The sequence below is a fragment of the Salvia splendens genome, chromosome 12 (assembly GCF_004379255.2).
Source record: "Salvia splendens isolate huo1 chromosome 12, SspV2, whole genome shotgun sequence".
Taxonomy (NCBI): domain Eukaryota; kingdom Viridiplantae; phylum Streptophyta; class Magnoliopsida; order Lamiales; family Lamiaceae; genus Salvia; species Salvia splendens.
The window spans coordinates 19839596-19911684 of record NC_056043.1 but is presented as its reverse complement, the minus strand read 5'-3'; the positions used below and the strand labels follow the sequence as shown (position 1 = coordinate 19911684).

The 72089-nt window shown below is 39.2% G+C and overlaps 3 protein-coding genes and 2 long non-coding RNA genes across 5 annotated transcripts; 1 reads left to right on the top strand and 4 right to left on the bottom strand.

Moving 5' to 3' along the window:
- Positions 1-1311: 1311 nt before the first annotated feature.
- Positions 1312-4696, bottom strand: LOC121757681 (GDSL esterase/lipase 7-like). The gene is made up of 5 exons (XM_042153188.1): positions 4459-4696; positions 4023-4156; positions 2632-2877; positions 1924-2176; positions 1312-1533 (listed from the first exon to the last, which is right to left on the bottom strand). Exons 1-5 carry the CDS (start codon positions 4694-4696, stop codon positions 1313-1315), a joined length of 1092 nt encoding a protein of 363 aa, XP_042009122.1. The 3' UTR covers position 1312.
- A 3617-nt stretch (positions 4697-8313) lies between these two features.
- On the top strand, positions 8314-8988 carry LOC121758244. The gene is made up of 2 exons (XR_006041384.1): positions 8314-8604; positions 8695-8988. It is a non-coding gene; the product is annotated as an uncharacterized LOC121758244 (long non-coding RNA).
- Positions 8989-35993: 27005 nt separating this feature from the next.
- On the bottom strand, positions 35994-55989 carry LOC121757215 (auxin transport protein BIG-like). The gene is made up of 14 exons (XM_042152728.1): positions 55561-55989; positions 55356-55462; positions 54193-54358; positions 48062-54117; positions 45777-46394; positions 45496-45676; positions 44974-45208; positions 40349-44893; positions 39996-40218; positions 39282-39686; positions 39000-39143; positions 37716-38741; positions 36996-37496; positions 35994-36882 (listed from the first exon to the last, which is right to left on the bottom strand). The coding sequence occupies exons 1-14, from the start codon at positions 55832-55834 to the stop codon at positions 36166-36168; spliced, it is 15198 nt and encodes a 5065-aa protein (XP_042008662.1). The 5' UTR covers positions 55835-55989; the 3' UTR covers positions 35994-36165.
- A 4544-nt stretch (positions 55990-60533) lies between these two features.
- LOC121756794 (glutathione transferase GST 23-like) lies at positions 60534-61721 on the bottom strand. The gene is made up of 2 exons (XM_042152187.1): positions 61376-61721; positions 60534-61000 (listed from the first exon to the last, which is right to left on the bottom strand). The coding sequence occupies exons 1-2, from the start codon at positions 61697-61699 to the stop codon at positions 60644-60646; spliced, it is 681 nt and encodes a 226-aa protein (XP_042008121.1). The 5' UTR covers positions 61700-61721; the 3' UTR covers positions 60534-60643.
- A 3129-nt stretch (positions 61722-64850) lies between these two features.
- Positions 64851-65948, bottom strand: LOC121758296. Its single transcript, XR_006041405.1, has 2 exons — positions 65472-65948; positions 64851-65407 (listed from the first exon to the last, which is right to left on the bottom strand). It is a non-coding gene; the product is annotated as an uncharacterized LOC121758296 (long non-coding RNA).
- Positions 65949-72089: the final 6141 nt, after the last annotated feature.

Here is a 72089-nt window from a genome sequence, read left to right as displayed (position 1 = left end):
ACCAACCAGCTCAGCTTCAGATCCATACGTCGAACGCTTAATCCACTCCGGATCCAAGCAATCCGAACCAAACTACGACCAAAAACAACTCCATGAACTCCGATTCAGTAGATCCTCTCCGATCAACGACAATCCAACCATGATTCAACTCCAATTCACCAGATCAAGTGCGAAAAGCATCCAATCAAGTAAACAATCACAAACTCAGAATCAAACATAATCAAATCTTAACATTAGCATCATCATGACAGAAAATAGTAATTCCATAGATAGATCGGTAATATTTCAGCAAATACGAAAGTCGTGCTTCGAACAACGAAGACTCGGTTGAAATCCGAACAAAAAAATAAAATGAAAGCAGGTAAATTGTTTCTTCGCCCTACACAAGGACGGTGGCACACAACCGCCAACTGAAAATGAAACCCGAACCCCTCTCAAATTCCGAAACCCCAAGTGTGTGCAGAAAAGTCCTCATCTGTATGTTGCATGCTCTTTCTTTTATAGATGTGGAGGCGATATTCTAGAAGCCTTTTCTTGAAATCTCTGTTCTACCCTCCGGCTAGCGATCTCCTCCGTCTGGCAATTTTTTCTTCATTATGCTCACTTTCTCGCCAAATCCTTCGCCAGGCGATTATCTACCTTCATTCCTGGGTCTGGCGATTACTTCTACACACCTGGCTTAAAAGATGTGTTAGACCCCGTAAATTGTTGAATTTAACCCCCTAACCGATGCATGAAATTAGCCTTATCACTGCCTGACAGAGTTGCTCCATCTTTCGCCAACTTGATCAGTTCGCTTCACTTCTGGGCCATTTTCACTCAGCTTTCACTTGATCAAGTCGTCTCTGCTACTTGGTCGAATTTCCAATCCTGCACACAAAATCTCCACTTTTCTCCGTTTTCTCTCCCCAATTCAGTATATTAACCACCATAAAAACTATGCATGAAACGAGCCTTATCAGTTTACTGTTTCGTTTTTCCATTGAAATTTCGTTTCAGTTATTTTCTTCTGTATTCCTTCATTTTGGGTTGTATTATGCCCGGTTTTATCTCTTGTAATCCAGAAACCAACAGGGACAAACTAAAAAGGAAAGCGAGACATCTTTTATGGGACGGAGGGAGTAGTTTTTTTACTCAGTATAGGAGTTAGTTTGTGTAACATCAACATCAATAATCTATGTAGACACTTGTTAGTATTGTACATCGTACAATACACAAACTCCAGGGAAGGAGAAAGAAAATGGAGAAATGGTTAAAATATTGATTAATATATGTGAATTTGTATGTAAGTTACAAGATATGTGTGTCAAAATTATGAGAGCAATAAGTCATTAATGTTTTTGGGTATGCAAACAGAGGATGAATTGAAGCAGAGAGTAGCAATTTGTTTGTAGAGAGTTTCAGTGAGATGATAGGCATCAAAGAAGTATTGTTTATCAGGTTGTTTGCAAGCCAAGGCACCTAGTCCAGGGATGCAACTTGATGTCCCATTCATCCATGTCACACAGCATGGGTTGCTTGAATCACTCAAACCTAAGACCAAAAGAAAATGACCATGAATAAATTTGAGACATAAATGAATTTCAAAATGTGACCTAAGACCAAAAGAAAATGATCATGAATGAATTTGAGACAAAAATAAATTTCAAAATGTGACCTAAGACCAAAAGAAAATGATCATGAATAAATTTGAGAAATAAATGAATTTCAAAATGTGACCTAAGACCAAAAGAAAATGATCATGAATAAATTTGAGACATAAATGAATTTCAAAATGTGACCTAAGCCCAAAAGAAAATGATGATGAATAAATTTGAGACATAAATGAATTTCAAAATGTGACCTAAGACCAAAAGAAAATGATCATGCATAAATTTGGGGCATAAATGAATTTCAAAATGTGAGGGGTGATGAGATACCAACCATATTTGGAAGGAGTGATAGCAGCTTCATAACCAAGCCAATTAACACTACCAAGAATGAAGGAAGAATGTTGAAGAGTTGATGTGAGATTTAGAAGCATTGGAGCAAGCTGTTTGTTGAAGAGGATTGTCATCTGGTTAATATCCTCTACACATGGTCCATTGTGTTTTATCTGCCTTGTGATGGAGGGAATGCATCCGATTGGTCCTACCTCGAACACTATCATCTTCCTTGCTCCCAATTCGTACAATCTCTACATCTCCGAACTCCATATTAGTACAATATTTTACTTTCAATAATTAATTATATGTAAGGTTTGACCCATTAATTTTATCTTATTATATTACTTTATTGGATACGTATCAAATAGATCTAGACTAATATTATATGCTAGCTGCCCTTGAAAAAGTAAACGTCATCTTAATTTTTATGAATTTTTGTGATTTATTAATCTTAGTTACCAATGGTTTTTTTATTAAATCCCTTTCAATTTCTATTTGTATATATAGTGTAGACTGTAGAAGATGATGCAATTGTTGATTAAAATTTTTAAATCGGATTTTATTTTAAATATTAAGTAAAAAAATGAATTTATCAATTCAGAATTAAAAAAATCCGAACAAAGAAAAAAGGTCTAAATTTGTATAGAAAACCAGTTTTGAATTGGATTGATTGCATCAAAGTAAATCTAAATCTGTACGGCTGTACCTGGAGTTGTTGAGATAGATTGTTAACGAGAAGGGTGGCAAAAGATTGAGGGGAATAGAGTTTGCTGGTGTCGTGGATACTGATAAGATAATTGTTGATGTAATCATTGCTGCCTATTGATATCAGAAATAATGATTTTGCTAAATAATTTGATAACTCTGTTGAGGTTTTATAGTATCTGGGAAGATCTTCTTTCACCGTTCTCTCAAACAAATCAACTTGCTCCGGGAAATTCAGGCATTTTCCCTGAAATACATCTCAAAATCAAACCCAAAAACTCTTGCTATTGCATATGTTGAGTTAAAAGGACAAATACTCAAATAAATCATGAAAAATATACTCCATCCGTCACAGCTAAGATAACACATTTCTTAGTCCACACGAGATTTTAAGAATTATTAATTAATGTGGCTAATTGGAAAGAGAAATAGTGGGTGTAAGTATTAGAGAAAAAGAGTTGAATAATTAATTGAAAAGAGAAAAAAGTGGTTGATTGTATTCATTAGAGAAAAAAAGTTATCAAAAATAGAAATGTATTATTTTGGTTGAGATAAACTAAGAATGAAAGCGAGCCATCTTAGTTGGGACGGAGGGAATAGTTAAATTCTAACAAACTAGAATGATGAATTATTAATTATCAGAATTTTGCAACTACCCCATACTGTTGCTTTTTCAATGAAACCCACAATGATGTGACTAGACATGCCCACGGTTCGTAAACTGGCAGTCCCGGTTCGGAACCACCGGTTTCGGTTTCGAGAAATGTGGAACCGGAACCGAACCGTGAAGCTATTTCACGGTTCCGGTTCGAAAACCGGCGGTTCCGGTTCCGAACCGCCGGTCTTCCGGCGGTTTTTCACGGTTCTGAGCTGCCGGTTTCCGGCGATTTTTCACGGTTCCGGCTAGATTTCATGGTTTTCGGACGGTTTTTCACGGTTCCGATTTGGAACCGTCCAGAACCGGCGGTTCCAGCACGGTTTCAATTCGAAAAATTTGGAACCGGCCCGGGGTTCAAAATATGGCAGTTCCGGTTCAAGAAAAAAGTCACGGTTCCGGTTCGGAACCGGAACCGGCGGTTACGGTTCTGTGGTTAACCGCCGGAACCGAAAACCTTGGGCATCTCTAGATGTGACAGCCAGATTTATCTATATCTATATCACTACATGGAAAAAATTGCAGAGGCAAAAAAACACCGTGTATTTTATGTACAAATGGTGGTGGGATAATTTAGAAATGTAGTTGTCACATCATCGTCATTTGAAAAATAACGTAAATTACAGAATTCTAAACTTAGTGATCTATCATTCCAGGTTTGAAATTATAGACAACCCAAATTTAACTATTATTTGTGATTAATTTGGCAATTTGCCCTTAAGTAAATGATGCAATACCAGATCACTGCCTGTTTGAGGAAGAATACCACATGATCCTGATGCAAAATTTAAGCCAGTTTTGATCTGATCCGACTCCACCAACCTTTTAATGCTCATGTATGGTGGAGCATACGGCAATCCTATAAACTCAGCTGCCATAATAAAAACCATGTTTGACATGAGACTTGCGAAGTGAAAAATCCATATACTCCCTCCCTCCGTACCATGGAAATAGATTAATTGGAGATAGACACAGTTTTAATCCATAATTAATAAAGTAAGAGACAAAAAAGAAGTTAGAAATAATATAGTGGATAGTGAGACCTATAATGAATAAAGTAAAACCAAAGCAGAAAAAATTACAATAAATGGATATTGACTATTTGTATGGGATGGACGAAAAATGAAATTCAACATATTTTCACGAGGTATGTATAGTAGTATGATGAGTTACCAATGAAATCGGCGACGGTCCTTCCGTTGGTGAACCTTCCAGTAGGTCGGCCGCCGTCAAAATTCATGCCGTAGGGCGAGAAATTGGCCCGGGCGACGGTGGGCAAGAGATTGTTGTTGCCGCTGTCGAGCAAGGAATCGCCCAAGACGAACAATGCGGGCGCGAGGGGGTCCGCATTTGCTGACGTCAAAGTGATGAGAAGCGCAATGAAGAAGAAGAAGAAGAAGAAGATAGCCATTATTTGTAATGGGAATGAATGAGAATGGGCGTTTAAATAGGAGTGGGGTTTTACATGTGAATATGGATGGCGGTTCACCGTGTATTCGGGAACCGATTTCTTGCGTTGCTTCAACAGCTAGGCATAGCATAGCATAGCATGGCGCTGACATCAATTATATTATTTCTGTGCCCTTTATTAGTTTGTTAGGATTTAATCAACCACCATACTTTCCTTGTTTAAACACATACTCAATCACATGGGACTTTATTTCACTACAAAATTTATCAGGGTTCTTGGAACCTAATATCACAATCTATAGCTAAATTTTCTATTTTCACACGAACTTAAAACTTGTAAAAATCACGAATTTGGATAGGATTTGGAATTTTCCACAACACCTCAAATCAAAACCAATGCGGCAACATTGGAAATGACGTGTGATTTAAATATTACTAAGCCCAAAAATGGTACTAATTATACGTGTATTATAAAATTTTGGTCCAGATTATTATGTTTGCTATCTTCGTATCCCGAACTAATGAAATTGATATGTGATTTTGCCTTTTGTGGACATAGCTGTCTAAAACTAACAGTTAAACAAAATTAGGTCACTTTGTACAATATTACTCCCCCGTCCCATAAAAATACGTGCACTTCTCATTTTCGTCTGTTCTATAAAAATATTTACATTGTATTTTTGAAAAATTATATCAATTGAATAATGTTCGTCCCACTATCCACTAACACTACTTTAACTATCATTCTCTTCTCCTCTCTTACTTTACCATACTATTTTCCTCATCTCTCTTATTTTACCAATTTTATCTTAATTTTCATGTCATACCCGTTGCCCATATTTTTATGGGACGGATGTAGCATTATTTTTTAATTAAGAATTTTTTAATATTTTCTAAATAATTGTTCCGACAATTTAAATATGGAATTAAAAACCCTAATAAAATAAATTAATACTATTTCCGTCCCATAGAAATAGGTCATATTTCATTTTTCGTCCATCTTACAGAAATAGTCCTATCCATTTATGACAACACTTTTCTCCTTCTCTTACTTTGTCATTTACGCATTAAAACTCATGTCAACCTTAATGGCCTATTTCTATAGGATGGATGCAGTATATTCAACACCAAATGCAACTTATATTTCGAGAATCGAATACTATTCCTATTTCTTTTTTTCTCATCTCTCTCATTCAAACGAAGAGCTCTAGTTCTCTCATTTCATTTCAAAGACATGGAGAGGTTACATTACCACTGTGGCTCTGATGTTGGTGGACATGACTTCCGATTCATGTGCGACTATTGTCATTGTAACAAGGTAGCATTACTCCCAATCTTCACTAATTATGAGAAACCTACAAGAGAAAAGTAGACATTGTTTTCAATATACTCCATCCATTCACTATTAATTGGTTCGGTTTGACTTAGCTCGGGTTTTAATAAATATAATGGAAAATAGATAGGAAAAATTAGTCGAATGTGAGTCCTAGTAATAAAATGCGAGTGAGATAAATTTAGTGGAATGTGGGATCCATTACCCAAAATAGCAAAAACAAGTAGGACAATTATTTAAGGAAAAGGAAAGTAGTAAATTGAGATTATTAATGGCGGATGAAGAGAGTTGGAGTATTAAAAAAGTTCAATATCATCCAACTTTGACTGCACTTCACCATCTTCTCTCTCTGCTGCTCTTTTTCAAACATGTCGGATCTTCTCTCAAAATTGTACTCTCTGTCCGCGATTTGAAGTCCTATTTTTCCCTTTCTTTATGTCTGCGATTTGAAGTCTTGTTTGTTTTTTTCCATTTTAAGTTAGTGGACTCACCATTCAACTAAATCATTATATTCACATTTTATTATTATAAATCAAATTCTCTCTTCGTCCGCCATTAGGAGTCTCGATCTACCATTTTAGTCTGTCCTCCATTGTGAGTCTCGGTTCACTTTTATTTTAAATGGTAGGCAGACCCATATTCCACTAACTCATTTTACTTAAATTTTATTATAAAACTAATATATAAAAATGTGTCTCTGATAAGGCTCGTTTCATGCATCTATTTTGGGTCTAAATTCTGTGTTTTCCATGGTGCTAACGTGTAATTATAAGTCCAGGTACATGAATATTCTGTTGGACCCAGGAACTTGTTCTATTTACCAGGGCAGAGGAAATATGAGCAAAAAGTGAAGAAAAGGAGCAGAATCCTCAAGGGCATAAACGTCAAACCACAAAGACCGATTGCCCTAGGGATTGGAGCTGTCACGACCACAACTCCCTAGTCAAAGAAAGCGTAGCTATTTCGCGACTAAACTTACTAAATGGTCACAAACTCATCATGGATAGTACTTAATTCAACGGAAACATTTGTCTGAATGTGATAAAGGATACAACCATATCAAATCAGAGTAATTTCTGGGTGACTAGTCTTTTCTAAAGCAAATTCTAGATCTTGAAGTGGAAGAGTACCAAGACGATGTAATATGTATGAAGACATACTACATCAGCTACCTTACTTCTTAATTTAGTTTCTTTCCCAACACCTCCTCCTCTTCGACAACGATCAACTTGCACATTAAGGAAAACAATATGCAGGGCTGAGTACTTGGTATACTCAGTGGGCTCATGCCGAAAATATTTCTTTTCTAGTTGTCAGCCAAACTTGAGTGAACACGGAGTTTTTCTGAAAACAATTCTTGGTCACTAAAACTTTTATTTCTTTCTGAAAGTAGACTGCGCAGTCATATAAACTTCTCATGAAATACCATATCTGATCTGTGAGAACCGGGAATGTGGCCACATTCTACGACGGTCACTGGACCGGCCAACGCTAGCACTAGCACACGGTCCGTATGTGTACACTAGTCCGAGTAGGGTTGACAGCCCTACTGGGACCCGAATTCGATTTAACTGGTTTGGCATAGCCAGCAGATAGGCAATCATAAATAAAACTAGACATGGCAACTTATCTCAAAATATTCATGTTTTCACATAAAACACATTTCTGAAAGAAAAGCCCACCTCGTTTGCTTAAACTCTTTCAAACGGGCGCTTCCTAACTTGAGATTACTCGTCGTGCGACGACGTCCCTTTATAACAAATAATATATTTAAATTAGGCTTTAAGTAACTATTTATCTTGCATGTATGCATACCTAAGTGTGTGCTTATTATTTTACTTCCTTCTTTCTAAATTTAAAAATCTTGAATCTTTAATTAAATCAACGATTTAATTTATTCGGAATCTTTCCGAACTCCTCAAGTACAGTAAATTTCCAGATTATTTTCTTTAAGTATTTTGAAATACTTACTTGGCTATTAAAATTTTCATCTTAATTATTTACTGAGTATTTTTTCAACACGGCTTAATAATTTCTGTTCTTCTGTGGCTTAGGGGAAATTAAATTCCATAGATTGAATTTTGTTATGGGCAGTGGCCCAAATAACAAAACGTTGCCCGAAGGGATTTACTCAATGGCCCATTTTAGAATAAAAATTTTGGCCCAAAATATATACTCCTTAACCAATCGGCCAGCCTTTCTTCTTCTCTCCCTTTTTATATGGCCCAAATGATTTATTCTCTGGCCCCATTAGAAATTAAGAATTTTGGCCCAGAGTACTCCCTCCCTCGTCGGCCTCTTCACCCCTTCATTTCCACTCTTTCCCCATTCCCTTCCAAATCCCTACACTAGGGAAACCCTAGTTCTTCGTCGCCTCCTTCCTCCTCGACGACGAGCCCTCGTCGCTCCTTTGCGAGGCTCCTGCTCCGGCGGCGGTCCGGTGAGGCGCGACGCGTCGCCTCACTCTCGGTCTTCTTCCCACTTCTCACTCGGTTCTTGCTCGATTCACCCCCACATCGACATCTCGCTCGATGCCATCTTACCCATTTAAGCAAGTTTTGGTCTCCAACCTTGAAGTAGTTTTGCTTCTTATTCTTACTTGTTTTGCCTATCAAAAATCTTAGTATCTTATGCATCTTCTTGGTTATTTGGTTGGTTCTCGACAGGCATGAGGGGCTGATCATCTACGGCGATCAACACGTTGCCTCGGCCCAACGTCCGTCAGCAGTCGAGGCAACAACTGGTGCTGAAAGTGCCGAAGCTAGTTCTCTTTTCTTTCCCTTTTTGTAATAGAGTAGTTTCACGTGTAAATTTTCTTTCTTCAACATGTAATAGCTAGTTGGTGTATGTTTCATTTTTTTCCTTTATTTTCATCGTCGATATTTGTAATCCAAGACTTCGCTATTAAATCTAGATGTTGTGTTTTGTTTACTCAAGAAATAAATGAATACTCTCTCGTCTTTCCTCTTTCAATTTCTAGTATTTATTTCATAAATTCCGAGAAATTAGTTCGCGGCTATTACAGGAGCCGTGCCTATAAATACGAGGAAAAATATCAAAGAAAGGAGGTTTTTTTGGGGGGAGATATGAAAATCCTTAGTTAGTTTCGGCTCACTCTTCATCTTCACTCACTTAGCTCACACATTTGGTTTCGTATGGGGAATTCTGGGTAGTGGTGTAGTTTCGGTGTCTTTGGAAGTGTAACACCATCCTGATAAGGGCAAAGAAACAATTTTAATTTTCTGCACGTACTTACTTTCGCCGACTTCCTTGTCGGAAGTTCGGCTACTGTTTTGAGGCTACATTTGCAGTTTGATGCTTAATCTAGTTTCTATTTTCTGTTTCCGCTCTGATTCTGATGCTTTACTGTTTATTTACTGATCTGGATGCTTTTCGCAACTGTTGGATATTTGAAGTTGCAATCGGAGAGATCTGAGTGGATTTGTTGGTTGTTGGGTTGAATCGAAGTTGGAGGTTATGGATCTGAGTGTTGTTGGTGTGAATCTGATGGATCTAGTGTAGATTTCCTTTAGAAAAGTTAAATCTGAGTACGTACTTTTGGATCTGCATGGAATTTTCTGTTACTTTTAATTTACTTGACCTAGTAGATTAGATCTGTTAATTTTCTACTTAATCATCATGTTTAACGTTTGATCTGAAGTTTGCTCTGTTTCTATGCTCTGTTCTGTTCCAGTTCATGTTTGTTTACTGAAGAAGATGAAGATAATCGGTAGTTAGAATCAAATCCGCTTTAGTTTGTTATTTGCAGCTTTCTTGTCAGTAGCTATTTAAGGAAATCTGTTCTGTTACTTTTTCTTATGTTCTGTTGTCTCGCTGTTTTAGAAAACTTTACTTTACCTGACCCAGTAGTTTGATAACTGTTCCAAAGTTAATTTCCAGTTTCGAATCATGCATGTGACTATGTTTGAAGCACTTTCACTTCTCTGGATCCAGTAGATAGAATAGATTAGTTTTAATTTTCCAGGTCTAGTAGTAAAACTCAACCCTCTTGTTGCGTGGCAGCAGCCAAACCCTCAAAAATTCTCTTAATACATTCCAAACCCTTCCGTCCTCGTGGATTCGATCCCGACTTCCCTATACTAGCCAATAGTATAGAGGGTTGAGGTTTTGAAGCGGGATTGTTGTGACAATGACTGAATTCTGAGAGTTCATGATCTCCTAGACCATGTGCTCTAGCGAATCATCTAAACCTAAGAGTTTACTTTTACATAGCTGTAACAATCATCTTTACGCTCTTTAGTCTCATATTCCACTATCTTTTTTCACTCACTTTTCTGTATATTTCTTAAAATCCGTGTCGAACTCAAATATGACTTTTAACGGAGAACTGAGGGAGTATATAAATGTGGGGTCCAAATCCCACTAACTCATTTCTCATATTTCTCCACAAAGTTAAACATTTTCTTAAAATCCATGTAGAATCAAAATAAGACTATAAATGACAGACGGAGGAAGGAAGAGGACTAAAAATATTCTTGGGCTCCGCAAATGTTCTAGCTGTAAACATCCTCATAATGATTACGATATGCGAGTCAAGATTGGGTTTTTGAGTAGTGTATTGATTTGTCCGATAAAATTCCCTAGGAACGAAAGCAAACAAGAAGAGCTGGGAAGTGGTCGGTTCATGTGTATGTATACACGGATTAATTTTGGAAATAAGAGATGCTACAAATTGTACGAGAACCAAATTGTTTCGAGTGTGGTAGAATACTTGATTGGACATGTAATGGTGTGAATTATGTGTCACCAGATTTTACAAAACTCAAATTACGGTATTCATCATAGAGTCAATTTCAATGGTAAGAGGTGAAATTCGACTAAAACAAGTTAGTATTATATAACTATTGCCTTAGACTACATTCTCAATTGTTGGGAACGGAAGTACGGACTAGTGGTAAACACGCCGTTCCATATGAATGTAATTTGTGAGAGTCCATTTATGGAATATTTAATGAGCGAATGATGTTCCACGATCTTTTATCTAGAAGGTGAGATGGAGGTGAAGTGTAGTCAAAGTGGGGACGTGGATGATGACTAAAATTTTCAAATTTTATAATTAAAACGACGTCCCTTGAATATAATTGAATGACATTATATTTATAAATTTTACTACATTGGTTTTGATTTTGAAGATTGGGAGAGATTCTAAATTCTTTAAATTTAAACTCCCTCCATTCTCTATTAATTAGAATCAATTTTCTTTTTCATCCGTCCCTCATTAATTGACACCCTTACTTTTTACTACTTTTATTAATGTACTCACATTCTACTAACCCATTCCACTCACATTTTATTATAAAATAAATACATAAAAATATGATTCACATTCCATTAACTTTTTCAACCCACTTTCCACTATATTTCTTAAAACTCATGTCAAATCAACCAGTGCCAATTGCTAGGGGTCTTCTTGGCATTGTGACCCCTATGTTTTTCTTCGGTGCATCACACTTGACTTTGTAATTCATGTACGCATACAATTCCAACATTTATCAAATATATGCCCCTTTTAGATTGACTATTCATTTTGGACTCTGATCTACCTCATGTCTCCAGTGTTTCTCCTTCTTAGTGTAGACTATACATATTTTACTATCACTAAAATAACTGCAAGTATATGGTGTAGATCTAGTAAGAGAGTTTGAGAAAACAGTGGACACTGAAACTCGCTCTTTGTAAGTATATACACTTGTAAGAAAATATACCGAAGATTGATCAAGAGGATATCAACAAACTGACCCAGGTCAACATAAATGCTTTAAACAGACATGCAATGACTCGCAGACTGATCAAGCGACCGAAATTTAACTGGTCAAGGAGACATCTAAAAATCTATCCACGTGTCGTCGGGTGCGCGAACCAAAGATGATTTCAAAGCCTTAACCCACAGTACTATTAACTAGTAAAGGGAAGCAAGGGTCGAATCCCACAAGGATGAAGGGGTTAACACATGCGTCGCGGACATTTTGGGATGACTGATACCACGCAACTAGTGGGTTAAGTTCTATCTACTGGACTGAGCGGATTGCAAAATAAAACCCTAACTGATCAACTAGACTAACACATGCGAAAACATTAACATTTCCAACTGATCAAGCAGATTGACAAAAACAGAAATTACGCTACAAAACAGCAAAGTAACGGGGACCACTTTCCTAATTGATGCACTGGCAAATAAAGCTGAAAAAGGCAACTGTAGCTAAAGGTGACACAAACTTGCCCTCCTAACTAACTTCCGACGTCTTCCTCCTCAAACAAACAAGCAAACAAACAACTCAAATGCCATGGCAGATTTAAAACAGAGTATGCAGCCAAAAACAGGAAATCAACAAATTGCAGCTAGATCCATGCAAAATAACCTAGTAGACAACAAATCAAATTGTAACTATGCCATAATCATGCGAATCTCTACCACTGATTTCAGGTCTGACGTAAACCAAACACTAACAGCTAGATCTAAGAAATCCTACAACGATTAATCACGAAGAAACTACATCTAATAAATTTGACGACAATCAAAAGTAAGGGATCACAAAAATGCATAATCGAACTTTCCATCACAAGATCTAACTGAGAACCCAACAGAAACCATCATTGCAACAAATATTCCGCAAGATTTCAAAATCAAATAACAACTTCTCAAACTCGAACGAACAACTTCTTAATGATTTGGCATTAATACCCTTGCAGAAAAATACAATTAGCACGGCTACCTGACATTGTCATTCCATCTTCGCCCTCTTGATCAGTTTGCTCCACTTTTTTGCCATTTTTCTCTTCTACGTTCACTTTATCAAGGCTCGCCTACTGCTTAATCATCTTCACACTAAAACTCAACTTTGCTCGCATTATCTCCCCAAATCAGTATATCAACCACCATTAAAACTATGCATGAAACGAGCCTTATCAGACACAAGGAAATTTCTAGGGATATGATTTTACTACTTTAGTCTATTTAAACTACTGTTATGATATCCAAACAATAACTTCAGTGTTACTAGGTGAGGCACGTACTTATTGTAGTTAACCAGACAATATTGATTACTAGCTGCATTAAAGTTCTCAATCTCAGCCAATAACTCTCAACATATTAGTTAGACCCTTGAAAAGCCCTAATTCCCAAATATACCCTTTTGGAGGTACTGACCATAGTGTCATCAATTACAATCTAACATGTTACTCGCACTTTTCTGTTTCACCTCGTCCCAAACTACTTACACTATTTCTATTTTAAGTAAGAGTTAGGATATTTATTTAATATATTAAAGTTAATTAAGTGTACCTTAATTAAGTGATTTCTCACCACACTTAAAATACTAATTTAGTTACACTAAAAAATCAATCCCAAATTTACGACCTAAAAAGAGAAGTGCGAGCAACATGAGATGGAGGGAGTACTACATCGGTTGTGTTACTCAACTAGAAGCATTATCACACATAATTAAACGAAATAAATGGAGTCTTGGATACCAAAAAGTGAATTCAAATAAACATAAAGACTTACTTTAAACACCTAGAATTCAATATATTAGTTACCCATAGACAAAGTAACAAAATCCATAGTTACGAATGAAAACATGAAAATGATCATAAGATAAACCCCAAAGGATGAATCTTGAAGTCTTCGTGTTCAGTCTTGCCTTGCTCCTCACTCCAAGTTGAATGCAATGGAATGGTGGTGGTGATGATGGAATGGTGAATCTCATGGAAAAGTGAAAGCTAGGTATACACTAAGGACTCTAGTTCGCAATACATATTAAAACATGCTGAGTTCGCGCAACTGATCAAGTCAGATGATGAATGGATCGAGTAGGAAACTATGTGGTCGTTGGTTATGCAAACGGGGAGACTTAGGGCTTTCAAGACCTTGACCTACAATACTATAGACTAGTAAAGGGAAGTAAGGATCGAATCCCACAGGGACAGAGGCGTGCCGAGTTGTGTCCGAGACATGTTTTAGGGTTGGCTGCAGCCACGCTTCACTAAGGTGGGTTAAACTACAACTAAGATCTAGACTATTCAAGTCACAGAACTAACTTGATCAACTAAATTAAGCATGAATAAACAACATGTCACAAACAGATCAAGTTAAACAGGAACAGAACGACAGCAAGAAGTAGTTCGGGACCACTGACAATACTAAAAGCTGTAAACAACAAAAGATAACAGAGACTGCTACTCTAATAAACTACGACCTTCTTCTTCGCTAAGCAACTGAACAAAACAACTACGACAGATGAAAACAAAGCAGATGACATGAAAGCAGGAAACAGACAAATTAAAGCACAAATTCATGTAATTCGGACGAGAGGAAAACAGATCTGCAACAGCTATCCTAATTTCATGCAAGTTGACGAACTAAAACTCAGATCTAATCATGAACGACTAAATTATGCAGAACAAAGCTCTAAATCAGAACAGGACTAAAGCTAAACAAGAGAACCGAGATCAGAAAACACCAGATCCAAAATAACATGCATTAAAAGCGCTATTTCATAAACGATCTTCAATGATAAAACAAAACAGAATTCTCAGCTTATACTTGAAAATCGATCAACAACGAAAAGTAACGAGAGTAGCAACTAAGAGAAAAACATAAGATCAACTAGACTATGAAAAATAGGAACTGAAAACGGAAATAACAATTGTTTTGACCCCTTGGGGTTCAAGGAAAACACAAACTACGAAGATTTCTTGGCAGATCTGAGTCTCTTCTTCCTTGATGAGGAAGAAGAGAGGAAAGTTGAGGTAGAACAGTTACTCCGGTGGCTCCTAGCTTCCTTGCTCCATGCTACGAACAAGAGTGTAAAGTGTGGAATGTAGAGTGACTGAAGATGATGGTGCCGAACCCCCCCTAAAAAACTCCCTTCTGTGTGCATTCTCTCCACTATTTATAGGATGGCATTGGGCCCAAATCCCTAGGGTAAGCTCATCCTGTCTTGACATTAATGCCCTTGAGATAGCATCTTCCTTTCTCTCTCCTATGACTCATCATATCATGCGGTGAACTTCAGTTGATCAACTTGTTGGTTGAGCAGGCTCCATTACTTGTCCGCAACTGATCAACTTGTCCTCGGTTCTAGCCATTTCTTGCTTCTTCTCCGAGTTGATCAAGTTGTTCACGCGCTCCGCCGCTTCAGAACTTTTTCACCGCTGCACACTCAAATTCACACTTTTTCGTATATGATCACCTCTGTTAGTGTAATAAACCCCTATAAAACCATGCTTGTAACGAGCCCTATCAAACTGCTCACAATTTAACCATTCTTATCCTCAAGTATGAAAGAACAAGAAGAAAAATGGTAAGTTACAAGCATGTGTCCCTGACCGACTCCTAAAAAAAACTAAACTGACTCAACATACGTTAACACAGATAGACACACATAAGCAACATTTAAGCAAATATTTACATCTCCATGTTTGAAACTGGCTCAACTTCTGGCAATATTCCCCACAAGCTTAAGGTCATCCCAAATTTTTTGTAGTCTCAAATTCCTCCCTCCCCTTTTGTTCAGTCTGATTAGCCTGTCAGTTCGTCAAGATAGCCACTACTCTAACCAACTGTTGGATTCACTCGGTCACTCATTCCTTACCAGAGATGTTAAGACCATTCACTAATTCATTTTGTCATACCACTGATGCTTGAGTTCCATAGGCACAGACTAATTATTTAAGGTCTTCCTTAGGGTTGTAATGGAGCCATGGGTTATGATGTAAATAGGTAAAGATCATATGGGTACTAAGTTCATAAAAATCTTCAAAACAACGAAGGATATGTGAACTTGCGAACAAAACTGGAGCAGCCTCCCTATTACATCTTCAAAAATTCCCCAAAATCAAATAGTATTCCTTGGCCATTTTGGCCTTATCCGTGTAACCTTTCCCACAGGGTCAGGTTACATTATTTCCTGCCCTGTCTAACCTTATTATTTTTTTCTCTTTCTCTTTTTTTTTCTTTTTTTGGGGCCAGGTTACACTTTCTCCTACCCTTTAATTAACTATTTCTTCTCTTTTTTTCCTGGGTCAGGTTATGAATTCCTGTCCTTTTTTTCCCCTTCTCTACTTTTTTCTACCCGCTTGGCTGTAACTCTTTCTTTTCTATTCCTTCTATCCCCCGTTGGTTAGCTGCTCCATTCTATCTTCTCACTCACATGGCATGGAGGCTCAAGGTTTCAAATGAGCATGAATTCGAAATGTAGGTTCAAAATGGGGTAACTAAGGGGTGCCCTTACAGTGAGGCGGGTTCATCTGGTTCGAAAGAAGAAAATCCCAACTGGTTATATTGTATTGCCTTTAGTCCTTACTAGCCCATGTCATTTCCCTCTAAGCATCAAGTGGCAGCCTCTCTAATTTTTTTTATTAGTATAAAGTGTTCTACTCTAGCTTATAACTCACATTTGGAGGGCTTCACAGTTGGCTAAAAATCTGGGCTCTTCCATCATTTTTACTTCCTCTAGACTGACTTCAACTTATTTTTAGAAAGAGGGGGCAACATGCACTTGTTGGGGTTTTGGAGCCCCTTGCACAGCGGAAGACTTGTACAAAATAAATAAATCAGACGTAGGATCTATTTGACTGATTATGGGATTAATCTATTCACATGTTAACACGCATGCTAGAACGCAAATAATTCATGCTTAAAGAATATAAATCCTAAAACATGAATTCTACGGTTTAGAGTTACCGATTTGATTCTCCAAAGAATCGTCGATTGCTCGCGCCTTCTCCACGACGATCTTCATTACTAGACCACGAATCTTCTGACTGGTTCCCGAACTGTATTCCAAAATCAGTGTGGGCTGATCTTATCGAAATACTAGGACTCGAATAAAGAAGACAGAAATTCCTCACGGAGGAGGAGCTGAAGAAAAATCGTCCCCTATGGAATATAGGAGTGGACGAAAATTTTGAAAACAATTAAGTGTGTTTTCTGTCTCCTTTATTCTCCTATTTATAATAGTTACATATTGGGCCCAGTCAGGGATCTATGAAAGGTTTTGGATATGGGCTCTCCCAATTAGCTTTTTACTAATTAAATTGAACCCACAATTTAATACAAACTTATATTGGAATATTACGAGCAGCCACTACAGACGTAATATTGACCTCCCCATCCAAATCCGAAATTACAAGTAATCCGGGTTTCCATTTTGTTTATTATTTATTTCCCGCGCTTAAGATATAAATGTCCATTAATTAATTAAAGTCTGCTATCGACTTAATTAATTAACATCTTATTAATTCCAAGAGTGGACTTATCAAGAAACACTTATTTATTATTCATGGAATAATTAAATTTGAACTGGCCAGTTTCCGAATAATAAAAACCTTGTTCAAGCTCCCCTTGAGGACATTATCAAACGAGACTCACCTCGCGCACGATTCAACATAATAGCAATCCTAGCACCTCTAGATAATGATCACCACTACCCAATATACCTGGATCGTTGGGTGACGAAAAACCCGCACCTTTAGTAAGTCAAAGTAATAGATACTCAATATCGTATGCTCAATGTTAACGTACATTGATTAAAAAATAGATATTTATCAAGACCTAGTCTTTCAGTAGATAGCATAAAGACACGTCTTGCTGTTAGATCCATTCAGTGCTATACCACACCAACGTCATCTTTTTTCAATAAGGCTTAGAAATAATCGGACTGATATTGCAACCTTTCGCGATAGGTAGCCAAAGCCTATCTAGGTTGTGAAATTCTTCTTTTTCTTTTGCAAAGCATTGCATAGAACCGACTGTAGTTACTTTAAATTGGACGCGGTCCACAACCAGTCTACTAAGCAAAAGAATTAGGCTTTGTTTACTTCTTATGCATTTAAATGTTTATAAAACATCTTATAAACGCACAAGCAAACACAATGTAATAATATACTGATTCTATACGTGCAAACTGCTCAAATAATACTTAATCAGGTTAAAAGTGGATTGTAGAGTTTTTCCCTATACAAGCAAGATTCTATTCGCGCGAACTCACTCGAAACATGCTTAAACTCGCTCGAAACATGTTTTTTAGTATACTAAACCTAACAGCACTTTCTTCTTCATTCACTCTCACTAAGGGTTTTATGTCTTCTGTTTTGCCAGCTCATTCATGTTTTCCTAACACAACTTGGACACACACATAGATTGGTTCGACATGCTTTGTTCAAATGACCCACTATCCTACCAACTGACCTATCAACTGATCAAGTTATGATTCGACATACTTCGCTTGGTTGATTCAGATGATTAGCAGGTTCAAAAGGTAAACATAGATAAGTCAAGTCATGCTTATGTCCAAATACTCCACACTACTCATCCCATCTCACTTTATCAAAGCTTGCCCTCAAGCTAGCCTGATAAAGTGGAAAAGAGGAGTAAGTGTTGTCTAAACACAGGAATAACAAACCATTTTACCAAAAACAAACTTCTCACACTTAGACCGAACATCGGGCTAAGTGGGAGAAGACACCAACTGATACGCTTGGATTTTTCATTGTTTTAAGGCCATCTTTTGGTCCGTTTTTAATGTCAAAGTTGCATTACATGTCCATTATTTGCATATTTTGTATATTTTGGTATTTTGACATGTTTTGTGAGAAATATGCATATTTGAGCCTAAAAAAGAAGTCAAAACGCAAAGTAGGAAATCTGGAGCTGTTCTGCATGTCCAGCGACCGCTACTGCATTGTCGGCGACCGCTGGCGCCCAACGGTCGCTAAGACAGTAGCGGCCTGCTCCAAAAAAGTTTTGCATGAAGTCAAGACACGCCCAGCGACCGCTGGAGAATGCGTGGCGACCGCTACCGAGAGTCCAAAGAGTTACGGAATGATGGATGGCGACCGCTGAAACAAGTGCAGCGACCGCCAGCCAAAGGTCAGAAGTCTCAGACCATCTCATGGAGACCGCTGGCCAAGGTGCAGCGGCCTTCTAGGAAAAAGCGGCGAGCGAATTTTCCCTACTTTCTATCTAAGATTTACCATATTTTGCAACCCTTTTCCTTATATGACGAGGGACGATTTTTCCCCTATAAATAGCCCCCAAAGCTTCATCAAAAGAAGTTCATCTCTTTGCAAAATATTTCCAGAGTTCAAGAGTTAGAGTACTTCATTGTGCAAGGAGTTGAAGAAGGATTCAAGATCATCAAGGCTATAAGGATTCAACATTTGGGTTTTATTGCTTTAGTTCTTATGTTTTCATTGTTTTCCCTTCAATCTATGTGTTTAGCTTATTTCATCATGTGTAACTAAACTCATAGGATTCTAGGGATGTGTTAGTAACTTTTATTGGTTTATACAGTTCTATTTTCTATTTAACATCCATTTGTTCTTACTTTGTTTCTTCCTTAAGTTGCTCCGTAATACTTCACATTTGAGTGACACATTCAGTGATGATTTAATATAACTTGCTAAATAATCGTGAGAGGAGGTTGGCGAGTTAGACCCACTTAATAGACAATACAATTAGCTTCCTTTAAAACGGCACTGTTAATTGAGAGTGAGGACTTATAGGAGTTACATATTTAGGATTGACAACCCTAATGTTCGTAATCAACGTTTGCATCGTATGAGCATAAGCTAGGTGACTCGTTCTAGGGTGTTGTAGTTGAAATTTTTATAACCATAATTGTGAAAGTACATCCCTGGAATTCCCCTTATCTCTATACTATTATCTCCGTGATTTAATTGCAATTAGTTGTTTCTTTGCTTTCAAAAGTTCTTTGTTTTCAAAAATCTCCAAATCTGTCGGTTTTCCAAATAGTCATTGAGTTTTAGTAGAGGATAGACAATTTGTGTTTGTTTTCCCCGTTATCGATATCCGATACTAACCTTTAGCTATAATATTCCTACTTTGTATACTTGCAGATATTTATAGTGCTAATAAAAAGTGCATAACCAACTCATCACAAAAGAAGACAGTCAAAGCAAACACAAACTTCTCACACTTAGAAAGTGCATCACCAACTCATCACAAAAGAAGATAGTCAAAGCAAACACAAACTTCTCACACTTAGACTGGGCACCAGGCTAAGTGTGATGAAGATAAACATGAAGAACAGACACATGTATACAGACATAAATATAAAATACTTGGTCAATGGGGGTAGTGGTTTCTCCTTGGCCGATCTCTCCTGGAGTCCGTTGCTCTGGGGTGTAATTCCTCTCTTCCAGCTGGTCTTCTACAGCTGGCGCCCAGGGCTGTAGGTTGGGGAGCCCTTTGCCGCTGTGGAACTATCTCTCTGGCCATCAGGGACACGATCTCGCGCACCGCGTAGACCGAAGTCCTAACATCCTCATTGTGTTTCAGTTGTATCTCAGTCTGGGTTGTTAGCAACTGCGTCTGGGCCTCGGAGCTCAGAGCTAGTCTTTCAGTATTTAGGGCTATCATCTCAAGCAGCCCTTCCATTCTTGCTCTCCAATCATCCAGGTGTCCGACGAGTTCCACGAGGCTAGCATGTCCAGGAGACACCGCAGGCATAGCAGATGTAGTAAGTGCAGTAGCTTCGTTCTGTGGCTCTGTTTCCTTTTCCTTCTCAACATCAACCACCTCCATCTGCTTTTGCTTAATCCTCTTTTTAATAACTCCCTCAGGCTGCGAGTTTGGCTTAATCACATGATAGAAACGCATTCTGCTACCCCTCTGTACCAGGATGCCAACATTCTTGAAGAATTTTGTACCAAACAACTCCGGAGTAAGGCAATAGGACAGCATGGGTATCCTCTCGACTACGGTCGTACCCACACAGTTCACGAAAAAATAGCCCCTAGTACATGACATTAATTTAAGTTGACAGGTCCTAGCAATCCAATATCCCAAATGCACATTCCTCTTCTTCAACATAAAGTATAATTCTGCTTCTGTGACGGAAGTGGCCGTGTTCTCCTAGGCCAACAGATTTGCGCCCACAAAGACTTGGGCTAAACAGAGGATGTGATATTTAATGCAGTCAGCTCTGGATGTTGTTGGTTGATAAGCTTCAGTGCCCCTTGGAACCATCTCTTCCCAAGCGGCTTGTTCGTTGAAATCTGGGATTTCCTTCGGAGCACCGATTTCTCTCTCAAACCATTTAACTTCTTGGTCTGCATTGTACATGCCAAGTCTCACGGACCACTCTCTGAGGCTCATCCTCATTTCTCTCGTAAGCAACCTGAAACTGATAGATTCAGCACCCACATCAGTCGTGTACGTGAATCGGAATGAAGTGAAGAACTCATGGGACAACTCTATTGGCATTCTTGGCGTGCGCAGATCCAAAAGCCAATCAAATCCTATTCCTGTGATGTACTGCATGAACTCCTCTACACCTTCAAGCTTCTCCAGGGCGAGTTAGTCCAGTCGCCTTCCAGACCTTGCTTTCTTGCCCGACCCCAACCTTGCAGCACATTCGGCCGTTGTCTAGTGGTCTTTGAATGTGACCATTCGCCCTAGAAACTCGTTGTCCATTCTGACACGTATCTTCTCAAATTGCATCATGGCCATCTCCGGCCTTTTCTCGGACGCACTCCTCGCCCCATCATTTCTTCGCTTAGAACGACGCTCCATCCTCAGTTTCTCATCTTCCTCATCATCTTGTTCATCGGACCACCTTCTTCCTTCCTGAATCACCAAGGTTGTTGAGGCCTGCCTTGGCTTCTTTTTCAATGGGATAGCGATGTTTTTCCCTTTCCTTTTACTCTCCCTCCTTTCTCTTTCTCTGTCTTCCACCTCAGCAGGTGGGTCGGGCATCCCAGAACTAGGTTGTGCGTCAATCGGTGTGAAGATGATGTCCTCTTCTTCTTCAGGTTCTTCAACAGTTATTAGCCTCCTTCTGCGGCGTGACGCTCCAACCACACCCCTTGCTGGGCTATTCATATCCTCCCTTGTTCTCTGTATAGGGGCTTGTTGTGGTTGTTCTTCTTCAGACCTCCTTTCCGAGGTCCCTTCTCTAGCTGGCCTCTTCTGATAAGTATGGACGGCAGCAACTCTTGCTTCAGTGGCCTCATCTCTGGGAGGCACCTTCTCAGTTTCCTTATTTTATCGGTCAAAATAACCACTTCCCTATTCTCCGGTGTTTCATCAGTAATAGTCTCTACTCTCTCAGTAGAGTTCCTTCCAGCAGTCCGGTCTTCATCCACTTCCATATCCATATCAGTAGTTTCAGAATACTTTGCCGCCAAGTTTGCTGCGACTTCTTCAGGAGTGAGCAGCGGTTGCTCGGCTTCCTCTATGGGATCATGCACCATTGCTGTTTCCATCGAAATCGACTCGGATTGAGTCTCTTCCGGTACTTCAGCCATCATACATGGCTCAACCCTCTTGTTATTAGTCCGACAGTATCCAAAACCCCATCTTTCGGGACGGTGGGTCCCCCAGCGCTTTCCACCTCTTCCTCCTCCTCTAACGGCTCTTCCATCTTGGTCACGACATTGGCTTCGTCTTCGATGACGATGGTTTCCTCACTGCACTCCTGTTCCGCCGGTGCATCACCGGTTTCCATTTGGCAGGTTTGTGTGTTCTGTTGCGCGGCGGCAAGAGGTGTTGAGATCGCTTCGAGTTGGGCCAATAGCAAAGCGGAGTCCACATTTGCATCTAGTGACTGGATCATCTCCACCAATCGTTCTCTGGCCAGTGTGAGGTAGGAAGGGTGGTTGCTCTCAGAAGTGACGGGTGTGGTAACGGTCGGAATCGCTCCTGACTTTCCAGTTTCCCGCTACAGAGGCCTCGAACTATTGGCGGCCTTGGTGGTGGGAGTGTTCCCTGAAGCTTTTGGTGCCTTTCCTTCCATTTTCCTTGGTGGATTGTGGTTGATTAAGGAACTAGGGTTTGCTCTCGCCGGAATCTGCAGAGAAAATCGTGGTGAGAAATTTGGGGAGTAGTTGGGGGAGAGGAGTACGGGAGGTTCAAATAATACTATTCTATTCGCAACCCTTCGATTTCTCCCCAAAATTCTCCATTTTTACCCCATTTTCTCTCGGTACGTGCCAGTGAAACCTTAATTCCATACTTAGAAAAATTTGACAAAATTACCTAAACAACGTGGAAGTTTTGACTTGACTGGATCAAGTGAGTTCCGTAAAATGGGCTCCTTGAATTTTCTCAGTCTTAGCGACTTGATTCAGCCAGGTCTAGGCTCCCGAAAATATTTTTGAGATTTTTAACTTTTTAATTTGTTTGGAAGATTTTAAGACATATTTTGAAAGGATATGTACACATATTTACACAACTCCAAATGTCTTGGCAATTTACTTGATCATCTGAAACAACGGCAACTGATCAAGTGTATCATCCAAGACACTTACCAATTGACCAGGTTAGGCGACAACACTAGGGATGCACAGCGGAATCTCTTCCATTGTGCATGCCTCCGAATCACTTCCCTGAAGTTTGGGAGCAAAGTTTGGGTCGCTTCCCTGAAGCTCTATTGTTTCGTTCGCTCTTAGGGCGACAATGGTGAATGGTCCCGTCCACTTCGACTTCAATTTATCGGGCATCAACTTCAGTCTCGACTGGAACAGGAGAACTCTCTGTCCCACATACAACTCCTTCACCCTCAGGTTTTTATCATGTTAGAGCTTGGTCTTCTCCTTGTACCACATGGCTTCATCATATGATTCCAGCCTGAGTTCCTCCAATTCCTACAAATGGAGTTTTCTTTCTTCTGCGCAGGTTTGGTGTTGCGTATTCATCTGCTTGATGGCCCAGTATGCTTTATGTTCAACACCCACAGGGAGGTGGCACATTTTTCCGAAGACAATTCTGTACGGCGACATCCCGATCGGGGTTTTATAAGCTGTCCGATACTCCCACAAGGAATCCTCCAACCTTGTGCTCCAATCTTTCCTAGAAGGGTTCACTGTCTTTTCCAAAATGCTTTTTATCTCTCTATTAGAGATCTCACTCTGGCCATTGCTTTGCTGGTGATAGGGATTGGACAATCTGTGGTGAACCCTCTACCTCTTCCCTGATCGGATATGATCGCCCTTGGTATCCAAAATCGGCTGAATATATTGCTCTTCAGAAATTTGGCAACTTCTTTTGCTTCTCATGTGCTCGTAGCCTTAGTCTCGATCAACTTGGAGAAGTAATCAACTGCAACCAGGATGTAGGAGTTTCCGTAGCATGAAGGGAAAGGACCCATGAAGTCCATGCACCAGACATCGAACACTTCACAAACAATAACCGGTACCTGTGGCATTTTATCTCCCGCAAAGATCCTATCGGTCAGTTGACAACGGTTGCAGTTTTTACAGAACTCATATGCGTCTCTGTTCAGAGTCGGCCATTAGGACCCACTATCAAGAAACTTCCTCGCAGTCCTCTTAGGCCCGAAGTGTCCTCCACATGCCAAAGAATGGCAGTGTGTTAATACATCTCTCTGTTCCCAGTCAGGGACACACCTTCTTGTCACCTAATCGGCTCCCATCTTCTATAGGTACGGATCATCCCATAAGTAAAACTTGGCCTTATTTCACACATAAATTCCTCTAGATCATTTGAGTTGGAAGCTTTGCCCAAACTGATCATGATGTTGGATTCTTCAACCAAGTATAATTTCTCCTCTAGGAAAGCATCAGGGATATCTTCCTTGTCTTCTCCTTGTGTTATTCTACTCAAATGGTCAACAACTCTGTTCTCTGTCCTAGCTTTATCCTTTGCCTCCCAATTAAATTCCTGCAATAGCAACACCCAGCGAATCAACCTGGGCTTGGAATCCTTTTTAGTCATCAAATACTTGATCGCTGCATGGTCAATGTATACGATAATTTTGGATCCCAACAAATATGGCCGAAACTTCTCAAAGGAGTACACAATAGGCAACATTTCCTTTTCTGTTGTGTCATTGTTTTTCTGAGCCTGATTTAATGCCTTAGAGGCGTAGAAGATCACGTAGGATTTTCCGTATATCCTCTAGCCCAAAACCGCCCTTACTGCAAAGTCACTTGCGTCGCACATTACCTCAAAAGGGTGATTCCAGTCTGGGGTTCTGATAAACAAGTCCGAGACAAGTCGATCATTTAAAAGATGAAAGGCACTCTGGCATTTCTCGTCGAAGATAAACTAAACATCATTATTCAGGATATGAGTTAATGTCTGTGCAATCTTGGCGAAGTCCTTGATGAACCTCCTATAGAATCCCGCATGGCCCAAGAAACCTTGTACCTCCTTCTGATTTGTAGGAAACGACTTAGTAATAACTTCCACATTTGCCTTATCAACTTGTATTCATCTCTCTGAGACGACGTGGCCCAAAATGATTCCCTCAGGACTCGAAAGAATTCCCATATACTGTGAAGTCGTCCATAAAGATCTCGATGTATTCTTCCAGTAAATCGGAGAAGATGCTCATCATACACCTTTGGAAAGTCCCTGGTGCATTACACAAACCAAAAGGCATCCTTCTGTACGCATATGTCCCAAAAGGGCACGTAAAAGTCGTCTTCTCCTGGTCCTCCGGGTCCACATATATCTGAAAATACCCACTGTAGCCGTCTAGGAAGCAAAAATACTGCTTACCTGCTAGTCTCTCGAGCATCTGGTCAATGAAAGGCAGCGGAAAATGATCTTTTCGTGTAGCCTCAATCAACTTTCGATAGTCAATACATATTCTCCAGCCTGTTATCAGTCTTGTGGGAACCAACTCATTCTTTTCATTTTTCACCACCTCAATGCCCGAGTTTTTTGGTACCATATAGACTGGATAGACCCACTTGCTATCTGGAATATAATATATGATCCCCAGGGCCAATAATTTCAAGACTTCTTTTAACACTTCTTCCCTCATATTGGAGTTCAATTTCCTCTGATTCTTACGGTGAGCCTTGGCACCCTCCTCTAGGCAGATATGGTGCATACACAGATCTGGGCTGATGCCCACCAAATCTAACAAAGTCCACCAGATGGATTTCTGATTTCTTCTTAATACTTCCAGTAATTTCTCTTCTTGTTCCTTGGTCAGCCGACTGTTGATGATTACTGGAAATGTCTCTTCATCTCCCAGATAAGCATACTTCAAATCTGGGGGCAATGTCTTCAACTCCTTCTTGGGTGAGATTGCCTCTTGAGGCAGCGGGTTCTTTTCCATGTTCTTCACTGCAAGTTCCCCAAATTATGGTAATTTCTCCAGACTGCCCAGTTCATCCAAGCTGTTCAGTTGGGCCAAATCACTTGATCCAATCGGCCCTGGCCTTTGGCAAAATCCCATAATAGCCTTATTAATTTCTTCTTCCATCAAGTCTCGTGTGATCAACGCCTCGCACCACCCTGCGACCTCCTTTTCAATGGAGTCACTCAACTCAGAAGCCTCAAGTTGTTCTTGTAGAAGCTCAGTTTCAAGGAACTTCCTGAACTAAAGGTGTAATGACATCCAGAGAATGCAGATTCTCAATGTCTGATGGCTTCTTCATGGCTTCATCAATGTTGAACGTGAATTTCTCTCCATGATAGTCAAGGCAAATTGTGTCGTCACTGACATCAATTAAAGTTCTAGCTGTCCTGAGAAACGGTCTCCCCAACAATACTCCACTCGATTCTCCAACCTCCGACTCGTTCATACGGATTACTTGGAAATCCACCGGATAGAGGAAGTTGTGCACCCTCACGATTACATTCTCTAAAACTCCCTCTGGGTTTATGCACGATCTGTCTGCAAGCTGAATGACTACCTTCGTATCCACCAATCTGACACCAGTTAATTTTTTGTACACCGAAAAAGGCAATACATTGATGGAAGCCCCTAGGTCACACATATCATGTTCAATGTTCACGTTCCCAATGACAATCGGCAAAGTGAACATCCCAGGGTCAGTTCTTTTTTAAGGAAGTCTCTTCTTCTGGATAACAGTGGATACGCTTTCCCCAATCACTATTTTCCTATCAGCTTTCGCCTTCCCGGCTATGAAATCCTTGATGAATCTACTGAACGGGGACAGTTTCAATGTCTGCAAGAACGGTAGGTTGATCTTCAGCTTCCCAAAAATTTCCATAAAATCGGTGGGGTCTTCCTTCTGCCTCTTAGGTTCACCCGATACGGGTAAGGTTTGGTAGGTTTGACAGCACTACTTGACCCTTCATTCTGGGCTTCACCCTCCTGGTTTTTTTCTTCCTCGTGCAACTCCTCTGGCTCTTCATCGGGAAGTATCGGGTCGGCAAATTGAGGCAACGACTTCTTCACCTCGTCCAAGGGGGCCTTTTTTCCAGCCTGCCCTTGGGTCAATTCCTCACTTCCTTCATCTGTCCCCCTCATGGGTTCGGCATAGTTTCTTCCTGATCTCAGAGTAATCTTACTAATATTAGCCATGGATGGCATCATAACAGTAGCTGGAAGGTGACCATTATGCCTGCGTATCTCGTTCAATGTGGTAGCCATCTATGAGATCTGTTTAGTAAGCATATCCATGGCCGCCTTGTGCTCTTTCTAGGCATCTTGCAACCTGTGCACCACACAATTGTTAGCCAGCATGTTTCCTGAAGATGTTGTTGGGAGTTCAGCAAATCTCCAATCAACTCTTCTGTGCCCTTAGATTGCTTGGCCGACGGCTGGCTTGAACTCGCTCCTGGTGGGTTATTAGATGACGACCCTGATCCATGATGAATATTCCCATGTGGTCCTTGACTTCCCTGTTGTTGTGGGGGGGAGTTTGGATTCTTGTTTTGGTAACCTCTCTGATGTGGTGGAACACAGGAGACAATTTGATTGTTCTGATTTCGGTTCTGCCAGTGTGGCTGATTCACATGTCCCATGTTGTTGTTCCAGTTATTCAGCTCTACATGGTTCCGATTCTGCCACTAAGGTTGCCCTTCCTGCTGCGGTGGATAACTGATAGCCGGCGGCTGTTGATAAGTTATCGCAGGTGATTGCTGATAAGTAATCACTAGCGGCGGTGGCTGATTCTGGTTCTGATCGGACCATCTGAAATTGGGATGATCTCTCCATGGAGCATCTCTCGGTTTCCCGGGGTTCCAGCTACTGTTGGGGTTCCAATGTCCAGCCACACTCACGTGAGCCTAAAAATCCGAATCTCCTTAGGGTCCATAGCTGGGATACATCCCCTCCTGGCTTGATACAACATTTACTTTCTCCTGCGGAGCAGGTTGATTCTGCTTCTCCATTGCGGCCAATATTGTCTTCTCCAGCTTATCCATGCGGGCCTCCATTCTTTCCTCGGCAGTGTCCGCGGACGTATTAGCCACCACTCACCTCAAGATTGTGGTTCTCGGATTATCATATGCTCTCTTGGCATTGATCAGTCTATCAAGCACTCTTTTGGCTTCGCTCACTCTCACCTTAGAGAAATCGCCACCGCTTGAAGAGTTCATAAGATCCTTGCTTTCTGGTTAGTCCTTCATAGAAAGTGTTATAAACATCGGCTTCCACCATGTGGTTGTTCGGGCACGCGTCCAGCAACCCTTTATATCTTCGCTAATATTCACTCAAAGTTTCATCACTGTCCTGATGGGCTCCATGTATCTCCTTCTTCAGAGCATCCTTGTGGAGGGAAATAAGTAATCTAGGAAAACTTGTCGGAACTCCGGCCAGGTCCTTATAGATTTTGGGGGTAGCCTCATGAACCAAGTATTTGCCTCTCCTTGAAGTGCGAAAGGGATAGCTCGCAACATGTAGTCATCCTCACTGGATCCAACTGGTCGATTCTGAATCCCACAGAGCTTGCAGAACTCGTGCAGGAATGTGTAAGGGTTATCCACTCTTCTCCCGTAGAAGTGCGGCATAACATCTAACACATTATTCTTTATCTCAATTCCTGACTGAGTAGGGGTCACCACGATGGCTTGCGATGGTTCACAGTTCAGGTGGGCATTGAGGGATCGAATCTCAGGATCATTATCCACTATATCTGCCATTGGAATGAGTTCTTCCTCTGGCTCAACTTTTTCTTTGGGTTCGGTAAACGGGAGTGTCTCCTATTCCCCTTCGGAGCTCGAGTGTGATGGTCTGCCAGTGTACAACCCAGACCTGGTGACAACGGGATTTGCTACTGCTCTTATCCTCCAGTTGTTCTTTGTGTCTCTCCAGTTGACTGCTTTATTCCAGCGTCTAAAGTTCGGGGCCCAGTACATAAACTGAGAAAGAAAAAGTAAAAGAAATCAAACTATATGCACAAAATATCTCAAACACATGAAAATAAAACGCCATCCAACCCCGACAATGGCGTCATTTGAAAGCTAGGTATACACTAAGGACTCTAGTTCGCAATACATATTAAAACAAGCAGAGTTCTCGCAACTGATCAAGTCAGATGATGAATGGGTCAAGTAGGCAACTATCCGGTCGTTGGTTATGCAAAGGAGGGACTTAGGGCTTTCAAGACCTTAACCCACAATACTATAGACTAGTAAATGGAAGTAAGGGTCGAATCCCACCGGGACAGAGGCGTGCCGAGTTGTGTTCGAGACATGTTTTGGGGTTGGCTGTTGCCACGCTTCACTAAGGTGGGTTAAACTACAACTAAGATTTGGACTATTCAAGTCACAGAACTAACTTGATCAATTAAACTAAGCATGAATAAACAGCATGTCACAAACGGATCAACTCAAACAGGAACAGCACGACAGCAAGAAGCAATTTGGGACCACTGACACTACTAAAAGTTGTAAACAACAAAAGATGACAGAGACTGCTACCCTAACAAACTACGACTTTCTTCTTCGCTAAGCAACTGAATAAAACACCTACGGCAGATGAAAACAGAGCAGATGACATGAAAGCATGAAATAGATAAATTAAGGCACAGATTCATGAAATTCGGTCGAGAGGAAAACAGATCTACAGCAACTATCAAATTTCATGCAAGTTGACAAACTAAAACTCAGATCTAATCATGAACGACTAAATTATGCAGAACTAAGCTCCAAATCAAAACAGGACTAAAGCTAAACAAGAGAAACGAGATCAGAAAACACCAGATCCAAAACAACTTGCATTAAAAACTCCATTTCATAAACGATCTTCAATGAGTAAAACAAAACATAATTCTCAGCTTAGACTTGAAAATCGATCAACAATGGAAAGTAACTAGAGTAGCAACTAAGAGAAAAACATAAGAACAACAAGACTACGAAAAATAGGAACTGAAAACGGAAATAACAATTGTTTTGACCCCTCGGGGTTCAAGGAATACACAAACTACAAACACTTTTTGGCAGATCTGAGTCTTTTCTTCCTTGATGAGGAAGAAGAGAGGAAAGTTGAGGTAGAACAGTGACTCCGGTGGCTCCTAGCTTCCTTGCTCCATGCTACGAACAAGAGTGTAAAGTGTGGAATGTAGAGTGACTGAAGATGATGGTGCCGAACCCCCTCCCCCCTAAAAAAACTCCCTTCCGTGTGCATTCTCTCCACTATTTATAGGATGCAATTTGGCCCAAATCCCTAGGGTAAGCTCATCATGTCTTGACATTAATGCCCTTGAGATATCATCTTCATTTCTCTCTCATATGACTCATCATCTCATGCGGTGAACCTCAGCTGATCAACTTGTTGGTTGAGCAGGCTCCATTACTTGTCCGCAACTGATCAACTTGTCCTCGGTTCTAGCCATTTCTTGCTTCTTCTCCGAGTTGATCAAGTTGTTCATGCGCTCTGCCGCTTCAGCACTTTTTGGCCGCTGCACACTCAAATTCACACTTTTTTCGCATATTATCACTCATGTTAGTGTAATAAACCCCTATAAAACCATGCTTGTAACGAGCCCTAACAAGAAGGAATTCTCAAATAAAAGTCTTAGACCTTTTCTATGATGAATCATGAGGAGTATTAATAGACTCTGGGCAGAATTCTTCAATAAGGTAACAATTCTAGTTAAAAAAGGTAATTCTTGGAGCGTATTAGGATTGAATGTATCCACTACACGAACTCGGTGGACCGCTAACATTGTCTCAGTAGGTCGCTAAAAGAGAACAAATCTAGTGGTAATCCGATCCCTACACTTTTAATCATTATTTGATGTGAACTAACCGACAATAGTATTATTTAGTAATCTCCTCTTCAACCACATAATTGGAAACACTACAATATATAGAAGATCAATATGGATAAGATAAAAATCTCAATGCGATACGGAAAATCTTTTTTTGTCAACTATCGTCGCTTGATAGTTTATTATAAAAAATTCACTTAGTAAAGTGAGATATAATTGAATTAAATTGATCGTGACAAGCAATGCTCATTCATTAAATAGTTACGGTCTGGATCTCTTTCATACAGCAGAACCGTTCATGATACTAAGTGCTAATTTAATAATTACTATGATGATAAATTATGGGTGTAATTGGGTTGTAATTAATCATTGGCTTTTCACATTGCTTTTTAATGCCAGAATTAGTCGTGTCGTGTACGTTATTAGTACCATTAATTTCCACAATGACACATAACTATGTGTTTCATTGATGTCACTTCATCACGTCTCAAATGAAAAAAAAAACATTGAAAGCGTATATGTATGTAAAAATTACAATATAATTTTTTTAATATAAATATTTTTATAATACATAATTACATATACAGGGATGAGATCTAGTAGTACCTGTTAAATGGTACAGATGGCATGTCACATGAGAATTGCGAGGAATATGTATTCAACTTTCCTTTTTCTTTTCTATTTCCCTGAATATAAATTAAAAGGTAGTGTCATGATTGACTCGAATCCGAAATTCTAAACCTCAAATATGATGATTCAGCCGCTTGATCAACTCACACACAGTTACACATTCTCGTTTAATATCAACATTATGATGCACTTTTTATTAGCACTAAATAAACATGCAAGTATACAAAGTGTATATAGTATAGCTAAAAGTCAATACTGGATATCGAACACGGGAAAAACTATCACAGATTGGCCACCCTCTACTAAGTGTCTTCTACTATTTGGAAAAATAAGAAATTTTGATTTTGAAAAGTAAAATTTGTAAAACAAGAAAGCCATTAAGTAATTGCATATGAAGAAGATAGGGATAATCAAATGAAATAAAGGAATTCCACGGATGTGCTTTCATAGTTATGGTTTGTACAAGTTCCTACTAAAACACCCTAGCACGATTCATACTTTACTAGAACGAGTGACATAAATATTGTCCATGCGACACAAAGTAGATCACATACACTAGGAGCGTCAATCATAGATTTGTAACTCCTAAAAGCTCCTAAGACTCCTAATGTTCTCACAAATTAACAGAACCGTTTTAAGGGGAATTAATTATAACGTCAACTAAGCTCTTTAAATATGCAAACCTCGTATCACTCAAACATGAATCATTATCAACAATTATAATAGATGCAAAGAAATGAACAAAAAGAATATTAAATAAATAGGAATTGTATAAACTAAAGTCGTTACTAATACATCCCTAGAATTCTATGAGTTTAGTTATACATGATGGAATACTCTAAACACATAGTAATTTGTAGGGAAAACATAAAAAAAAAATAAGAACTAAAGCAATATAACCCAAAGGTTGAATCTTGTAGCCTTGATCTTCTCTTAGTAAGTCTTGGAGAGGAAATAGGGCAATTTCTGCGCGCCGCACTTTTCCAGCGGGCCGCTGCACTTTGCCCAGTTGTCACTGCGAATCATCCCGTAGCTCTGTATCTCGATCAAAGGTCGTTGCACTTGTTACAGCGGTCACTGTCATTCACTCCGTAGCTATTGGATCTAACTCAACGGTCGCTGGACGTGTTCATCTTTTCATCTGTATTTTCCGAAACTGGCCGCTACAACGGCAGCGGTCAATGGCTGTAAGCGGTAACTGGCAAAGGTGCAACGGACCACAGGCTGGCCAGAAAACTCCAGATTTCTATCTTCGAGTTTCTCACAAAACACATCAAAATACCAAAATAAATCGAATATGCAAATAATAGACATGTAATTCAACTTTGACACGCAAAACAGACCAAATAAAGTCCTTAAAACTGTGTAAAATCCGAGTATATCAGGTTACATGTATGGTAATTAGGAAACTTGTGAATCTATTCTAAACTAAATCAATTACTGACCTTAAATACATCATTTCCTCTTTCATTAATTTTATTTTTTTGTTGATTTCTTTCCTTTCTTGCATTTCTAGTCAAGTTGAGTGACGAGATCGAAATTAAACTTAGTTTTATCATTTCGGGTTGTCCTTCAAAATTAGACCAGGTTTAAATATGGAATGTTTTTAACCAATTACACACCACTAATAATATGGATCCCACAATCTACTAATACTAATTCCATTATCGTTTTCCTTCATGTTTCTTATTTTTTTCTCATCTATCTATTACTTTAACAATCGCATATTAAAACTCGTTCCATTACAAATTTGTCTATTTTTTTTAGGACGGATGTAGTATACACATTCCGTCCCACCGAAGATGGCCCACTTTTCTTTTTGGTTTGTACCAAACAAGATGACTCATTACTAAAAATGGAAACACCTTTTATCTCTACTTTACCCCCCCCCCCCCCGTCTTACTTTACTCTCTCCACTTAACTCGCAAAATAAAGTTGTATAAAATCTCGTGCCGCCCAAGGAAGGGGTCATCTTCCTTAGGACGGAAGGAGTGTAATATACATATATGTTAGATTTTATTAAATTAATAAAAGATAAATAAATTTTAAAAAATCAGAAATATTCTAATAGTATGCTTTAAAAATTTTCAAAATAGGTATAAATTTTATTTTAATTTTACTAATCTTAGATTAGTAATTATGTTTGAGTTTAAACATGTATCTTAAAATTATCATAATTAAATGTTTTACATCCTATAAATATGACAACTTTTAATCACTACACATTGAATTGACCACAAGTTAATTTCATCGATAGCAGTCTGATTAGCCGGCTTGGCTAGTCCGAAACTCGAACTTTTAGGATTAGCGTTGAATATTTATAACCCGATAAAATCACAACCAGATTCGAAACCCGCTGAGCTGACCCGATTGACATCCCTACATGTACACCCACGTGATTTTCTTCCATTAGTCAAGTCACATTTCTACCATTTGAAGTTTTTGGACTAATGGTTCGTAAGATTTATATATCCAGTTCGTAAGATTTATCACTTTGTCGTTCGTAAGATTTATCACTTTGTCAACTAAATGAGGAATTTCTTCTTCTTCATAGAAGCAATTTTAATGGCTTGATTCGTCCCTAAGAGACAACTCCTAGCACTAATCATGATAGAATATTGCAATTTCCGACCAATTGTCTTAGGATAATAGTATCTGATAATCTCTAATGTGGAATTCTTCTATTGCTTCTTGGGGGCAAGACATTTCCTCGTATTTGTTTTAACATTTTCCTCAACTACTTCTACAACAACATTCTCTGCATCAACCTCGGTATTTTCCTTGCCGTCATCCTGGGTTTTCCTAACATCATTATTAGGTTCAAGTATAGGAAAATTGACAACGTCAATAGTTTTTACCTTAGCTATCATAAGGGATGGAGAAGATTCTGGAACATTATCATTGAGCTCTTAGTTCAACCGTTCCTAAGGGCACAACTAACGTTTTCTGTTATACCCGCATTCGGTAGTCTCGACATTGACAACCAACTTAGTGGCTTACTATTTTTTCTCACTTTTCCCTTTGCCACTAAGGTCCACTAAGGTGGTGGTAAAAATACTATCTTAATGAAATCACAATTCATGGTGATTAACATATGACGGGTTTCTGATTCATAACATCTATGCCTCTTCTGATCGATCTCATATTTGACACACACACTTGACAACACACGAGAATTTTTTAGTTCGTTCATGTTTGGGATGTCGATAAACATGGAGTAGCCAATGACTTTGGGGTGAGTGGTGTTTCGGCTTTCGTGGAAAGTACTTGGAGAGGAGTTTGAAGATTCAAGATTTTTGTGGGTGGATGGTTTAGAAGGTAGATATATTTGTTTAGGACCCGTGATTCGATGAGCATTGCTATGGTCATTTTAAGAAGTTTCTATTTTTTTTTTCTGCCACTCCATTTTATTCTTGCGTGTAAGAGTAACTAGTTTGATGAACTAACTCCTTTGCATTAAAGAATTGTTTCATGTGAGAATTACCATATTCTCCCCCATTATCACACATAAGGATTTGAATTGATTTTTGACATTGAATTTGAACGAGTGCTTAGAATTTGGTGAAATTTTTTGGAAATGTCTTATTTATTTTTTATAAAATATACTCAACTCATGCGGGTACAATAACCTATGGACGGGTTTACGATGCCATATTCAATCCTCTCAGTCAGCAAATCCATAAACAACATCGGTGTACCTTTTTGAGCTATCTCATCCACATAGTATAATCCATTTTGTTCAGTGCCACGTCCAGTAATATCAACAAAAGTGAGGCTGCATCAATATTATATAATTCATTTCTTTCGTGACATGACTGATCGACAATAGTTTGTAAGATAAGGGTGTGACATATAAATTCTTGTTCTTTGGAAGTCTCAAAGAATAAAAAATTTCAATAGGTCGTGATCTCTTGACTGGAGTTAATTCACAATTGGCCGTCTAGACATGTGTTCTCCGAGATATTATGTGGGCTCAATAATATCTAATGCATCAAAGGCCACAGTGATAGTAGCCTCACAAATGGATCTTTCTTCACTATTTAGTTATTCATTGATACTCTCTTGTTCCATTAGGAGTTCCATTTTATCATTTTAGTCCCACATTCCACTAACTCATTCAACTCACATTCTATTATAAAACTAATATATTAATTCCACTACCTTTTCTCATTCACTTTACTTTATATTTCTTAAACTCGCCGAACTTAAATTGAACTCCTAATGGCGAACGGCGAATTTCTTAAACTCGCCGAACTTAAGTTGGACTCCTAATGGCGAACGGCGGACCTCATCGATATAGAGGACACAAAACAGTTCGTGGAATATGAATCGTTAAATGCCTTAATTAGCTAGTGTAGGGATTGAGAGACATGGGTGCATTTATAACCAGTGACCACAGATAGCGAAATTCCAAACAGAGGCGATGGTATTTATTAGGCCATAAATTAGTACAGATCAGCATTATCAACATTGGAACTTTTTGAAATTAGTTTCTTGCACATGTAATGTTACTATACACGCATTCGTTTGCAATTTCAACATAACGGCATAGAAAAGAGAAACCAATAACAGCAGGATTATCATGTCCCTAGATTAATGGAAGCATAAACAAAATCCTCGCATCTCGTATATCCACAAGCTAAAACGTCGGACAAGGCACCAATGATGTCGAACGACTCTTGTAGATCGGAGGCTGAGGTGATGTCCTCCAGCCATGAGAGTAGCTCCTTGGAGAAAGCTACCATATCCCTCACATTCAGTAGTCTCTCTTTCATGACAGCCTCCCAAGTGCTTCCGTCTTCCCCTCCCGCCCCCTGTGTTGGGACCGTCGAAGACTTTCTCACCTTCAAGTATCTCTGGAGCTGCTCAATCAACCCAATGTACACAAGCATGGGCTGAATGTTGGAAAATAATTCATCAGATCCACTGCCATCACCAGACTCTGCTCTACGCTGTGTAGACCGACCATGACGCTGCATGTATGCGTGATATATTCCACGCTGTAAAAAGGCCCTCCGATGCTGCAACCACGACTCGTATGATTCTGAAAGGAGTGAGCTGACCATCATGAATTGGACAGTCTCCTCTGTTCCGCTTGAAGGCTGTGTTCCAGGAGAAATTGCAGAGGACAGATACGCCGAAATGGATTTTGCCAGATTATTCTGTTGAGAAGAGTCGTTGTCTAAAAGATGCCGTGCCATCTGTATCATAAAAGGTAGAAATTTGGAGTTGCTATCCTTTCCACCACCTCTACAATCGGCACTGAATGATGCGCCAGTAGCAAACCGAGCAAGCATCTGCAGATACATTTTACATTGTTATACTTAAAACTCCACCAAACCAAAGGACAAAGAAAGCAAGAGATAGAGTGACAACACAATAAAAAAAGTAAAAAGGAATGATAACCTACCAAAACAATGTCATATGTTAACAACCGCAGCCGGCTTCCCTCAGCACGTCCCAATGCAGTAAGATAGTCCCAGTACTGGTCAACATAGCGCAAGTATTGCACCATTGGAACAGATGGTCCTCTCAGGGGAAACAAATTATTACAAAGAGTTTCATTGTTCCTCAAGGCAGCACCATCCCACTCCTTCTTCGGATTTCTTAGGCTAGCATCAGCTCTTTTAGCCTCTTGATGACACTGGAAATGTATTATGTTGAAATGGCTGACAGTTGTATACACACAATCACCACGTGCACTTCCTGAAGTTCCAACACCCAAGTTCACGCGCTTACTGTAAGTGTAGACACCCAACAAATCAGTAGGTCTCAATCGGTAGCCCTCACGGCAAACCATGCAAGCTAGCCCATCTTCCTCATCTTCAACATCTTCAAAACCCTCAAGAATTGGTTGGGAAACAACAATTCGCTCACCACCATCTGAGGTCATTTGCCGCATCCCAAGCCCCTAAACCATAAAGTAATAGGTTCAGACTTCATAAGTAAACAACAAAACTGCTTTAACAGTTTTAATATTATGTGATTTTTGCCAAATCTTAAAGCTTCAAATTCCCGTCTCATATTTGCTACATTTATTTCATAGGAACCACCACAAGATTCATTCGTGATAGGAAATGGTGATAATTACTTATAACACTGTACCAATTTCAAAGGAAATGAGATGTACCTGAAGTAACTGTTCTCTTTTCTTCAGAGCCAGACGCCTCATCTCATCACGGGTTGCATGTCTTAGTTGGCGTACCTTTTCAGCTAAGAATCCATTCTCGTTTCCTTCCTTATCGGTAAGGGTATCCAACAAGTTTTCAGCCTTTGCCCCTATTTCGTTTTCACCTGAAACACTCTCTAAAGCATGGAGCAAAGGTAAAACTCCTTCTTCATCTATGCACCGTTGGGTAGCCAAGTGACCCATTGACAACCCCCTCAGCATAGAGAGTATAAAGGGAACAGAAGGTAATTTCAATCCAGCTGCCCATTCCTCAGTTGATTTAAAACCAGCCAGTGCTACACATGCAAAACACACCTTCAAGTGTGTCACAGCAACTCTAGTAATCCCTTTCTCCAATATGATATCTTTCAATCTCTCACCACATGAGCTAGTCTTGAGAGATTCAGAGACCCTGATGAAATTCTCCAGTGCAAATTTCTGTTTGGCAGCTTGTTGAGCAATCTTCTCGTCCTTGGGATTATCTTCAAATTGCTTTTGTAGCTGGTCAAATTCACTCCAATTTTGTAAATAAGGCTCAAAGTGCTGAATTAGAACTTCCATTGCTGCAGGTTCTCCATAAGTCAAGTATGGCAGGATTCTAGCAACCATCTCTGTATTCCTCTGCTGTTTACTAGATTTCTTAAGTCCTGAAGGATGAGATAGCCGTTCCAGGAACATGAGAACGATTTTCTTAGCTTGTTCACTGCTACCAGCATCTTCACTAGAGACTGTAAACACTCCTGGTGTAACACTGATGTTGTCACTCTCGTTTGCTTCCAGTGTGAGACTCTCAACAATTAACAGAATTCCCTCAGCTGGTTCCATAGCATCAACAGAGAAGGCACGTCTTGCAGTTTCAAGCAGTAAAACCAAAGCCCCCAAGCCTAATAACTTTCTTCTGTTATCCCTTGTCTTGCAACAAAGCATTATCAGGTTTAGCACAGCAATTAACTGCTCTTGGTTCGACTTCAGATCATCTCGCAGACGCTGTCCATGTAAATTGAAAATTAGAATATCCAGAAAATGGAGCTAAAGAGGATAAGTGCCATAAAGAGTTGAAACATAAAATGTTGCAAGCTTCTACTCTAAAGATTAGAATACACAAGCCTCCTGTTTTAGTCAACAGCCCTCTTTCAGAAGAGGAGCCAGAACAAAATAAGGCATACACAAACATGCGCGCGTGCAGACACAAAGGGGATATGAGAAAAGGGGAGTGGGGAAGCTCTATTGTAAAACTATTCGCACCTGAACCATGCCCAAGAGAATCTCCAGACCACCAGATTCACGTACAGCACCAGTTATCGCAAACTCAACCTCAGAATCTTGAGATTCCTCTCTATCCTCGTCCAATTCTTTAATCATGGGCTCTGTAGCTTCACCATCCAACCCCTGTAGATTTTGAAGCACACATTACACAAAATAGGCTGATGAAAAAATTGAATGAAAAAGGATTCCATTTGATAACAAGTCAATAAACCATGGGGTGAGTTGCTAAAAGGAGAAAACATCGAAGATTGTAAAGGAAACCTGAAGCCGGTAAGTCACTGTCATTGGAGGACAGTCTCTGGTAGTTGTGGCAGCATTAACAGACAAAAAACCTGTCCCAGATGCTGCAGCTAAAGTCTGACTGTTTGATTTTTTCCAAACTTGCTCATAAACTTGAGCAACACTCAAATCAAGAGATATAATGTTTCCTGCTACCAGCAATTCCATGCCATAATCATCTTCTATTAGTCCCAGGAGGTCCAACTGGTGGCATATCTTATTTTTCACATCACGCATCAGAGGACCAATTTCAGCACTTGAATATGGATTCTTGGTCATTGATCCCCTAATAAATTCCTCCTGTGTATGTGCTTTGTTCAGTATTAAGAGATATACTGGCTCTGGTTTCGTAGGGCAGATCAAGTTGCAGAGCTGTTCCAGAATAAACTGTGGAATAGAGTGTTATGGTTAAATATAACTACATCCCAGAGTTATCTATGATTTTGAAATGAACTGAATAAAAGGGAACTTGCATTAATAAACAATAATTAAAATAGAATTTTTCAGGCACAACTTTTTGTGAAAAAAAAGCTTTCTTCCAAACATAGAAATAAAGACTTGGATACAATATCGACCCAGTGAAGAAGGAACATAAGATTAGCAAAAGCAGCAACCAGATTACAGTGTCCATATTCAGAAAAGTTTGTTTCGGCAAATTTTCATAGCAAAGGTTGAATAAATAAATCAATTACATACCATAGAAGTACGCCCTTTCTTTTCCTCTCCATGAACCTGCAAGCCACCAATACATGCCTGAATAAACTGTCTTTTGTTCTCGTTGCTCTCAAGCAGAAGACTGTCGAGAAGATCTTTAAGAAGCCGATTACAATCACTAATTAGTTTAGTCTTTTGTACAATTAGTCCCCTAATCACAATCAGCGCCTCAAGAACATCGGATAACAACTTTTCTCGTATGAACCTGACAGCCAAGTAGGAGAATGTTACCTACCAAACGTACATGTATACATACACACACATACCACAAACACACACACACACATAAATATACATATCGAATTGGAAGTAAACTCAACAAGCTATTTACAAACCTTGATCTAATATTAGGAACCTCCAAAAATTTTCCAAGGAGCTCTATGAGCTTATGAAGAATAAACCCTTGTGATATATCAATGTGGAGGCTTCTCTCCAAGGATTCAACATTGCTCACTTCCCTCATGATTAGTTTGCAGATGGTAGATAAACATCCTCGAACAGTCAAAAATATACGAGCACCCTCTGATTCTATCATTTTAAAGAGCAACTCAAAATACTCCGCTGCATTTTCACCAGCAGAAAGGGTAGCCGTCAACAGAGACATTAGCAAATTCAGCAACCGAAACCGTCTGGATGAACTTTGACCACAAAGAAGACTAACTAACAAGCACATCTCAGATCTTATAGATTGTGAACAAGCACTTAGTATAAGTTCAGTAACCCAGGAGCCAAGTTCAAACAATTTTATTTCGCTCTGAGCTGCCTTACAAGAACGTTGCTTCCATCTGAGGCCATATTTCATAGCCAGATAGTCAAATCTCTGAGGGCGAGATTTCTGGCTGACTCTGACTGCCTGAGAAACTTTATACTGCCGCCTTACAAAATCAAGATAAGATGCGCCCCTTTCCCATTCAGAATAGCTTAGCAACTGCATGTCTTGAGTCTTTGAAGAACCATCCCAATTTTTCTCCGAAGACTCTGACACAGGTCGGTTCGCACTGACAGCTCCACTGGAGCCAGATTCATACAAACAGCTTTCATTTTTCACATGTGAAAGTGAAGCTGGTTTTCCACTACCTGGCTCTTTATCCACTGCATCAGGTTTTGGTGGTGTACATGCATGCAATATGATCTTCAAGCAAGGTAGAATAACATGCTCAGATATAGCTGGATGTTTGGCACCCAGCTTGATTGCTTTAAATAACAACTGGAAGACTATCCGTAATCTTGACTCCCAGAATTCATCCGCTAAGAAGCAGACATCAGAAAGCAACATTAATTCTTCACGTGTTGTCAGAGCTATATCAATGGAGCGATGGTGTTCAAGACAGTAAACAACTTTCTTCTGTAGCAAACCATTCAACTCTGCCACTGCATTGGCATCACCCTCTGAGAAGGCACACAGTGCTGCCCTAGCTTGAACTCTAGCTGTTTTTGGGCCCTGGTGTATGTTGTTCTCAAACAACTCACGCAGAATGCCAGAAGCAACAAGTTGCTTTTTAGAACTTGGATGTTTTGAGAGAACTTGTAATATCTCGAGGCACTGGGTCACAAAAGTACTAGCACAGCCATAACAACTATTTGGAGATCTCAGCACAACAAACCTAGAGGCTGCAGCATCATTATCAGAATTCTTCTGGTGCAAATAGTTCATCAGCACCCTCCTAAGACCTTGAAGAGTCTGAACACTTTTACTCACAGAATCAAAGGCTGCTTTGCATTTCTCACCATAGAGCACACCAAGAAGGGCAATCTTACGGTTGATCTTGCAGGAAGGTCCGGGCAAAGATACCATCATTTGCTGCACAGAATCTTTCTGTTGAGAATCCATTTCATTCTCACCAATGCTTGAGACAATCTTCAGTAATGGTTTCTTGAAACCCAAGAGCTGTTGATACCGTCGATGAGCATTTTCTGATTCAGACTCTATAGCAGCTCTTTTCATATCATCGTCATTTTCCATGCTGTCGAAAGTAAAACTTGGCTTGGCCATGAAGTTGAACTCAAAGCGACCATATTTGCTGTAACCACACTCATTGCACAAAAAGGAGTCCAGATTCTCATAATTAATATTACGGCATTGCCTGCATTGATACGCATTCTCATGGCAGTTGCCACAGATCCCATGTTTGTCAGTCACAGGTCTACTACAACGTGGACATTGCAGAGGTTCAAGGGATAATGCTTGAAGATTTTCATAGAAAGAATCCAACTCAATCATAAAGTTACATGCTGTTATAGGAATTGGAAAGTCCACTCTGAGTTCTGTCTGATTGAAAGCAAGATGGCATATCTTTGCCCTCTTCCACAAAGACCAGTTGTTTTTCAACTCTGACAAATCAGCTACAGGTCTATTGTTGTAGTACAGATTCAGCACTTTCACTGATTTTGATTTTCGAGCATCATGAACATTCATTGTGACACTCTGAATGGTGTAGCTACCTGTGCATTTCACAATGATACGTTTGTCTGTGAACTTTGTCTCTGACTTCAGACTTTCCAGCTTCATTCGACTATATAGGACTTCAGGCGAGCTACAGGCAACACAAGGCTCACTCTCAAGATAATAACCATCAAATTCAACCAAACCACTCAATGTGTTGTAGATGCGTGAATTTGGATGGTTTGCCAGAAATTCATTTTGCGAATGAAGTGTCTCAAAGATGCATTTAATTACATCAGAGGTTAAGGATTTGTCTATGATTTCACCATTTTGTTGCTTTAAGGTGCTATCTGGTGTTTTTCCAAGCAACATAGTCAAAAGTTCAGTATATTCAATGACGTTCTGACCATATAGTGGCAAGTATTTTACTTTTTGCAAGAGAACCGTTAGCATGGTCTCCTTGAATAACTGCTTACCATGATGCCAGGCACCAAGAAGAACACACTTGGCTTCCCCACGTACAGTACTTGAATTCCATTCCAATAGAAAAGTGTCAACAAATTGCCTCAGGCAGTCATCACCTCGGTCCGTAAAGACGCTCAGTGCCTGTTCCATATCCATGTATGATTTCTCCAATGAAGATTCACTTCCTTCTTCACTTTTCTTCTTTTTCTTAGATTCAATTGATTGCCCCCCAAACTTATTCGAACTCATTCCTCCGTCTCCGCCTTCAGCCTTCTGTGAAGAGTGATTCATATCCTTTCCAGTGTAAAATGCCAAATTCAAAAGTTTCAGGGACTGAATAGTGCATTCTTCACCAAAGAAGAAAACTCCATTCATGAGGAAGGGTAAGACCTCTCCATGCTTCAAGCAATACTTCTGCCAGTTTCTAGGTCGGGCTGCAGATACCTCAGCAATTGTTGAAAGGCACTTCACCATTTTGACACTTCTTTCATAAGAAATGGAGCTCTGAAACCCACCAGATTTACTAATGTGTTTATTGAGCTTATTGATTTCAGTAGAAAATTGCCAGGTATCTCGTACACTATAATAGTGTGTCTTGCTACCGCAAACATGCAAAAACAGCCGCCTAGCATATCTCCTTATAAAAGTTGTATGTGGATTGTTGATGTAACTGCAAAGGACATCCTGATAAGCATCAAGCTTCAAATCCCTACCAGAAGGAATCTTGTGCGTCTTCTCTTTCTCCCCACCCTTGTCGTGCTTTTCAGGTCGAACTAAACAGTAAACCAACCGAAAAGTATTCTCCAGCAATAGACGGTGGTAGTCAGAAAAAATATCTGAACGGTGTGATTTGGCATATGAATCTGAGAAGAATGGTGAAAAATTACCAGCAGGGAGCTCTCTTCGGATTGTTAATAGTGCACCACAGCCAGAACCAGTATTTGATCCTTGAGTTTCAGCACTTACAGAAGGAGACTTAAATATGTGTACAAGCTGCTGCAGTATGTCCATGAGATAATTAACAAAATCCTGTTGCCTGAGAAAGCTACATGCTCGATGCAGACAAGATGTGAAGTCAGTTTTCTCTAGTCCATCAGATGTTGATGAACATGACGATGACATGGACGCTAGAATCTGCATGGTCGTCTTGTCCTGTGAATCTGTTGCTCCACCAGATTTTGATAGAGTTACATCACCACCCGGTTGGTTCCAGTTACGTAGCATAAGGGTGAAGAACATAAATATAAGGATCATCACTTCCCCAAAAGATGAACTAGTTCGGGCTTCAAATGGTTTATCCATTTTCATCTCATCTATGAACCACTTTATTAGCTTCTCCAAATTTAAGCCCCCAATCTCCGCACCATCAACGAAAGGACCACCAATAGCTGATGACAATCTGTAAAACAGCTGCATCACAGGAATAGCTTGAACTCCTGAGGTACTTTCTGTCCATCCTTTCAGTTGTTCAAGGAGCTCAGAAAGAAGTAGAGAATTGACAGCCCTTTTAGATGCAGAAATGGTCACAGGGTCAACCGTTGAATACTCACCTGACTCATTAGGCTCCAACTCATGGATTGATGGAGCTAAATTTTGTATGTTGACATCAGCAGCAACTGGCAACATATTTGTGTCACTTAAATCATCTGAAGAAAGGTGAACTTCATTACCATCTCCACTGAATGTCTCTACTTCAATTGGAATTGCTGTCATTGGATGATCTCTAGAATGTGGTGGAGGAAATCTCTCTGCATCTAGTACTTCGTAACATGCTTCACATAAATCAAAATCAGGACAAACAGTACAGTGCCATCTGCGTCTCAATATAGGAACGGTTGAACAACCATCACAACAGTATTGCACAGAAGAAGTAATAGAATCTTCTTCTACCATTATCGGATTAGTTCCACTAGTAGCACTTGTAGTATCCGCACGAAGGGGAACAGATGCTGCATTCTCGATTGTATCATCAGCTCGTAACATTGTCTGCTTTGGAAAAGGGACCTGAAGCAGTCTAGAAGATATAGCCAAGCTGAAAAGGAGGCAGAAAATGTAAGTTGCATGGGCAGTACAAAAAGGTTAAGTTAATTCGCAACTTCGATGATGATGTACCTGCTGGCGGTTTGAACAGCCTCATTTGAAGAGAAAAGAAGCTTTTTCAACAAAGCAACAGCAGGGGCTACAGATGGAAATCCCGAATCTTTTCCGTGTAATGTGAGGCATTCTGCATAACAATAGATATGTTCTACAGATGATATGACAATATTGTTCATGGTTTGTGTGTCTGGCTGCTCCACATCCAAAATTCCCCAGAGCACTTGCATAAGTGCATCAACTACGTCAGAACCTACAAAATCAGCACATTGAGTATAATAGAGGGATGACAAACACATCAGAGGGCTGACAATCAGGAAAACATGAATTTACAGGTGCTTAGTCTTAGAAGTTTGACAAGGAATACTTCTTATGTTACCTTGAGCAACTAAAATCATCTCCATACACAACAAAATATCCTCCTTATTCTAAAATGACCTTGTGAAAGTTCAGTCAGTAGATAATCTAGCAACGGAATTATTGCATGCATCCTATGTGACAATCCAGGGAAATAAAGCCAGGTAAAAAAAGAAACAATACCATTGCTCTCAAGAAAATTTGCCAAGTTTGAGCGCCGATGCAGGGCTATCTTAGAAACTGCTCGCATCTGTGCAGTAAACTCCTCGATAATCCACCCTGCAGTAAGTTCCCCCATTCCCAACTTCGACAAGAGTGTGGCTGTAGACTTCACCACTCCACTAAGACGCATGTTGTCCTTCACCTGAGCAGAATATCCATAGTGAGTAACTTCTTGTTCAAGGGAAACATGTATAGACAAGCAATTTGGGAGCACAAGTATCACATCAGATAGCAGAAATTACTTGGTAATAGATATCTCTTCTGGGAAAGACAGCCTGCAGAACCCGGCTGGCAGCAGTGTGTAATAAAGGCTCCCTATCGCTCTCAAATATTGTTTCCAGTACTTGCATACATTTAAGGTGGCTACTGCCAACTTGATTGTCTTCATTTTTCGGGGATACCTGAGGTTTACCCGACATATAGATCCTAGATAGGAGTTTAAGGCCATCAGCTACCACTTGCTCCTGTATGGAAGCAGATTGCATTGCCCGAGACTTTCTTGCTGAACCTGTGGACCATGAATTACCACCAAGCACTCGAGCTTCCATATCTAAAATGGCATCCATCTTCTCTTTCCAACCAAATTCATCTTTCGCTCGGCCATATACTTCTAAAGAATCTATTCTTGGCAAAGCTGATCCACTGAAGGTCCGGCCAATAGATATTGTAAATTCTTCATCAGCCAGAAGTGAATCAGCAACAGTGAAGGGAACATCATACCAGGAGCGCATTCCTTCATCTAGTTTTATCACTCTCTGAAATACAGTAATTTCAGAAGGAATATGACTTACTGATGTGTTACCAACATGCAAGCGAAAACCAACCATTACAATGTCAGGATTTGAATTGGACACTGTTATCTGAAAAACCAAGAAAGGTATAGTTAAATACATGAAATTATAAGCTACAATACAACTAGTTCTAGTTGCCATGCTGTGCAAATAAACGTTCATGTCATAGTTCACCACCAAAACAAATAAACACCCTGGTGCCCCCTTCCCTTTCAACTTGTTAGCAATGTTGTCAAATATCTGCCATGGCGGTTTTTGGCTAAAATTCCATTAGCGTTTTTGTGGCGGCTGCCATAACCACCTTGGGTTGTTTTGAAACCCTTGTCGTCCACCCATGGGACTATTTTTGGTGGACGGAGGGAGTATTAGACATATTGTATAATTATTTATGACCTTACGCTTTAATTATTGTTCTAAACTTTGAGATATTATATTTTTATTATTTTCAAAATATTTGTATTTTGTACTTCATATTTTATAGTTATATGAATAATATTTTATTTATTCATTTACAACCGCCATATCCCTGTGGCCGTTTTTTTTTTGGCCTACGCCGCTGACAACATTGCTTGTTAGTCTCCTGAGCTTTGACGTGGACATTAATAAATAAAAATTCCCTAATTAAGCTCAATTAACGAGGAGAATGAGAAAAACCTAGGATTATGTATCATGTTTTATAATCTTGGAATCAATATGTTTTGAAATAGTTATACTAGTTAATGAACAGTCGAACAAGACAAAATGACAAATGAGATGCTAAGTGTTGGAATCAAAGCAAAAATACGTTAAGGAGTAGAGCTGGCAAAATATACCGAAATACCGAAATATCGCACTTACCGTACCGAAAATACCGCATTTTCGGTATACCGCATTTTTCGGTACGATATGATACCTTACCGTTAGATTAAGGTACGGCAAAGGTATGAATTTTGCATATACCGCATCATACTGCATTATACCGCAATTACAGTATATACCGTTAATAATTATATATATTTAATATTTTTATTATTTATAAAATTATAATATTTAATATATTTATTATTTAGAAATCAAACAAGTATGATTTGCGGTATACCGCAACACGGTACGGTATACCGCAATGTCGGTAAGGTAAAGGTTTTCAAATATTGACATACCGAATTTTTCGGTATACCGCGGTATACCGAAAAATTCGGTAAGGTATAGGTATGACATTTTCTCATACCGCAAATGTATACCGAAAAATTCGGTAAGGTATAGGTATGACATTTTCTCATACCGCAATTTGCGGTATGGTATGCGGTATGACATTTTCGGTGCGGTATACCGTACCGTGCCACCCCTATTAAGGAGTAAAAATGAAAAAAGCACAGCTTCTTCAACAATGGATGAAATTCGAGTAAGCATTAGCATACTATGAAATCAGATGCGTTCAAATAACTACACAACATAAATGTAAATCCACTACCATTTTTATTCTTTATAGGAACATGAACACAGAATTATACTAGTAGAAGGTATTGTAATGGTACAGTCCATCTTGATGGCCCTTACCATGTCCCAAAAATGCAAGTGGGTAGTCAGAAATGAATACAAATCAATTGAAAAGAGTGGACTAAGTTTATTACGTAATTGCATTATGCTAACAACTGCAGACATGAATAGATGAACATAAGATATTAGTATTATCTAGGGTAAGGGAAGTAAGAAGAGAACATAAGCAATTTTGTGTGAAAACAATGAAGTAACATTACCTTGAATCCAGCAGGGTTAGGCCCCTCCAGGAATCCATCTTCAGATGCTAAAGTTTGTTTTGCCCCCTCGGAATCATTATTCCTGATGGTATCACCAGCAAATTTCACATCTTGTGTAATGCAGACAGTTTTCTCAAAGAAATCAAGTGAAAATTCTGGTTTTGCTCCTCCATAGGCTTTGTTTTTCAAAATACCAGAACCCAATTTCTTAACCTTATCCGCCATCAAATTTACACCAGTCTCCACCCCAGCTGGGATGTGCGAGTATATCTGGAGACTTCCATCCTCGTGCAGGAGAAGACAGTGGATTTTGTCTTTTGACAAAGGCCTATAAGCAGTAACCCCAACCAAAGGAGAAGTTGAGCCCCCAGTGTGCCGCAAATTTTGTGCAAGCACTTCATGTTGTCCCAAAGAGATAGCAGGAATCCCATTGGATTTCAGATTAGAATAGCAAACAAATAGCCCACTGCCACCCAGTAACTCTTTCCAACGATGCAAACCAGCAGGCCGGAGCTTACCATCAAGGTCATTCTCATGCACGGAAGACGTCTCCACAACAGATGTTACATCTGGATTAAGGCGGCCAATTATGGAGCTCCCATCTTGATATGACAGAAAGAGTAATTTGTGAGTAGGTGAAAAATACAGTGAGGAGCCCTTTCTAGTTTCGGTTCTGCCCTCAACTTGAATGATTTCCTTTAAGGGCCTGCTACCAGCATTTGCTTTTGCAGACAATTCCAACCTGTACAAGTTTCCAGACTCTGAAAGGACAATTAGAAACATTCTACAATAGGAAGCCACCAAAAGGACTGCATCAACAATTGTATCATCAGGCAATGTGATATAGTGTACAGGACTGATATTGTCCTGAGAGAGATCATAAATTTTAACAAATCTATTTGTGACCACCATCAGCTGAACCTGGGAGCTGGGAACCCATTCTGCGCGTCTGATATAGGCACCTTGTAGAGCAAGCTCAATTGCTAATCGATCAACCACCTCACCTCGATGATTGACTGTAAGGACCTGACAATCTTCATATCCTGCTACGACCAGGTAATTCTCAACAAGTGGATTGAAAAGAAGATGAACAATCTCAAATCGAACAACATTTTTAGAAAGAGGTTTCACATTAGCCTTATCAGCAGTCACAGGAGCAATAGTAGCTTGCCCAATTAATTGCCCAACATCAAATATGGCAACTTTATCACCTTCACCAACAGCTAGACGACCTCGGCCACTGACACTAAGTAATGTTTTGACAAGAGATCCACTTGTAAGATGAGATTTGAGCTCCTTCGCATTTGAATAATCAGCTTTTATCTTCAAGTCTAATGAACCGCTTTTATATGCCTTCTTCAATTGTAAGAGATCGTTGCTGTAGAGGAGCACTTTCTCTTCACCTAAAGAAACATTTTTATCTCTCATCGTGCTGGAGTCTCTCCTTCCAGTAATATAAGGTAACAATGATGAACAAACCCCTAAAATACGTTGTTCAACCTCCAGTTCGTCAAGCAGCAGCGGCATCCAGTCCTGGACTTCTATTGGAATAGATAACCTGGTAGAGGAATCCAGGTCTATCGATGAATCCTCATCAACATCTGAACCACTATCAGGAATCTGATCACCGTTCTCGGTAAGAGACAGAAAAGACTGTAAGTTACCAGCACTACGTGCCGGTACACTATGACTTCCAGTAAATTTTCGAGGTTTCAAGCATTGACAACTGCTACCACGAACACCTCCTGCACCACAGTCGCAGAAAAAACGACTAGAGCGGGAGTACACAATACGGTGACCACGATGACAAACTTTTGCACACACAGAGCAGCAGCCTTTCGAGACAGTAAGATCACACGTATAGCAGAAGTACCAATGTTGTTCCATAAAGTTGCTGCCACTAGAAGTGAAGGTGCAAACTTTAGACGCAAGAGCTCTCTCACTGTTGCTATCCTCCTCCTCATCCTTATCAATGCTACCTAGCTCACCATCCGATGTCCCATCATCTTCATCGTCGTCAACAGAAGTTGCATCACAGTCAACAGATGCTGGGCATCGGTTACCAGATGGAACCAAATCATCAGCATTTTTCCTTGAACCAAGACTTCTAGAAGACAAAGTCCCAATTCCTGAACTACAGCTGGAAAGGGTTTTCCCAGAGGGCTTATCCAAGGTACAACTGGGAGACCCACAATCACTGGCAATTATTGTAAGGAATCCAAAAAGATACTTCAGCCCATGAAGCAAGCGCTCATCATCAGCCAGTTTCCCCATCAACTCTATAGTTCTCTGCAGCAGTGACTTAATCAACAATTCCCCTGTGGAGAGCTGAATGATAAAATTGTAATAACTTTTTGCTATATTGAAATCAAATAGCAAAAATGCACTCTCCAAAGGAATTAGCAACGCTTGATGTAGATGGATCTGCAGTTCCTGCAACTGGGATTCACTAGTGGGCGTCACAAGCATTGTAAGAAAGTTCATTGTTGATTCTCTTAAAGAAACTGAACCTCCTTTCGTACCGTTAACACTCGGTATTTCTGCAAGAGATCCCAGTAACCTCATCTCCAGCCACTTCGACAGAGAGATCAAATCCATGCCAATGAACTTCATCTGCAACTTCACTTTAACTTCAGGGTATTCATCAGACAAAATATCTGTAAAGAAGTTGAGTACCCTCATATTTACAGATTCAGAAAGGCAGTAATCTAGAGCATCAAACAGAACCAATATATCTCCACGTTGGGACTCCTGGAAGTTCTTATTTTCAGAACTATCCTGCATAGAGAGAAATTTTTTGAAAATACTGATTCTTGAAGGATCCCCCTTTAGGCTGTTGGCCATATCAACCATCTTCACCACTATGTATTTATGAATACTTCTATCAACATCTTTTTCTTTATTGATACTCTGCAGAAATTCTTCCATGCGCTTCATAATAAATAAACTGATGCAATCCGGAGCATCAGGACCCATTTTCAAGCTTTGGCAAATGTGATCAAATTTACCCTCAAGACTTTCAAAGACCTTGTCACACTTCATTGACAAGACTGATTCAAGAATTTCAATGATCAGCTCATTTTCCTCCAAATTAGTTCCTCTAGAAACTTCTATATCAAGAAGTCCGTCTATACTAACAACAATTCCTTTCATGTTAAGGATACATGAGGACAAAATTTCGGTTGAAAGTTGAAGATGAAGGGGAAATCCATGGAGCGCACCTTCCCAGAAAATTTTAGACCGAACAGCCAGAGAAAGTTTTTCAACAATTTTGCTTAACCTTGAGGGAAGCTCATAGAGAGAGCCAAGAAGGCATGGTTTGATACCCATCTTTATGAGAACTTCATCCTGCGTGCTGTTATCTAAATCATCATAATCAAGAAGTAGAAGAGGGAAAAACTTGTCAGCAAAGTGAAGCCCATTTTTGAACACTGAAGCTAAAGCCCTCTGATAAATACACAAGTATCTCTTTAGTAAAGATGCCAATACTTTGAACAGCATCACAATTTGATCAGCAGTGAAAGAGTTGTAGACAAGTTCTTTTGTTAGCCCAAGAAACTCAGCATCCATAACATTGATATCTGGTTGGTTAACCATCTCTAGCTGGTGTGAATTTACATTGTTGTGTCCCTTGGTTCCAGTACAAAGTAAGGATAGTACAAAAGAAAGCCAGGATCCTGTCCTGAAGAAGTCCCAACTGAGTTCCTCGAAATCATCCCGCATAAGTGAACCGTGCAATTGTTGAAGCAAATTTAACAGAAAACCTGGGTTGGTGCTGTTGTCATTGCTAGGGTGGGATTGACCTAATACACAATGGGTGGTATAATGAAAGTTCTTCATATCTAAGACATCGAGATCATTGACACCACTAACTGGAACTTGAATATGTTTCAAAGACAATCCCTCGGTTGGAATATCCCAGCAAAGCACAAAAAGATACCGTTCAAGAATAAGCTCATCAGCACTGGCAGCCTTTTTACCATTCCAAAGTCTAAGAATCTGTGACAAAGTGACAACTGCATCCTCCCAACTCAAACCTAAGCGATCCACTGTTGGAAAATCTCTACACAGAGAAGCCGGAAGGGGAGTTATATCAATTAACTGATTCAGCAAAGTCATGTTTGCTTGAGTTCCACTGGAATTCATTATATCCTCCAGTGCAGTGGCTGGCCAGGATGACAAATAGTTAGCCGAACCAGGTGTGCTTAACTTGGAGGATTCCCTCAATCTAGTTCTGAAGTCCAATAGCAGTAATGATGGACAAGCACACGGGTGATACATCATATGACGCAGTACCAAAACCAGCCTTGATATCAGCAATGCCCAGCATGACAACTGCATACTATCAGAAGTCATGGAGGGAATATCAATGGCTTTAAATAACAAAAGTATTTGATTTGCCAATACACCCTTTTCCTCATCAGATGACAAATGAAAAGCCATCAATATAATCTCAATGTGAAATAGAGAAGGCAGAGTTTCAACAATTTCCTTCAAATCAGAGCTTGTTGAGCAAATTGTTGTTGCCTTTACATGAATAAATTTGAAAAACAGCTGGTAGATTTTGGTTCTTAATCTCGAACCAGCAGAACCCTCTCGACAAACAAGTATGTGGGCAAGCAAAGCTAGCATCAGATCGTTGTAAAGATGGGCACCATTCTCAACTGTCAGTATTTTGTCGACAACTGACTCCTCAAGAGATTCAGGGAAAGCTCGAAGCAGCACGAGTTTCTGCAACAGTTCAAAGCAATACAATTGTAAAGTGCCGAACTTCTTTTCTTCATGCAGAGTTAGATTACTATCAGAACTCCTTTCTTCAGGATTATAACCCAGACAATTGAGTATTGACAGCAAAATATCAATATGGTTGCCATCAAGCTTTTTGCTCGCATGTTGATACATTGGTAGAAGTGATTGAGTTGAAAACACACAAGCTTTGAGAAAACTTAGCAAATCAGTTGCTGCTTGAAATGGCATGTTGCTGAAACTGGGTACAGAACAGGGTGTAGCATTTGACTGCTCACAAACATCAGAAGAACCAACAGACCGACCACCCTCAGAAAAAAGATCACCAAAAAGGGCTTCGTCTTCATGACAAGCAACACTTTCCACTTCACATGTGACAGAAGCTCTCGTCCCACTGGAACATGATCTTTCCAGTATTGACTTCACTTTTGAGCCCTCAGAATGAAGGAAGAAAAGAAGATGCATCATATTGTCCAGCCATTGAACAGATGGCGGAAATATTATTTCAAATAAGTCCAACACGGCATGTTTTTTCAACAAGATTACTTTCTCAGACCAGACATGGCATGAAGGAGAATTGAGTTCTGAAGGATTGTCTATAAACCCCCTATTAACATCATATAACTCTATGAAATGAAGAGCCTGATCCTTAATATCTGAAATGAGTTTTAGAACAAAAATAACCACCCTAGGAAAGTAAGCCAGGGGGGGCTTATGGCTGGGCAAAGATTTATCAAACCTCCAAACATCACAACCCAAATTCTGCAAAACAGAAGCTGCCACACATGCTTGAATATTCTGGAACACAAAATTCTTACAGACAGTTGCTTGCATTACTTGAAGAAATTCTTCCAATATGTGGGTAGCGAGACTTTCATAACTACTTTCAACAACAGCGTTGCCATTTACGAACTCAAAACCAGTTCTGAACAAGGTAGGCAATATATCGATGAAGGAAGCAGCTGAATGCAACAGAAGATAATCAGAATCAAAAATCGGATGACTCTTAGCAACACTTCCCAGCAACTTCAGTATCCTTAGACAAGTTGAAAATTTTCTCCGCAGATTTAGACCGGTCTGTTTTTCATCAGATGACACTGGAAGTTCTACAACTTCCTTGCAGAGTAAGATAAGACGATGATTGCATCTTAGATGAATAACAGCCCAATGCTGCGAAAGAGTTGTCAACTTATTGGCATTGGAGGGCTGAGACTGTCCAGCTGGATTCACAAGATCAACTTGTATTGACTCAGAAATGAATTGTATCAACAGATCATTGTCTGCTTCTTTTTCCAGAGAGCAAATGGACCCTTTAAGAAAGGGGAAAATAACAAGTCAAATAAGGCAGTGAAAGAGAATAAGGCTGACATACTATGAAACATTACCTTGAAGCATACACTTAACATTGTCCTGCCAGAAAACAGCATCATCTTTATCAACAGAAGTAGGCAACAACTCCACAGGAACGCTCGTTGGACATGACAGAGAAATGTCCAATTCCTTATGCATCCCATCAACAAGCAATAACTCTAACAGTTGTAGCATTGTGTTCTGGAAGAGGGACATAAGTAAGACAAAGCACAAGGATAATGTGACATAAAAGGATGTAGCCGCATGAGAGCACGCTCACTATCAATCCAACCAAAGACATAAATGGATGATAAATGAATATTTCTACAAACAAAAAATAAATAAACAATTGGCTAAAAAGTACAATTGGGAAAAGCAAGCGAATGAGATGTTGTGGGATATTATTCCATTTCTGTAAAAATTCCTCGGAGGAGAATCTTAAATTGTTCACAACAATGAAAGTGAGAGCAGACAACTTGCTGGAGTGGTATTTTGATCCTCCAGTACATTCAACCGAACCACATACCTTTGCCTTCAATACAATGCAAGAAGCCTTAAATCAATATTACTAAGAAAAAAGGAAATAATAGTTCTACAAAGAATTCCTCCTTTGAATCAACAACAGCAGCCTAAATGTTTAAAATTTACTATACATAGTTTATCCTAATGAGAAAACCATTGAGTTGATCTCAGGCCAGCCAAGAAAGTTATGACCAGTGGAGAAAAACACAGAAAATGACATTCATAGAACCTCTATAGATTCGTATTTGAAGTGAGCTAAAGAATTCGAACATCTACTACTTTTTAGCAACTAAGGATCAGGAAACAGCACTTCTATGCATAGACTTCACCCAAAACACACATCTATTGAAACCATTCACTAGTTCGAGATACAAAATTTCAAGCACCCCCGTAAAAATCATAACAGAGTAAGCAGACAAAAGACTGACAAATGCAATTGCGAATGGGGGCATAGTCATAGCAAGTAATTATAATGGACTGCTACATAGGAGAACCTATAGCCAAAAGCGACTATAATCAATCAGAAACATATTATAGTACTGAATAGCCCTTGCGATCTACCAGGAGTAGTACAATGTATTCATTCGCCTTGATCAAAATAAAACAATAAAAATAGGAATCAAATAAGAAGAAAAGTTGAAGCAAATCCGTTTCTTAGATAAGTAGCGAAGAAAACCTGAAGACCTGAATCGTCACATTTCCCAATCCATTTCTCCAAATAACACAGCGCGAATTCAATCGACTGCTGGACCACCGCCACAACCACAGGCTCTACTTGCTCAACTGCCGCATACAACAAAACCACAACCACAGCGCATCATCACTCATTTGACCGAAATCAATAAACACATAGCAAAAGTAATAACTAGCAAAAGACATACCAGACAGAGATCGGATTGCTTTAACAACAGCAATTGAGACACACGCCAAAGCGTGAATTCGAGTTTGGTCCCAGACCTCCAACCCTAACTTACAGTCACCTTTACCACCATCGCCGCCGGAATCGAAATCCACCGGCCTCACGGACTGCCTGAGGATTGAATAGAGTTTCTGGAACCCTACTCGGAGCAGGGGCGCCGACGCATCGGAGCGGAGCTTTTGAGAGAAATCGTCGGACGAAAGAGCGGCGACGAGAGCAGCGATCTCCTCCGCCATAACACTCCGGCGGTGCGCGATCAGCAAAAGGTCATTTAAGGGAATTGATCGGAGAGCAGAAAGCAGCTCTCGCGATTGAAATTTGAGAGTGAGAAGAGAAGAGTATTCACGAAAGGAAGCACCGAGAAAAATTGTTGTGGTATATGGATTTAGTTGGAAACTGATTCAGTCAATTAGCTTAGTCACCAAGCTATTTCTTTTGAATTTATTTCACAGCGTCATCTCCTTTTTTTATGTTTTCCTCTTCTATGGAAAACCATTGGTAGGATAAATCATCTAACTTCCAACAACAAAAAAAGGTATTTTCTCTAAACTTTAAACTTGATCAAAATAAATAATCAGGGTTGGGTTAATATGAATAGATTTTATGACTATGTTTGGAGCATATAAACTTACTTTAATTATAACAAATGCTAATTGTGGATTAATATAGGACAAATTTTCATGCCTGGAGTTGTTTCTAAGATCCATTGAAATTTAAACACGTGTAAAAACCAGTGAAAACTTCTTTTCTTGGCATAACTAACAAAGTAAACAAGTTATCAGTATAATGTGTCGATTTCTCACGACGAAACATTCGGACAATCGTTAGAATCGACGTCTCACATTTAATCCTATTTGGCATCATAATTAACTATATGAGGCGTCAAAACAACGACATTTATTAATCAAAAAACATGAACAAGTTTATTGCAATAATAAATAAATTCGCAGCATAGAATTTATTTAGGTAATTATATGAATTAATTTGATTCATGTTTTAAGCTCAGATTGCATGATAGAATTTATTTAGGTAATTATATGAATTAATTTGATTCGTGTTTTAAGCTCAGATTGAATGAGAAACACGTTTAAAATTAAATCCTATAACACGAATCTTACAGATATAAATCTTAGAGTTTGTTCTATAAAGAATCGTAAATAGCTCACTATGTCTCCAAGTGTTATGGTTGTACTAACCCTAAACCCTACTAACCACAGATGTTCTGACCTATACTCCAACTCAAAGTCTAATCTTAGTGTAGACAAAGCTTATCAAAAATTATAAGACTTGATCTAAACACAGACAGAATTCTGGCTTTTATCAAGACTTGATCTAGAAATAGACAGATATATGGCTTATATCGGGAAGCCAAGTTTTTGATCCATGTATAGGAGGCAAAAATTTATGGCTTGGAGACTAGGGTGTCTAAAATTATACATCCTCTTTTGTATCTCTGGTTTGCCTTTATTTTAGCAAATAATTATCTCGCAAGTGCATGAGTTATGTAGTATCAGCAAGCAAGTGTATCGTATCCATGGATCTTAATTAGCTACCTGAGTACATCAAAATATTATCCTTCACTGTCCAAACTATCAAAAGGTTAGGAGTTTACTAGATCCTAACTGCTAATTAATTAAAGCAAAAATAAAATAAAACAAACGGAAAGAATATTTTTGGTTTAGAAAATACAGAGGAAATTGTAGAATTTCATGATCAAACTACTACCACATAGTAATGATTAATCTAGTAGAACCTTTACAATTATGTGTCTATATGATTATTAAGAAGAGTGAACTACGCAAATGGTCCCTGAACTATGCGTTTTGCATGCAAATGGTACCTAAACTTTAAAAATATTGTAGGTAGTCCCTGAACTAATATGTAATCACATTTATGGTACTTTATCACTATTCATTACAATTTTACACCCAAAATGCCCCTAAGGTATGAAGGACATTTTTGGACTTTCATATCTAGATACTGGATTTGATATTTTCTATATCTCTTTCTCTAGTACTGAATATGGTATTTTCTTATAGTTTGATATGTTCTTTATCTCTTTCTCTAGTACTGAATATGATAGTTTCTTATAGTTTGAGTACCTAAAATGATATTATTCACCTCACTTTTTAAATCACTTTTAGAAAGTAAAAAATTAAAATAAAAAATAGTATGAAATTCTTAATTATATTAATTTTTAAAATTATATTAATTATAAAAATTAATATATCTATAATTAGACGTTAAATTATACTTCATCTGTCCCATCTCATGTGATGGATTTCTTTTCAGCTCGGGAATTAAGAAAATGATATGTATCGAGTTAAAGTGGAGCGAGTAAAGTATGAGAGAGGAAAAAGTAAGAGAGATAGAGAGAGAATAAAATAAGAAAGAGAGAATAAAGTAAGAGAGAAGGAATAAAGTAATAGATGGTTGAAGTTTTTTTTAGCGAAAAAGGAAATCAATCACTTGAGATGGGACAACCCAAAATGGACCCAAAATGGAAAGTTGATCACTTGAGGTGGGACGGAGGGAGTAATATAATTAGACGTTAAATATATTAATTTTAATATATTAATTATAAAAATTCTTAAATATATTTATAATTAGGCGTCCAATATTAACGTCCCAGCGTCTAATATTAACGTCCCATATCATTAAATTATATGGTATGGTAGGGCTATTTATAAAAATTTAATTATTTTTTATTTTAATTAACTTCCTTAAAATGATTGAAAAAATTAAGTGAATAATATTATTTTAGGTACTCAAACTATAAGAAAATATCATATTTTGTACTAGAGAAATAGATAAAGAAAATATCTAATCCAGTACCTAGATATGAAATTTCAAAAATGTCTTTCATGCCTTGGAGGCATTTTGGGTGTAAAATTGTGATGAATAATGAAAGGTATCATAAATGTGATTACACCTTAGTTTAGGGACTACCCACGATATTTTTAAGTTTAGGTACCATTTGCGTGCAAAACGCATAGTTCAGAGACTATTTGCGTAGTTCGCTCTATTAAGAAAGTTGCCACAATGGACTAGCTCTCTCGAGTGCACCTACTCAATTTATTAAATTCTAATATCAAAGTCTGATTTCAATACTTCGAATCTAACTCATATAGCTCCTCAAACCCAAGACCACACTAAGGTATCCATCTCTCGAGTACAGGTAATCAAGTGTTGATTGTTCCCTTTACCATGGAAACCTATCTCTCTCTCTCTCTCTATTGATTTAGCTAACGATCAAAGTTCTAAAATTGGTCAGACAAAATAACGATAAAAGCACAAGACCAATCAAAATAATCACAATAGCTAGAAAAAACTTTAATTCAATATATCAAAACATGTTCATAATAGTCTTCACTAAAAACTCCCCAAAGGTGGTTTAGCTACTCATGTTTAAAGTCGGCGGTCATCCCAGCGAGTCGCTGGCGAGGCTCTGGACTCCCGTGCATTCCCAATGAGTCGTCGGGGCTGTTTTATGCTCCATTTTGTCTCATACATCTTCTCGTCCCATTTTCACCTATTTAAGCTCATTTTCTACACATCTCGCGCAAAATAGTCAAAATACCAAAATAGTTGAAAACAAGATATAATCACACCAATTCTTGGTCAAATATGAATACTTATAATCAAATCTCATCTATAAACTTATGCAAAAATTAAGCATATCACTCACATCTAGTCTTCTCTTTACAGAGTTATTATAATGGGCTAGGTCAGAGATCTTCGTTGGACTCTCACTAATATAATTAAAACCCTTTATTTAATCCAAGTCGAATGTAATGTTAGTCAGGGTGTGTTCAGTACCATAGAATTGAGGGCTTGGAAGAGCCTCCAATTCCAAATCTGATGTTCGGTATCACAAAAATATTTGGATTTTCTTCCAATTCCACAATTTGAATTACATATCAAAAGTAGAAAATTGTAATTCCAAAATCCAAATAGTCATAAAATTTCACTATTATATATCCGCAACACACATTTCACACACTACACACACTTCGCACATTTCACACACTAAACAAATTTCACACACTTCACAAACTTCACACACTACACACTTCACACACTACATACACTACACAAACTTCACACACTACACACTTCACACACTACATACACTACACATATTTCACACACTAAACACATTTCACATACTACACACTTCACACACTACATACACTACACACATTTCACACACTAAACACAATTCACACACTTCACACACTTCAAACACTACACACACTACAAACACTACACACATTTCACACACTATACACACTACACACACTTCACACTCTACACACACATTTCACACACTACACACATTTCATACATTACACACATTTCACACACTACACACTACATAAATTTCACACACACTACAAACCCTACTCACATTTCACACATTTCAAGCATCCTATTTTTGAATTTTTTTTCGATCCAAACCGAACCGAATCGAAAAATTGAAAATTTTCAAAAGTTTAAACTGAATCAAACCGAAAAATTGAAAAACTTAACTAAATTTGAAATTTTAGTTTGTGTGAAGTGTGTGTGTAGTGTGTATATTTCGTGTAAGTAAGTGTGTGTAATGTGTGTACAATGTATGTATTTTGTGTATAGTGTATGTTGTGTGTTTATTTTGTGTGCAATATGTGTATTTTGTGTATATGGTATGTGTAGTGTATGAAGTGCGTGTAGTGTGTAAAATGTGGTTACAGTGACTAAATATTTATATATTCACTATGATAAGTTCACATTAGGTGTCTTGTTTTAGATGGCGACTTTGGTCGTTGCCGGCAAAGATCATTTTTTAGAATGTATAGTTTGCAATTTGTAATGAATGTTTTTTTCCCTCAATATCACAAAATAATTAAAATTGATTTTGGGAGCAACACTTGTTCATATGAAGAATGTTTAGTGTTTTTTTTAATCTAAGTGGAGTTTATTGTCAAAATAAAAGGTATGTAGAAGACCTTGAGCAAGAGTTGAGAATTATACTAGAAAACGATACAAAGAAGTTGTGACTCCCATCACTTGTTCGTCGACACAAGATGCTTCCTTAAGGTTTCGAGCTCCGGTAACTTCGCCTCCAGGTCTGGAAGATTCTCCTTGATCACAGGCTCTTCCTTGAAATCCTGCATCCACCGGTGCAGCCTTGGAAGCGTCGTTGGCTCCAGCACCCGCACGCCCACGACTTGTTCCACATACTTCAACGAGGTAAGCCAACCGTAACACAAGTCCACCAAACTAAGTGTGTTACCACCAAAGAACTTTTGATCTCCTAATGCCTCGTCTTGAACGACCTTCAACATTTCCAGCAGGTCTTTCACCGCCTTCTCTTTACCCTCCTCCGAGCACGCAAGGAAGCTGTGAAATACGTGGTGATACTGCGTGCATGATCACGAAAGAGATGACAACATATCACTTCACTCCAAACCTAAACAAGAAAAGAGACACTACAATAAAAAGAACAAAAAGAACGACTAAGGACATTTTTTAATGCTATTAAAGACGCTAATTTGTGTGTCAGATTATACCACCAACGCTTCATAAAATGTCCTTATTGTTATTGTCTCAGTTAAAATTGGGGGACACAGATTAAATTAAGAGAATTTGCCATCAACTCAGTGACGCTTTCTTTTGCGTTCTAAGTTTTGATTATTTTAAAAAAAATTCAGACGCTAGTAATTGCGTTTAAATTTTTGTGTCCTTAGTAAGTTTTTTTTGTAGTGAGAGGAGAATATGCGTGGAGCCCGATTTACCTTTTGATCTCCATAGGCGATCCAGAAACGAGCCATGGCTCTCTCATAATGATGCTCGGGGAGCAAGGGTGTGGGGTCACGCCATGTTTCCTCGATGTATTCGAGTATCACAGCCGACTCAGTGATGGGCTTTCCGGCGTGGACGAGCACCGGAACCGTCTTGTGGATGGGATTGTAGTGCAGAAGGGAAGGACTCTTGTTGGAAAGATCTTCTTGGACGAAGTCATACTCAACACCTTTGAGTTTGAGAGCCCATATTACTCTACGAACAAAAGGGCTTGCCTCAGTTCCATACAGCCTCAGTTTGTTTGGTTTTTCTTCCATTAAAGAGGTAAGAAACCAAATTAATGAATTTATACAAGTGGAGATGTTGATCTCTAGTGAAAAATGAAGAGGACTATTCCTTGATATTTGTGCAACTTGTTGATTGGGCGACGCGTGATATTTTCTTCGCCACACATGTATAATCAAACATGTCGAGAGTTAGCACTGAACCAATTACTTATTGCCTAATCACGAAATTCCATTCTCTCCAATTTTTGTCCACATTAGAAGAAAATGAGCAACAGGAAACTACAATAGATATGAAAATTTTGATGTGCTAAACTTTTAAGTATTCTGAAAATTATAGAACTAATACTTTGAATTGTAATTCTAAATTTGAATATTCAGAGTTAAGAAAAGCAGTAGTAATGGATATTAATGGCGATAATTGAATAAAGTTGATTTATAATTTTGTTGAAATTTATTTATAATTAAGAGCATAGTTTAGTACATATTTAAGTTCTTATATTACTAGTTTATTTGCTACTTACTCCCTCCTATAAAAATAGTTTTTTTTGGTTCGTCTTATAAAAATAATCATATTCCATTTTTGGTAAAATATTTCTCTCTTATGACGTGAGCTATATTCATTACTAACAATACCACGATTATGTTTTCTTTCAATCTCTCTTCCATACTTTACCAAAACTTTCCATATCTCTAAGTTTTTCTAACTCATTTCACTCACATTTTATTATAAAACTAATAGTACATAAAAATAAGACTCACACTACACTAACTTTTTCTATTTATTTTATACTACATCTTTTAAAATCCATGCTAAGCTAACCATTATCATTTGGGGGGGGGGGGGGAACTAATGCGCGCTAGGATTTAGTAAAAGATTAGTCCTATCCATTCCAATAATTTATTTGAGTAAAAAATCAATTCAAGAATTATTTACTCAATCGGGAATTGATTTAATAACTCCAATAAGTAAAAGATTAATCCAATCCGTCTTTTTTAAGTTCCACCCCAACACAAAAATTTAAATTCTTCGACCCAAATTTTTACTTGGCTCAATTTTTTCAATTAACAACTACTCCCTTCGTCTCATAATAATTATCGCTCTTTTCTATTTCGATCCGTCCCATAATAATTATCACACTTCATTTTTATTATAAAACCAATATAAAAAGTGAGTCTAACCTTCCATTGACTTTCCAATAAACTTTTCTTTATTGTGGGAACAGAGGGGGAGGGAGTATGATTAAAATTAGTCCATCCTATTTTACACGTTCGTCTTCTTCATCAGAGCGTCCACTATAAGGTGGACGCGGCTATAGCCGCGAGCGGGGCGGAAGCGGGGCGATAGGCTCGGCTATTATAGTGGAGGGGGTGTCCGCCGCGAGGGTGGACGCGGCTGGTGGGGGGGAGGGCGGCGGACGAGGCTTCGCCGCGAGTGAGGCAAGGATGCGGCGGTGGGTGTATAGGCGCGGCTATAGCCTCGGCTATTATAGTGGCGGATATCCGCCGCGGCTATAGCCGCATTTTTTGATTTTTTTTTTCTTTTTTTCATCTATAAATACCACTCCCCCTCTTCCTCCACTCCCATTTTCACAAAATCCATACACCCAATTTCTACAAAAACACTCTCTACAAAATGCACCGAGGAGACGACGAATCACCCGACACTGAGGAATCGGGATATGACAGCAATCCATCTCAGCCGTCGGCCCATCATTCGCCGCCATCGGGTATTGGCGGATATGCTTCTCAGCCGTCGGGATTTGGAGGATATGCGGCTCCGTCACAGCCTTGGAGTTGGAATCAATCTCCACCACCGTGGGCATCGAGTCCACCCCTTCCTCCATCTCAGTCGTGGAGATCCTCACCAACGCCGCCCGCTTTACATCGGAATCTGAGTCGTTCCGCTTTTGGAGATTACCGACCCAACCTAGACGCGCTTCACCTGCCGCGGCCGAGTTCCCCTTTCCAAGCCAGCCAATCTCCGATCACCGAAGCAGATCAAGACGCATTTGATACTATGCTGGGTCTGCTTAGTTCCGGCATCCCAGATACGCCGGCAGCGCGGGTGGAAACACCCGTTCCGACCCGAGGAGGTAGCGGCAGTCGGGGCTCTGGTGGCGGTAGGGGCAGAGGCCCTAGGGGCGGAGGCGACAGTCGTGGCACCGGCAACGTCGGTGGACACTCGGGCAGCTGCCCCGGCATTGCGAGTAGCGGGGGCAGTGGCGTCGGCGGTAGCGGTGATTAGCCTGAGCGGTCCAGCCGCGGCAAGCCATACAACAAAGACGAGAGCATTGCCGTGGCGAAGACGTGGGATTCTATCACTTCAGACCCCGTGGTGGGTACCGATCAGGAGTCGGGGAGTTTTTGGAGGCGTGTCATGTTGGCATACGAGGAATTGAAGCCCGACGGCGCCGAGAAGCGCGACCCAGAACAAATCCGAAAAAAGTTTGGTAGGATACTGCGGGCTACCAAGTTGTTCGCGTCCATATACGAGAACAACCTTCGCCACGCCGAGAGTGGCCGAAGCGTAGCAGATGTTAAGACCCTGTCGGAGGGCCAATACCACAAGACGGGCCAACCGAAGTTCACCTTGTGGGAGGAGTATCTTGTCCTCGTGGATTGTCCGAAATTCAGGTCGATCGTGGCGAACGAGGTGGAAACAGCTCCTGGCTCGAAGCGCACAAGGCACAACCTTGCCCGGGAATACAACAGTGGGAGCGGCTCGCACGAGTTCGAGCAGTCCGACGAGCAAGTCGAAGAGCCAGCCGCGACTCACATTAGGCGACGACGACCCATGGGACAACAGGCCGCTATCCGCAAAGCCAGAGGGGGTAGAAGTGCCTCACGCCAAACGGCGGCCGCGTCCGGATCGCGCATCCCCCAGTCTGCCCCAATCCCACAGCCCACGGTGCAACCCCACGAGGTATTGGCCAATAGCATAGACGTAACGTTGATGCAACAACTGCAAGACGTATGCAGCTCATACGCAGGTGAAACTGACCCGTACGTCAGGAACGTCTACAAGAGGCTCATCAATCGGCTTGAGAGTCGACTGGGGTTGGTTGATAATGCGCCGGGGATACCGAGGCCGGCAGCAGCGAGAGAGGAGGAGGAGAAGAAGAAGAAGACGAGGAAGCCTACTCCGACACCGAGTAGACGGTGCCGGAGTTTTGTAGTTGTATTTTATTTTAATTATTCGTTGTATAATTTACCGGTTTGCAATACAACGAATATTCGGGCCTAATTACCTTGCATTCTAATTATTTATACTGCGATTATTTAAATTACACTTGATTGAAACTAAAAAATATTTAAAAATGAAAATTGATTATAAAATTTGGGGGCTATTGGAGTTGTCCACTATAGTGGCGGAAATAGAATTTTGGGGCTATGAACAACAAAATTGGGGCTATAGACAAAAACTGGGGCGGGGCTATTGGGCGTGTCCGCCTTATAGTGGACACCCTCACAATTCACACATCCCTTCCTGGCCAACTCCACCGTCGCCGGTTGCATGTTCCTCCTCCTCTCATCTAATTCCCCCCCCCCCCGCGCTCTCTCCAACGCAGAAACTGCCAAATCGAGTATCTCTCAAATTCTCCAACGCAGAAACTGCCAAGTCGAGTATCTCTCAAATTCTCCCCCAAAATATATACCGTGCCTTAGCTAGCTCTCTTCTCTGTCGGCCTGCCTCAGCCACCCGCCATCGTCGTTGTCCCTGCTGATCGCCGACGATTGCTGCTTCCGACAATTGTCTATTAGATGATGATTATTTAAATAAAAGAAGTGGATCGGTGATTACCTGAGGTTGGAAAATTGTCTTTGAAAAGAAGAAACAAAAAAAACTCTTTGCTCACTCTCTTCTCTAACTCTCGATTTCTTTAGAATTGATTAACTGTGGTGGAATTGTGGAATAACTTGGACACTGGCAATGAAAAAAAATATACATTCGTTTTTGTTGGAGATTTTTCAGGCGGTAGTTGGATTTCGCCGCTTTTGTGAAAGACTCGTGGAGTTGGGAGTTGGAATGTATATTGGGCTGCCATAGGAAAGGAAGAGAAGAAGAAATTAGGCCTGGGCCTCTCCATGGTGACTCCAAAATTTATGAAGTGGGCTGGGATTTAGTTGATCGGCCCACATATGTACAAACACCCTTAATTTCTAATTGTTTGCTTTTAATTATTTATGAGCAGATAACGTTTTTTTTCTTCAGAATTTGGGATTTAACGTGCATCTAAAAGGCTAAAGAGTGAAACTTGTGTAAACTACTGTGAAATCATGATAATATGTAATGGAATTAAACTTGGAGATTTCAAAATTGAGAAAAGTATACCTTGATCGAATAGCGGAAAGAACTCCCTCTCACGGTATTTTATTCTTTGGGATTTGAGAGAATGATTTAATTTACAGAATCGGTGGAATATATATATATATATATATATGTATATATATATAGGGGAGCGTTATTCTCCTATTCATCCCTAAGATCCTTTATTCTTCTTAATATGGGTCGTTAGATGTGATAGATGGAGGGTCCGGATGAAATCCCATTTTTTAATCCCGTGTTGCATTATAGGGTGAATTCTGTGCATTATAAGGGTAAACTAGTAAAACAACTACATTGAAAACCGCCCAAAACGGAATGACCGAAATTTCAGCGGGATTTGATTCAACCTTCCATCTTCTCACACTCTCTCACTCCAAACGACAATCTCACAACTCACTTCTCTCTGCAAATCGTCTCCCCAATTTCCACCCACTCTCCAAACCCTAGCCGCCAAGGGAAGCAACCGGGCATCTCCAGAAATCGCTCGTTTTCTCCGTCGGTAGTCGACGAAACCATAGTTTCCGCCGCCGTTTTCTCTGTCGGTAGTCGACGAAAAAATTGACATCACTCGTCCAAGATGAAGCAACCGGAATCGGATGGAGAAGCGGTAGTTGTCGAGAAAAAGACTCGAAAAACTACTAAGCGAGCTTCTGCAAGAACTCAAAAAGTAGTGGAGCCTCCAGATGAAGTTTCTGCAGTCACTGACAGTGTTGGAGATGAAGCATTGGTCAAACCTGCAGATTCGGCTGAGGATTCAAAGAAAACCATGCCTAGAACTCGAAAAAAAGGTTGAATCTTGTTTGAATTTAGATGAATCAGTATGTGGATCTAATTGTGTTTCTGTGCAGCTAATTCGACATCCAAGGCACTGGAAGAAGATGGCCGGACTAAGAAGCCGACAAAGCAAGAAGGCTGGAAGGGTAATTGCATGATTGTTTTGTGCGCATTAGTTAATCTAAAATTTACATTATTGTTGTATTGGGATGCATTATTTGTTAAATATTTTGCATTATGTACCCGGTTACTTTCTTTGTTGGAAAATTGGTTATTGGAAGGTACATATGTGCATTACTTGGTTTAGGTAGTGCATTATGTAGCTGTTAATTGTCATTATGTGCAGTATATTATGCATTATTAGAGATATTGTGTATATGGGTTAATCAACTCAGTGAAGATTACATATGTGCATTATATGGTTTAGGCAGTGCGTTGTGTAGAAGGAAATTGTCATTATTTGGAGTATATTATGCATTATGAGAGATATTTTGTATATGGGTTAATCACTTCAGTGAATATTACATATGTGCATTATTTGGTTTAGGCAGTGCATTATGTAGCAGGTAATTGTCATTATTTGGAGTATATTAGGCATTATGAGATGTATTGTTTAAATGGGTTAATCAATCAGTGAAGATTACATATGTGCATTATTTGGTTTAGGCAGTGCATTATGTAATATGTAATTGTCATTATTTGGAGTATATTATGCATTATGAGAAGTATTTTGTATTTTGGTTAATCAACTTAGTGAAGATCACATATGCGCATTATTTGGTTTAGGCAGTGCATTATGTAGCAGGTAATTGTCATTACTTGGAGTATATTCTGCATTATGAGATGTATTTTGTATATGGGTTAATCAATTCAATGAAGATTACATATGTGCATTATTTAGTTTAGGCAGTGCATTATGTAGTAGGTAATTGTCATTATTTGGAGTATATTAGGCATTATGAGAGGTATTGTTTATATTAGTTAATCAACTCAATGAATATTCAAAGTGCGCATATCATGTTGTATTCTGTGTTAATAATAATTTTATGATGTTTTATGTTGTTTGTTCCGTATCAGAGAAGCGGCTAAGACTCGACATCGAGGAAGCGATCGACGGTGTAATTCCGATTGCAGTTGCGAAAAGATCCAGGGATAGATTGGCCGAGGTGGCCCAAGTACGGCTGGAGATCAGGGTGAGCCGAAGAACCCTAGAGGAAGAAAGGGCGCTCGTCTCTTACATAATATGTACATTATGTAAATCAGTCAAAATTAGTCCATAGCCGCGATTGTAACAAAACACTAGTTTTATAACTCAAACTAATTGTCTTTGTTAACGTTGTTATTAATGTGTACATACTAGACCCTAGCCCCTGGGCTTGTTAAACCCTTAGGGAAAACAAGAAACGTGCGCCAAACATCGAAACACGACCCAACTTAAATTAAACGGGGCAGGATAAATGTTCATTACATATCACAAAACATGCATTACAGAAACTAAACTACGCATTATACTCTACAAAAATGTACATTACATATATCTGTTTTAAAAAATGTCTACGCACTATGCATGTGCAACCCCAGATGAATTACTGCAGCTCGTGTATTTGGACAACGTTTGTTAGACTTAGAACATACTACACCCTAGCCCCTAGGCTTGTTAAACCCTTAGGGAAAATAAGAAACGTGCGCCAAACATTGAAACACGGCCCAACTTAAATTAAACGGGACATGATAAATGTTCATTACATATCACAAAACGTGCATTACAGAAACTAAACTATGCATTATACTCTACAAAAAATGTACATTACGTATATCTGTTTTAAAAAATGTCTACGCGCTATGCATGTGCAACCCCAGACGAATTACTGCAGCTCGTGTATTTGGACAACGTTTGTTAGACTTAGAACATACTACACCCTAGCCCCTAGGCTTTTTAAACCCTTAGGGAAAACAAGAAACGTGAACCAAACATCGAAACACGACACAACTTAAATTAAACGGATCAGGATAAATGTTCATTACATATCACAAATAATGCATTACAGAAACTAAACTGCACATTATACTGTATAATATGTACATTATGTATATCAGTAAAAAAAAACCTACGCGCTATGAATGTGCAACCCCAGATGAATTACTGCAGCTCGTGTATTTGGACAACGTTATTTAGACTTAGAACGTACTACACCCTAGCCCCTAGGCTTGTTAAACCCTTAGGGAATACAAGAAACGTGCGCCAAACATCGATACACTGCATAAGTTAAATTAAACGGGTCAAGATAAATGTTCATTACATATCACATATAATGCATTACAGAAACTAAACTACGCATTATACTCCCAAGATCAAAATTCAACAAAGTATCGCATCTCCTTTCACGCAGCGCTCCCTCTATCTTAGAAAATTCTCCATCGCCGTCAGCCATTGTCTAGGTCTGCTCTCCCTCCTTCGTCGGCGTTCCGTGCTGCTGCCCGATTGCAAAGCAGGATCAACACCGTCGTCGCTGAACTGCTACTGTCCTTCGCGCAGCTACTGCCCCTGTTCCCAACCTCACTTTCTCTGCCCTCCGATCTGTACTTCGTCGTCACCGTCGGCGAGCTCGAAAGCTCAGCTCTCCGCCTATCTTCTTCTCTCATCGCCGCTGCGATTCATCGCAGCCGCGACTCTCCATCATCGCTGTTGATCAGCCAGCGTTGCCGCCACTAGGGTCGCCGTTGAACGGATGTTGCTGTTTTCCTCCCGCCGCGGCGAACAAAATCAATTGCGGCGAAGGAAGAGTGGATGAATTCACGTCTGGTGCGTATTGCAGGGATGAATAACCGTGCAGATTTTCTTAAACGTAAATTAAGGAATTACCATAACCAACTAACATATTGAGTTCTAATTTAGCCTTTTTCACTATTTTTTATTATTAAATTAATTGGTTATACGGTTAAATATAGGCCATAGGATTTCGAAAATCCACGGTTAAGATTAAGAAGGAAATAGGAGGAAATAAGGGAAAGGGAAATGAATACATCCATATATATATATATATATATATATATATATAGGAGTGCATTATAACGATAACCCCAATTTGTGTGATAACCCTATAACTAAATCTCCACCACACATTTTTAAAATATGTGGTCTAGATTTAATCTAACAAAACTATCATTTTATCAAATAAAACTATCATATTTCGGTTATATAAGGGCAAAATTGTCATTTCGTTATAAAATTAGGCGCGTAAAAAGAAAACATGAACTAAACGCTGCATTCAATTTCTCTCACACTCAAACCCTCCGAATCTCATTCAAACCCTTGCAAAACTATCGGCAAAAGTATCATTTTATAACCTCAGAGTATCATTCTATCTGCAAAAGTATCATTTTATCAACTCAGAGTATCATTCTATCAAGCAAAACTATCATTTTATGCAGTAAACCTAACATTTATAAGCCAAAAGTATCATCTTAACTACCAATCATTGGGTTCAAAGCATCATCACAAACAGGAATGTACATACCTACAAATCAGTAAAAGTATCATTTTATCAACTCAGAGTATCATTCTATGCGGCAAAACTATCATTTTATGCAGTAAACCTAACATTTATAAACCAAAAGTATCATTTTATTAACTCTGAGTATCATTCTATCCGATAAAAAGTATCATTTTATCAACTCAGAGTATCATTCTATCCGGCAAAACTATCATTTTATAACCTCAGAGTATCATTCTATCGGCAAAAGTATCATTTTATCAACTCAGATTATCATTCTATCAAGCAAAACTATCATTTTATGCAGTAAACCTAACATTTATAAGCCAAAAGTATCATCTTAACTAACAATCATTGGGTTCAAAGCATCATCACAAACAGGAATGTACATACCTACAAATCAGTAAAAGTATCATTTTATCAAGCAAAACACATCACTCTTATTCGTATTTTACTTCACCGTTGTTCACAAAACACTAGTTTCTTATTCAGTGGAGTAAATAGATACAACACAACAGTGAATTAAATAGTAAACAAGATATTAATGTACAATAAGTACTTGCTATTGAATTTAAATGAAGTTTTCTACAATAGTTCATGAACGCTTGAAGTTTACAATCATTTTTTCCACATATATTTTATTTGTTTTCCCATATTCTTCATAATGCTTTGATGCTAGTGACAAGATATTCAATGCCTCATGGTTTTTTTCCGACAATAATAATGCGCTGCAATACTTTGCTCTTAGTCTTTGGAGTATTCTCTTGCTTCTTGCAGTTAATCCACACTTCCAATCTTGTTCACGCTCACCATAATAACATTCCAAATGTCGCATCAAAAAAACTCCACAATCTTCTACATTTGATGTTGTTCTCCAAGTCATTTTGAGCCTTACTATGCTCACATCCTTTATTGATTTGCTTTGGTTGTGATACCCCATTTTTGTCAAAAAATGACAAATATACAATCTCTGCAATATATCATTATGAATATCAGATGTAGTTCACGATAAAGAGTACTATACTTCACTGTAATCACAAAAATACTTCACTATATATCATGTATACTTACCAAATTTTCAGGTATGCTACCATATTTGATTAATACGTCCTCATCGCCAGCATTCTTCGAATTGTCAATCACCACTATACTTTTAGTACTAAATCTGAAGCATATGGTATAGTAATGTTCTGCAGCACATATTGGAAAGAACACCTACATAGATAATAATTTCAGAATAAAAACAATTAGTAAATATAACAAAGAATCAATTGTGTTTAGTATTTACCAAATCTACATCGCCCCATTTGAAATACGGAATTTGTTCAACCTCAGTTTGTAAATTGTCACAGAATCTATCAATTAGAGTCATGAGGTCGACCCCATAAGGCCGATCAACAACTGTATACAGCTGAAAGATGAGACAAGTCAAATTTGGATGGAAATAATTCACTTTGTGTCCTGTTTTATAGAACTAATGAACTGTGTATTGTGTACAATAGTGAAGTGAAATCAGAATAAGAGTGAAGTGTTTTGTAAATAAGAAATAAGAGTGAAGTGTTTTGTAAACAAGAGTGAAGTAAAATTGAAGTAAGAGTGATGTGTTTTGTGAACAAGAGTGAAGTGAAATCGAAGTAAGAGTGATGTGTTCTGTGAACAAGAGTGAAGTGTTTTCTGAACAAGAGTGATGCGTTTTCTGAACAAGAGTGAAGTGAAATCAGAATATAGTGCATATATACTTATGAAGTTTAAATATCATATAGTGAAATGAATATGATTAGTAGTGAAGTAAACATGCTTTATAATGGACATATACCATGCAATA

Bases quoted from the DNA above. Each gene is read 5' to 3' on its own strand.
- LOC121757681 (XM_042153188.1), bottom strand. From the start codon at position 4,696: ATGGCTATCTTCTTCTTCTTCTTCTTCTTCATTGCGCTTCTCATCACT. The intron at 4,157-4,458 runs GTAACTCATCAT...TTATTATGGCAG, and splicing joins GACCGTCGCCGATTTCATTG to CTGAGTTTATAGGATTGCCG. The intron at 2,177-2,631 runs GTACAGCCGTAC...TCGGAGATGTAG, and splicing joins ATCTATCTCAACAACTCCAG to AGATTGTACGAATTGGGAGC.
- LOC121757215 (XM_042152728.1), bottom strand. From the start codon at position 55,834: ATGGCGGAGGAGATCGCTGCTCTCGTCGCCGCTCTTTCGTCCGACGAT. The intron at 46,395-48,061 runs GTAATGTTACTT...TTGGTTTTTCAG, and splicing joins CTAACCCTGCTGGATTCAAG to ATAACAGTGTCCAATTCAAA. The intron at 44,894-44,973 runs GTACATCATCAT...CCTCCTTTTCAG, and splicing joins GCTGTTCAAACCGCCAGCAG to CTTGGCTATATCTTCTAGAC.
- LOC121756794 (XM_042152187.1), bottom strand. From the start codon at position 61,699: ATGGAAGAAAAACCAAACAAACTGAGGCTGTATGGAACTGAGGCAAGC. The intron at 61,001-61,375 runs GTAAATCGGGCT...TCATGCACGCAG, and splicing joins TCGCCTATGGAGATCAAAAG to TATCACCACGTATTTCACAG.